At 36.0% G+C, this 72089-nt stretch overlaps 1 pseudogene; it reads left to right on the top strand.

Moving 5' to 3' along the window:
• The first annotated feature begins 14385 nt into the window (after window positions 1-14385).
• LOC139870704 (probable lactoylglutathione lyase, chloroplastic) lies at window positions 14386-38414 on the top strand (annotated as a pseudogene).
• The last annotated feature ends 33675 nt before the right edge of the window (window positions 38415-72089 follow it).

A 72089-nucleotide genomic window follows, 5' to 3' on the forward strand; every position in this document is an offset into this window, starting at 1 on the left:
ATATCTTAAGAGATTCTATTCCAGTACGGTGTATCTTCGTCATTTATCCTGTATCGAAATACTCATTTCACTTCTAGTGTTACAAGAAACCTTGGGAACTCGCTTAGACACATGTACCGCGTATCTCCCACAACCGACGAACCGAGCAAACGTACGATTCAATCTTGGAAAGACATGTTACAGACTGGTATTGTCACCTTTAGTAGTTCCTCTTACAACGACAGCTATCACTCGTATATTAACGCCGCACCTCCGAAACCCTATATGACCGCAAATGTCATACCCCTGTTCATTTAACCAAAGCATGTGGCAAGCAAATCATCGAATCCGAACCCCATCAAGAAACAACAATTGAGATCGTTCAAGTCCGAGAAGGGCTCGAGATGACCCGTAGTCGCCAGAAGAGTTATACCAAACTTAGATGAAAACCTCACAAATCCCAGTGTGTAACCACGTAATATTGAGAACCTGCACCTTGGAAGGGTGTAATCCGTTTCGGGAATCAGGGAAAGTTAAACCCGCGACATGTTAACCCTTTTGAAACCTTGGGGCGTATTGGAACCGCTTCCTATCGTTTAGAACTTCCGACTCAATTAAGTTTCCGTTTACCCTACATTTCGTGTAACAAACTTAGAAACGTGTCCTGCGGAACAGGAACGTGCAATCCTGCTATATACACCAACTACCGATGACAAACTTCTCTTCATAGGAAAACCAGTTGAAACCGGGGATCGTAAAACCAAACCTTAATACAACGTAAAACCCTGACTATCCAAATTCATGAGAACACTCAAGGACGTACCTACACTTATTCATATCATGAACAACGTAAAGTCTCGAGTAAGAGATATCGACTACTACTTCCAACTAAATTTCGGGACGAAATTTCTTTTGAGGTGTGGATAATGTAACATCCCGCGTTTTTCCGTTAAATTTATTTTAACACCGTCTTTTTTTTTATAATAATATCTTTCGTATTTAAATTCGTCGACTCCGTTGACGAACGTTCATGATATTCTCGTTATTTAATTATAACATCACTCGTTTACTCTAACGTTTTAAAATATTTCGTTTGGTTAATTCCCGCACCCGACAACAAACTTGAGGGACTAGTTTCGCCAAGGTGCCAAACATTTGACTAGGTCAAATGGTCAACACCTCCTCTTATCCACTCATTTCACCTCCCACTTTCTTCTTTCTTTTCTCTCCACCATTTTTGAACTCAAAACACCCATTCACTAAATTCATCATCTATTGCCATTCAAGCAATCAAACATCAAAACAAATTATATATTTGGAATCCTCTCTTCATCCTCTTCAATTTGATACCAACTTCATCTCATTTGGGTAACTTTCTAAAATCACTAATTTTATGTGTTCTTGAGATTTTTGAGTTATAAAGTTGTTAATTAGTGTCTATGGCTCAAGTCTAGTTTGATTATGTGCTTTGTATGCTTGTTCTTGCTATTTTGGTGTAACTAGTTCATATTGAAAGAATGCTTGCTTAATCTTGAGTTTTAGGTGTTCATATGTTGTTGAATGATGAAAGTTCACGTTTTAATTGTGTTCCTAACATCACTAGCTTCAAATTGGTATGTAGGTTGACATGGATTAGTTTCATATGCAAGATTGTTGAATTTGTGATTTTGGGTTAGGGTTTGATAGAAGTAAATTGAATTTTTGATGCATTAAATGCTTGTTAATGTTACTTGTAAGTGTTAGGTTGTGTTGTATGCTTAATTACCTTCGAAACGGCATATCGTTCATGTAATTTGGTTGCCAAATCATTAAATTGCAATTTTGACTTGTATGCATTGATTATGGAACATTAATTGCGGTTTTTGGTTGTTTTAAGTGCAAGTTTGATTGATGATATGTGTTTAGTTGCATTCCTCGTCAAAATACCTTTCCAATGATGTATGATAGGCGTTATAAGTGTTTGCGGGTCAAGTTTTGTGTTAAAATTGATTTTGGCTCGTGCATAGTTTTGCAAAACAGAAACAGACCTGCACAGATGGTGGCGCGGCGCGCCCCATCCCCGCGCGGCGCGCAGATGTACCTGGTCAGATTCTGACCTCCTCGTCCCATTTCACGTGAAATGTTTGATGACCTACGGACCTCCGATTCACATGAAACTTGTTCTAATATACTTGTATATGAATAATTAGCATAGAAAAATAGTCCGGGACCCGACCCGAACATGTTGACTTTTTCGTTGACTTTGACCCGACCAAGTTTGACTTTTTGTCAAACTTAACCAATTAATTATGCAATCTTCCTAACATGCTTTTATACTTGTATCTTGCATGAAACTTGACAATTTGCTTCACATGCTATATTAATCGAGTCGTATTGAGCCATAGGACTAATTGAACATCCTTGACCCTTCGTGACTATCGTTATTGATACAACCTAATTGTTTAGGTCGAGACTAGCATTGTTCCTTGCACGTTTACTTGTTGAAGTACTATTTCACTCTTGCAATCAAAGGTGAGATCATAGTCCCACTTTTACTCTTTTTGAACTTATATTTGGGATGAGAAAACATAAACGATTCTTTTGAACTAAGTGAACACAAGAACGGGAAAACAAACATTCTACATACGAGTTTAGAACAAAAATCCTCAATTCGATTATCATTAGTTACACTTGCCGGGTGTAAGCGAGAACTTATGTTATATGGCCATATGGGTTGACAACCCTCATCTTTGACGGTTCGCTACCGTCTACGGATGAAATATATTTTCGAGAATCAGTGTTTGTTCTAGCACTATGGATGGGGTATACAATGGATGGAATGTTAAGCTTTGATAATTGGGTGCTCGTGAAACAAACTTTTGGAATGTATTACTATTATTTCATTGATGCAAATCTTGTGGTTCACTTGTACTCACTTACTTAAACCTATGATTTCACCAACGTTTTCGTTGACAGATTTCTATGTTTTTCTCAGGTCTTGCACGATATGTGAAACATGCTTCCGCTTACTATTTGATACTTGCATCCGATGTCAAGTATACATGCATTTCATGGAGCGTCTTTTGACTTTACTTTAAACCGTGTCGCCTAGATTTCAATCGTACTTATAACGTTGTAACTTAACTTTTGGTTGAACAATTCTTGTAAACTTTGAAACAATCTTTATTTTGAAATGAAGGCGACATATTTTGGTCAAACGTTATCTTAAAGACTTATAATCAGGTAATGGGACCCACGTAGCCGACGCCGTCACTTGACGATTTGTCGGGGTCGCTACAAGATAACGAGTCTTCTTTTTGAAGGTTAATTAAATCCTTCCAAATAAGAGAAAGTTGAGATGTTTCTAAAGAAGAGACATTATTCGTGAGATTCCCATTGAAAGATCACCCGAAAGCGGTGGAAACAATAGACTTCCAAAGGCAAGGTTTATTGAAATTCATTCTATCCCACCATTTGACAAGCATTACTAAGTTCTTTATACGTAGAGGAGTAATACCCAAACCTCCCATATCTTTGGGGAGACAAACCGATTCCCACTTAACGAGACAAGATTTCTTTTTGAGACAATCTCCACTCCAAAGAAAATTCCTCCGGTACTTCTCAAGTTGCTTAATGATGGAGATTGGAGCCTTGTACATGGACATATAATGAAGAGGGAGATTTGAAATTACCGCGTTAACCATAACAAGGCGGCCTCCGAAGGATAAACATCTTCCTTTCCAACCCGCTAATTTCTTTTTGAATTTTTTGATCACGGGATCCCACATAGACTTTTTGTTAGAAGATAAGGCTATCGGAATGCCTAAATATTCTAAAGGAAAAAACGCCCACTTTGCACTCAAAAATAGCCGAGAAAGATGTCATATCAACTCTTGACACATGAATGCCATATAAAGTTGTTTTGATAGCGTTCATTTGCAGCCCGGATTGAAGATAAAATAAGTGCAATAAATATTTGATTCGATTTAATTCTTGAACGGAAGGATGAGCAAAAATAATAGTGTCATCCGCGAATTAGGAGTGGTTGATTTTTAACTCATTTCCGAAAGAGCACCCTTTCAACAAGCCATTATCAAGATCATTAGAGAGAAGCTTGCTTAAAATCTCGGCTACAGTAATGAACAAAAAAGAAGAAAGCGGGTCACCTTGCCTTAAACCTCGATGAATAATTCCTTCGCGAGAAGGAGATCCGTTCAAAAGGACCAAAAATTGAATGTTGGAAATACACGCCTTGACCCATGAAATAAACTTTAAGCCAAACCCCATTTTGGACAGAACTTCTAGAAGAAACTCGTGAGAAACACAATCATAAGCTTTCGAAAAATCTATTTTTAGAATAAGAGTAGGTTTCGTCTTCTCTTTGGCCATTTGAACCACTTCGTTAACAATCATTACCCCGTCCATTAACAATCTAGCTGGAACGAAGCCGTTTTGATTTTCACTAATGATATAAGGAATAACTGTCTTCAACCTATTAGGGAGTGTTTTTGCAAGAATTTTGTAAGGAGCATTGATTAGGCTAATAGGCCTAAGTTGATCAATACTTTTGGCCGAATTTGATTTCGGGATTAAAACAATAAAAGATGAGTTGAAACCTTTCGGAAAAGAAGGATGATTATGAAATTATTCGAACATACTCATTATATCATCTTCTAGAAACTCCCATGTTTTTTTGAAAAATTGTAATGATGACGTCAAGGACCTCATTAACAGAGAATACTTCTTCCAAAGCAATTCTATTCTGGACCGAGATTGAATTCAACTTCAGAGATTCCCAATCCAAAGTCGATGAACCAGAGGAGTTGATTTGTTTCGAGAATAACGATTCAAAATAAGATATTGCATAATCTTTAACAACTTGGGGGTCTTCTTGCCATATATTGTTGATTTGCATACCCGATATGTGAGAAGATTGTTGTTTAGTACGAGAGACGATGTGAAAAAATTTTGAATTTTTGTCACCCAATCTTAACTATAAAAAACTGTAACAACCCAACCCGTTAACCAACCAATAACGCGGAATAAAAAAAAATTTCTTTGTGCAGCAAATGGCACGGCGCGCCATGACCCCGCGCGGCGCGCAAAAGGGCCTGGACAGGCTGCTGTCCCAAAAAGTCCCAAATGCGAAAATGTTTGACCACTTCCCGACACATTTAGACTAAACGGTTTTCACAACATATTATAATAGTTAAAACTAACACGTTCCATCAATAAAAAGGGTTTTACGACACCGGGCCCACATATGCCCAAATTACCCTTTAAGTACCAATTTCAAGTTTTCGACCACACGACTTTTAACACAAAATAAAGCCGAGCATGACGATTGGGGATACGCTACCCAATCCTAATCAATCCAAAAGCAAGCTTTCTAAAGCAACTACGCGAGTCCACTAGTCCCACGCTTACCCGAGCCACCGCATCCATGCAAATCTATAAAAAGGTAAACAACGAGAGGGTAAGCTAACGCTTAGTGAGTGAGAATATACTACATACATATATATGCATAAAATGGACACACCACACAAAACCAAATACCGCATACCGGAGCATCCAAGCATAAAGGCAAGCTAGTCTAAGCATACCGTAAGATCACTAAGCAACGAGCTAAAGATACATCAACAAAATATAAGTTCACCAATAACGATGTGAACAATGCCAATAAGCTACACCCGGAGGGTTAGCTACATCACAACAATACAACATTATATGTATACAATATATATATATATATATATATATATATATATATATATATATATATCTCGAATAACATAAATTGCTTACGCTTACAACACAATAACCATGGTTAACCAAATCTTCGCAAGGGAATGACTTCGCGAAACAAGTCATCGATGTTCATAACAACCATTAGTGCACTTAACATTTCGTACACTAACCCCACGGGTGGCATCTTAACACTTCGATAATTCACCCCGGGTGGCGTCTTAACACGTCGACAGTTCACCCCGAGTGGTGTCTTAACACTTCGACACTTCACTCTTCATTTTACTTGAGGTGGCATCTTAACACGTCGATACTTCACCTCGAGTGGCGCCTTAACACATCGGCACTTCACCCGTTATTCTCTTGGAGTGGCATCTTAGCACATCGATACTTCACTCCGGGTGGTGTCTTAACACATCGACACTTCACCCCGAGTGGCGTCTTAACACATCGACACTTCACCCGTCATATTACTTTGAGTGGTGTCTTAGCACATCGACACTTCACTCGTCACGTGAAATGTGGTGTCTTAGCACATCGACCCTTCACATCTCACGCTACAACAAATAAATACATTATATATCTACGCATATAATTATTCCACTCACTATATTAACCCTTCGTCATTGGGGTTATATAAGTCCACATCACACGCCCATGTGATAACGTACACACAAAGTGTGCACCTCGCCAAAGTGGTCAACCAAAACGCACAACCGTGCCAATTGGACCTATACACAAGTCCAACAATTCCACCTATACGAGAAGCGAGCTCTATAAGCGAGAACCCCTTCACCCGACCAGCACCCATCCTGCACATACATATGCATATAGGATATTAACACTCACCTTGTCGCCTTGAAGAATGCTACCGAATAATCCGCAATCGCCGATGGAATGTACCTAATCCATTTATCACATAACAAGTAACACAATTAGGGTGGATATACAAATCAACCCAAATTGACAACTAGTGCAATTTCGACCCAAATGCACTTTCAAACACAAACCGCGCTCAAACTAACCAATAATCACTAACACAAGTGAGAATGGTCCTAATATGCCAATCAAACTCAATCATAGGTGTTAAACACCTATCTTGCCCAAAATGACACTTAAACCCTAATTTGACCCATAAGAAGTCAATATCACGCCATTAGCAAGTTTTGACACCAAAACATATTTAACTCGGTTCTATACTTCAACTTAATCCATTTTAAGTTTATAAACCTTATTAAATCGGCAATTGAGTCATAATCATCAACAAACCCTAATTTTGCCTTTAGTCAAAATTAGTCAACCATAAGAACCCTAATGGTTTCCAAAACACCAATAATCACTAACACTAGTGATTATACACCATTTACAAGTCTTAAACATGGTTAAATCATTAACCAACCCAAAACCCGCCAAATATCAAAATAGCAAGTTTCCATAAACCCTCTTCATCAACCAAATGGGTTTTACAACTAACAATCTCAAACCCTAACTTGAATATCAAATCTAACAAATGAAATTCGGAGTTGGAACTTACCAATACTACCAAAACATAGCTAGGAGCGAGATGAACAACTTTAAAACCCGAGCTTTGGCGAGAATTTGACTCCTTCTTCTCCAAATCAAGCTCTCTCACTCTAGAACTCTTCCTCTCTCTCTCTCTCTCTAGATGTGGATGAGAGTGTTTGTGTGGGTGAGAAATGAGCTCCAATGGAGTTCTAGATCAGTTTTGGTGACCCTAAACTGACCCCAATTGAAAAGACCAAAGTACCCCTCATTTAAACCTTTTAAAAAAGCTGAAAATTGCTTCTGACGCGATCGGAGCGCCGCTCCATAAGGTGGAGCGCCACTCCAACCTTCAGGTCACTTTTCAGAAACTTGTTTTGGCCATAACTTTTTGACCGTAGCTCCGTTTTCGATGAATCAAATATCGTTGGAAACGTAATAAGGTTTTCTTTCCAATGGTAAGGCTTTGAACCACCAACACAAACTTTATTTGGGGTTGAAAAGATACGTACACACTTTATCACTTCAGACAACGTCCAGTTTCCTTCAATGTTCGAGCAAGCAACACGTACGTGCTTCGTACACTTCATACACGCATCGTACACCATAAATACATTATGTACAATAAATATTTGGGTCTTACAACTCTCCCCCACTTAAACTCGATCACGTCCTCGTGATCTTCTCCACTTAACCAATCCGGACCTACTCAACGGTCCTCAATTATAAGTCCCAATCCGAACTTTCCTGGACAATTCTTCCCAATGAATCACCTTTAACATCTAAAATTGTCACCCGCGATTTATCAAAACCACAAACCGAGCACTAAAACCTGCTCAATTCCCATATCGGAAAAAACTCAACCAATCTCGTACCGAGATATCAATTCCTTAGCGTACCTTTACCAAGGACAACGCTAAAAGCGACCAAGTCTCAACCTAAAGTCAACAATCTGAACGTTGAAGATCGAACCACATGAATCCTTACGGATTACACTTACCTCTAAACATCCTTTGTAGTGCGAAATATAACCAATACGCCACTATCCTAACATCATAAGCAACGGCTAAAACCAAAAGCGCCCAAAACGACTATGGCAACGCTAATCCTAAGGTGTACAAAATCGACTATTGTCACACCCGTAACAACATGTGAGCGAAACACGGCTATCACATCACTAATCACACAACATGGTCCTCACGACCCCACCATCGGTGTATAAAGCAACCGATAGATCACTCAACACCGGATGAAGTCAGCGGACCCCGTCAACGGTCATGCTTCACCGATATATCACTACTCCCATGATGAAGTCAGCTGACCCCGAAGGTCATGCTTCACCAATCAACAATACCATGATGAAGTCAGCGGACCCCGAAGGTCATGCTTCACCAATCAACAATACCATGATGAAGTCAGCGGACCCCGAAGCTCCAATCAACGCCCTTTTTGACCTCAAACAACGAGTAGCGTAACATCGCGCTCTGCTACGCCATAGTGAATCCTAACGGATACCACTAACCATTCACACAATCGAGTAAGAACCACCTATATCGAACATAGGCACAAAACAAAAATTCTCTAAAAGAGAATCCGACACACACATCCCTTAACCGAGGGATTTCACCTTGCTCGCCAAACACGTCCATTATCTCTCAACGAGATTTACCACATTACCACCTCGGTGATAATTTCCAAATCCAAAATCATAAGTACAATTTAACCAAAATTGTACTCTACCACAAATCGACCAAAACTAGGTCCCAACACAAGTTTCGGATCTACCATAAGCATTATCCGAATTCTCACCCTAAGGATCTCCTCGTGCGGGAGTGTAACTCCCCCACTTGGAACTACGTTCCATATCCACCACTCGTACAATGCTACCAAAGGTAGACTTTACCAACAATTAGGTTCACACGACCCATCACCATATCTTGCTCTAATCTTGAGCACCCGAAGGATTTCAATCAATCCTTAAACACTTCGAACGAAAAGTGTAACACAATTACACAAACCATACCCCCGCAATCATCCAATTGCTTTAATTTGTCAAATTCCACCTAGTCACTCATGTACCTAAGAGTTTCTCCTAGGTACCCTAAGTACAATGTAACCGCAACACAATCGGAGTCGAACACCACGCTAGTAGGTATAAAAGAGGCACCTAATGTCGCGTCATGTAGACTCCTTTACCAACATACATCGAGATCAACACTCGATTTCTCGGGTTTCATCCCACCCGTCGAACCTCATGATTCATCAACTTCAACACAAAAGCGAACACGCTCTAACATCCGAACACCAAAACTCATTTCCATGGCTTGGTAGAAACATTTCCCAAATACTAAGGAATGCTTGGTTACGCCAAGTCTTACGCCCTTCGCCCAACAATCAAAACGTCACCATAGGGTACTTCTATTAGGAACGTCACCCATGACGATAACATGCATAACACGATGCATTTAACATACTCCAATTCAAACGGCACATAATAAACAATCAAAGGACATATTTATTAAAATGAAACGTACCTTAACGTCTCCTTGCCGCCCCTGTCCCCGCTAACTCGGGACATTCGGACTTACGATGTCCTTCTTCTTGGCAATTGAAACATACTGTGCCATCACCCTTTGGCACCGGACATTCCCAAGACTTGTGACCCCTCACGCCACAATTGTAACACCTAGACGCATTAGAATCTGATATACCCGTCCGTGTACCACCCGTGCTCACACTCGGACCCTTAGTCCTCTTACTTGGAGCACCAAAAGAAACAACCCTTCTCTCACTTGAAGGTTCACCAACCTTCGATCGCGAATACGACTCGAAACCTCTAGCCGCGGCGAATAACTCCGCAAACGATTTCGCCTGAACTCTGCTAATCTTACTCTTCAAGTCATCATTCAAGGTTCGATAGAAATCTTGCATCAACAAATGAGCATTCCCCAAATACTCCGGGCAAAAACGAGCCTTCGTCAAAAAGGTCGTCTTGAGAGTATTCAAGTCCATAGAACCTTGTTGCAAATTTCGCAACTCATTACGCATTTCCGACAAATCGGCTGAAATTCGGAACTCCTCGAAGAATTCCTTCTTAAATTCGTCCCACGACAAAGTCATAAACATTTCGCCACTGACAAGATCAATCTTACCATCCAACCAATCCTTCGCCCTACCTCGCAACAAACTAGTAGCGAGTCTTGTCCTCTTCTCGGGAGGGCATTCAATAGTACGAAAACACCCTTTGACATCCGAGATCCAAGTTGTGCTTACCAAAGGATCCGGTTTCCCGTCATACATTGGGGGTTTAGTCCTTATGAAGCTCTTAAGACAACGCTCCATTTCACCACTACTTTGAAGTTCGGAATACTTCCTATCCATTTCTTCTCGAAACGCACTCATTTGCTCCGCAACGGTGGCCGCAACTCTAGTGTTAAACTCCGCGTCATTCGTCTCGATCCCATTTCCCGTCGCTATTCTAGGGAATGCAAAGCGATTAGATCACGAACGTATAAAACCACACACACAACACCACCCCATCTTGCTAAACACTCGTCGTACATCACTTGTTAGACACGATTTGCACCCGTAATAAGGTTTGCAAGTCCTTATTACGCACACACACCGTATCAACTCGTTAGTACAACGACCGCTTGGCTCGATGATATAAACAAACACAAACAAAATTCTACGAGATATAAACACACGCGAGAATTATTATCACATCACAATAGCATATTAATAATATCCGCATTACTAATATAAACATTAGTCAACCTATAAACAAGGCACTAGCTAAACCCATTCCGACCCATAATCCTACAAGTCCCGCAACAAATTTAGCACACACAAAAGTCTAAGTCTAGGCACCTATCTCAAGTCACCTAAATCCCTTAGACCATGCTCTGATACCACTTGTAACAAGCCAACCCGTTAACCAACCAATAACGCAGAATAAAAAAAATTTCTTTGTGCAGCAAATGGCGCGACGCGCCATGACCCCGCGCGGCGTGCAAAAGGGCCTGGACAGGCTGCTGTCCCAAAAAGTCCCAAATGCGAAAATGTTTGACCACTTCCCGACACATTTAGACTAAACGGTTTTCACAACATATTATAATAGTTAAAACTAACACGTTCCATCAATAAAAAGGGTTTTACGACACCGGGCCCACATATGCCCAAATTACCCTTTAAGTACCAATTTCAAGTTTTCGACCACACGACTTTTAACACAAAATAAAGCCGAGCATGGAAATTGGGGATACGCTACCCAATCCTAATCAATCCAAATGCAAGCCTTCTAAAGCAACTACGCGAGTCCACTAGTCCCAGGCTTACCCGAGCCACCGCATCCATGCAAATCTATAAAAAGGTAAACAACGAGAGGGTAAGCTAACGCTTAGTGAGTGAGAATATACTACATACATATATATGCATAAAATGGACACGCCACACAAAACCAAATACCGCATACCGGAGCATCCAAGCATAAAGGCAAGCTAGTCTAAGCATACCGTAAGATCACTAAGCAACGAGCTAAAGATACATCAACAAAATATAAGTTCACCAACAACGATATGAACAATGCCAATAAGCTACACCCGGAGGGTTAGCTACATCACGACAATACAACATTATATGTATACAATATATATATATATATATATATATATATATATATATATATATATATATATATATATATATATATATATATATATATATATATATATATATATCGAATAACATAAATTGCTTACGCTTACAACACAATAACCATGGTTAACCAAATCTTAGCAAGGGAATGACTTCGCGAAACAAGTCATCGATGTTCATAACAACCATTAGTGCACTTAACACTTCGTACACTAACCCCACGGGTGGCATCTTAACACTTCGATACTTCACCCCGGGTGGCGTCTTAACACGTCGACAGTTCACCCCGAGTGGTGTCTTAACACTTCGACACTTCACTCTTCATTTTACTTGAGGTGGCACCTTAACACGTCGATACTTCACCTCGAGTGGCGCCTTAACACATCGGCACTTCACCCGTTATTCTCTTGGAGTGGCATCTTAGCACATCGATACTTCACTCCGGGTGGTGTCTTAACACATCGACACTTCACCCCGGGTGGCGTCTTAACACTTCGAAACTTCACCCGTCATATTACTTTGAGTGGTGTCTTAGCACATCGACACTTCACTCGTCACGTGAAATGTGGTGTCTTAGCACATCGACCCTTCACATCTCACGCTACAACAAATAAATACATTATATATCTACGCATATAATTATTCCACTCACTATATTAACCCTTCGTCATTGGGGTTATATAAGTCCACATCACACGCCCATGTGATAACGTACACACAAAGTGTGCACCTCGCCAAAGTGGTCAACCAAAACGCACAACCGTGTCAATTGGACCTATACACAAGTCCAACAATTCCACCTATACGAGAAGAGAGCTCCTATAAGCGAGAACCCCTTCACCCGACCCGCACCCATCTTGCACATACATATGCATATAGGATATTAACACTCACCTTGTCGCCTTGAAGAATGCTACCGAATAATCCGCAATCGTCGATGGAATGTACCTAATCCATTTATCACATAACAAGTAACACAATTAGGGTGGATATACAAATCAACCCAAATTGACAACTAGTGCAATTTCGACCCAAATGCACTTCCAAGCACAAACCGCGCCCAAACTAACCAATAATCACTCACACAAGTGAGAATGGTCCTAATATGCCAATCAAACCCAATCATAGGTGTTAAACACCTATCTTGCCCAAAATGACACTTAAACCCTAATTTGACCCATAAGAAGTCAATATCACGCCATTAGCAAGTTTTGACACCAAAACATATTTAACTCGGTTCTATGCTTTAACTTAATCCATTTTAAGTTTATAAACCTTATTAAATCGGCAATTGAGTCATAATCATCAACAAACCCTAATTTTGACTTTAGTCAAAATTAGTCAACCATAAGAACCCTAATGGTTTCCAAAGCACCAATAATCACTAACACTAGTGATTATACACCATTTACAAGTCTTAAACATGGTTAAATCATTAACCAACCCAAAACCCGCCAAATATCAAAATAGCAAGTTTCCATAAACCCTCTTCATCAACCAAATGGGTTTTACAACTAACAATCTCAAACCCTAACTTGAATATCAAATCTAACAAATGAAATTCGGAGTTAGAACTTACCAATACTACCAAAACATAGCTAGGAGCGAGATGAACAACTTTAAAACCCGAGCTTTGGCGAGAATTTGACTCCTTCTTCAAATCAAGCTCTCTCACTCTAGAACTCTTCCTCTCTCTCTAGATGTGGATGAGAGTGTTTGTGTGGGTGAGAAATGAGCTCCAATGGAGTTCTAGATCAGTTTTGGTGACCCTAAACCGACCCCAATTGAAAAGACCAAAGTACCCCTCATTTAAACCTTTTAAAAAAGCTGAAAATTGCTTATGACGCGATCGGAGCGCCGCTCCATAAGGTGGAGCGCCGCTCCAGCCTTCAGGTCAGTTTTCGAAAACTTGTTTTGGCCATAACTTTTTGACCGTAGCTCCGTTTTCGATGAATCAAATATCGTTGGAAACGTAATAAGATTTTCTTTCCAATGGTAAGGCTTTGAAACACCAACACAAACTTTATTTGGGGTTGAAAAGATACGTACACACTTTGTCACTTCAGACAACGTCCAGTTTCCTTCGATGTTCGAGCAAGCAACACGTACGTGCTTCGTACTCTTCATACACGCATCGTACACCATAAATACATTATGTACAATAAATATTTGGGTCTCACAAAAACGAGATTGCATTCTTCTTTTTGAATCAATGCGAGTCGTCAATTGTTTCTTTTTCTTTTTGAGAGTTGCCAATGCACATAACTCGTGATCAGTGAGATTTCTTAGCCTAAAAAAAGCCTTTTAGACACTTAATATCAGAAACACATGTTTTCAAGGCAACAACATCCTGATCCAAATTAGATAAAGCCCATGACTTTAGATCAGCTTTAAGTAAACGGAGCTTCTTGCCTATAACAAAGGCTGCCCATCCTTTAACCGGATAACTGCTCCAACATGTTTCACACAACCCTAACATGAGATCAAGGCGTCCTTGTTTTCTTCAAAACAGTTTTCACGTTAATGACAACAGTTTTCACGATTGCTAATTAATTGATGTATTAGATTTGTTTTCCTCGTTAAATCCAGGTGGGCGGATACCCCTTTGACGTACACTATAATCCGCCACTGTCTGCAACTATAATAATATGAACCATGACATTTAGTCTCTACATAGATTTATATACATGTCTCTATAGGTTGGTAAAGCGGCGGATCTTATAAATTCCAAGGGAGGAAAAGTTACGAGAGAACCTGGTCCGGTCAAAGGTGGTAGTCCAGCAATCGCGTTAGTTGAAGATCCAGATGGCTACACATTTAAGTTCTTTGAAAAAAGGGACGTATACGTGAACCACTATATCAATTGATGTTAAGAGTAGGAGATGTCGATCGCAGTGGCGGAACAAAGATTTTTTTCACCGGGGACAAAAAAAAATTAAAACCGTAGCAATTTTTTTGGACAAAATATGGAGGTTTTGGGGAAAAAATTGAGGTTTTTGGACAAATTATGAAGGTGTTTGGACAAAAGTTAAAAGTTTTTGGGCAAAATTTGAGGGTTTTGGGGCAAAAATTGGAGAATTTTTGGCAAAATTCAAAGGTTTTGGGGCAAAAAAAAAAAAATCCACCGACGGCAAAGTCGAAAAACCCAAAATTTTAACACTGAAAAAAAATCCACTTGGAGCGGGCGCCCCTGTACCCATGTATTTTCACCACTGGTCGATCGGTCCATCAAATTCTATAAGCAGGTGAACGCTCAAACATATACTTTTTGAACTAATTAAACAGAACAAAAGCATCGGTTAACACGTCTTATATGTGAAGGTATATGGCATGAAACTCCTCCAAAAAACGGACGACCCCGAGAATAAGGTGATTTAGTTTATTAGAGTATGAGAATCACACTTTCTTTTTAAATATACATATCATACAATTTTGTCTGAATTCATGTATTTGGCGAAATACGATTTAGTGTACGGTAGCCGTGATGGGTTATGGCTCTGAAGATGAATCTGCAGTTTTGGAGTTGACATACAACTACGGCATCGCAGAATATGACAAAGGAAACGGTTACGGACAGGCAATGGCGAATCTAGGATCGTAAATCAATGGGGTGCTAAATTTTTTTTTCGATAACTTACTCAAACGAAAAAGTGAATGTGTCAGTTCGGGTAGAGTCGGGTCGGATTTGATCGAGTCATTACAAACATCATTAAACAAAAGCATATCATTAATACAAAATATCGTATATTTAATCTACAAAATACTAAATGCGACTTTTTATTTTGTCTATGCGATTTCGTACGATAAAATTCATCAACAATTACATCATTGCTAATACAATATAACACATATTTCTCAATATATGAAATTAGACAATCATTTATAAATGAATCTCTACCCAAAATTTATGATCAACAAAGCATAATGGAATAAACTTATGAGTTTTACTTCCGATCTCTCATTGCTGAAATAAGTGATTTCGTGATTGACATGGACCTTTAACAAAACATAATAATTATCCACACTCCACTGTCTAAAAGAATAAGTTACATTTTTTTCAGCGAAAAAACTAAAACTTAGATAAATCAATCGAGAACTTCAACAAAAGTTGAATTCTCAAAGAACATACAACCAAATAAACCGAGCTCAAACTAAAACTAAAACTAAAACTAAAACTAACTAAACTTGCATCGAAGAACAAAGATTATAGGAATACAAAACAAGGAAAATAAACAAATAACAAAAAAAGAGGGTAACCTACATGTTAGAATTGAGAGTTGCAAAACTAAAACAAAATATAGGAGAATAAATCGTACCATATATATGAATATATATGAATGACGGATTAAAATTGTAGTTTCAGTTTTGCCAAAAATTGAAGAACAAAATCGTAATTAGGTCTTGACGTGTTGAGCAAAAGCGTAAAAGGTGTGTTTGTGTTACCGTGTATGAGAAAACAAAAACAAAAACAAAAAGAGTTCATTTTTTCTTTATATATTTATATACTCCCTATTTATTAGTGGTTTATATTATAAAATCATAAGTGAGTTACTTTTTAAGTAAATCCCAAAGTAATAGTCTTGTTTCGATTTTTCAAAGTCTTTATTTCTCAGGTTTGACTTTAAATAACTTCCTTTTTATTATATAATATTTGATGAAAGTTATATCAAATGAAAGCACATATGAAACTTAATATATACATATAAATTTCATTAAATATTATATAACACAAAAAAAGTTATTAAAAGTCAAAGTTAAGAATTAAAGACTTTGAAAAGTGAAAACATGACTATTAATTTGGGACGGAGTGAATATCTTTCAGTGGCTCATACAATAAAATTTTAAACTTAAAAATTGGGGTCTTACAATTATATTAAGTGATGTCCTATAAAATTTTTAATGATCGTTTGTAAAAAAAATTTCGTAACTAGCGGGGTCACGGGACCCCACTGGTGTGATGCCCCGTACAAAACCATCGTATACGAATCATCAACAACAGGATCATTACAAGGTTAAGTACTATATGCTGTAATTTAAGAAGTTGCATTCACGATAAAAAGGTGATGTCATAACCGACATCAAATGTTTTACATTTCAAAAGCATGCTTCACTAAGTAGAAGCAAATAATAAGTGTACGTGACCCCAAATAGTCGTTACAAGTCATAATTCAAAAGTACTAATGTTCGAATGCAAAGTAAAGTAGTTTCATGCGTGGACAACTCTACGCAGCGGGTGTCTACAGCACAACAAGTAAGACAGCGGAAGCAACCTCAAGCACCTGAGAAATACATGCTTAAAAACGTCAACACAAAGGTTGGTGAGCTATAGTTTAAGTATAATAGTATGTAAGGTAGGTCACGAGATTTCAGTGCTACAAAGAGCGTTTCAAAACAGTATGATAAAGTATATGTTAACCGTGGGCACTTGGTAACTAACTTAACGTTTATACCCCCTGAAAGTACACTTGGCAAGTGCGTATGTCTACGAAGTATTAAACACTCGTTAAATGCTAGCGCTACTAGCCCGAGTGGGGATGTCAAACCCTATGGATCCATATCTAAGATTCGCGTTCACGGTTCAAAAACCAATGATTAAACGTTACCGAGCTAAAGGGAATGTTTATGCCGTTGTATAACCCACACATATATAAGTTTAAGTACTCGTGCCTAGTATGTAAAACATAAAATCCGCATGTATTCTCAGTTCCCAAAATAAGTTAAAGTAAAAAGGGAAATGCTATAACTCACAATGATATGTAGCGGTAAAGTAGTAGTCGGAAAAGGTGTGCAAGTAAACGGTCCGAAGTCCTCAATCTAAGTCAAATAGTACTAAGTCAGTAAATTGTCTTAATAGGTTTAAAAGTATGTAATTAAGGTCTTAAGGGTCATCATCAATCATCATTAAACAAAAGGCGTAAAGTAGGTTTCGTTTATGAAAGTAGTTTAAAACAAAGTCTGACTTCAGTCAGTCACCACGGCCTCTACCCATACTGAATTAAGGTGAGACCAGTGGCCATGCCTCCGTCTATGAGTCCCTTAAGTGTGGTAAAATTTACAGAAGCAAACTCGTCTTGGTTTGACCGTGACGACGGTCTAAGTGCGAGTAGGTCAGAAATTTCTGCACAACGTTAAAGGACATAGTAACGATCGGAGGGCCATAAATCCTAAACCGTAACTCGGATTAAGACGAGTCCTATATGAAAAGTTATCTACTCAAAAAGTTCTATCTAAAAATCAAGGTTAGAATAGCCCAGGTCTACTGGTATGTTCCAGAAGCATCAGGTCAGTAGGTTTTGGACAGAAGCAGTGAGTTTAAAAGGGTTCCGGTGGTCTTGGTGCTTGATGTTCATCATGGTTCTCATCCTTGATGCATATAGCTTCAAGTGTACAACTCATTGATGTATCTACATCATCTTAGCCAAGTCTTGACCATCATAACCCTAGTGCAAGTCTAAGACATGAAGCACAACTCACTTAAGAGTTGCATGTAGTTTGATGAACCAAAGTTACATCAAAGTCTTAGATCTAACACATACATGAACTTTAAAAGAAATATTGAACTATAAACTTGAAAGTTAACTAACTAATCAAGATCATAAGTAGTAGAACATAGTTCTTAGTTTTATCTTGAAGATCCAAGACTCAAAAGTCTAGATCCAAAGTTATATTTAAAGAAAACTTATTTGTGTGTTCTTGAACTTCCAAGGTTAACTTAATTTGTTCAAGAGATATGAGATCAAGACTAACTTGTAGTACTTGACCATATAAACTAACTACATGAAATTAAAGTGCATAAATTGAAGAAGTAAACTTAAATAAACAAGAAAAGGTTCATGGTTGTTCATACTTTAAAGATTCAAACCAAAGTTTGATCTTTAGAAAGTAAACTTTAAAGTTTACTTCATGAGCTTCAAGTATGTCTTTAATCAACACATGGAACTTGTAACTTTTGAAACAATTGAAGTAGAATCATAAACTAGTGAGTTTATGTTCTTGTGTTCTTGAACCTACAAGATAATAGAAGAACCAAAACTAGAAAGTTAGGTTCTTGAAAGCTAGTAAGTAACTACAACAACAAGATGAAACAAGTAACAACAACAAACAAGAAATCAAACAAGCAAGTAACAAAAGATGATGATGATGATTAAGTGTGTATAAATTCAGTTTTGGTTAAAGAAAAAGAAGAGAAATTAAAGCTTGTTACTTACTACAACTAGAGAGAAAAGAGAGAAAACTTGGAAGTATTTTTGTGTGTGTGTTTGAGAGAGTAACAAATGATGAAGTAGTAATGAAAGAAAAGGATTTTGAACCCTCTTGGCACCCTAAAGATCACGACTGCAGCTGAATAAGAGGATGGAGGGAGAAGTTCAATGGTTACTTGGTTGAAAAGCTTACAAAAGATGGATAAAGAATGGTTGTTTATGGGAAAGAACAAGCAACTAGATTCTTAATGAAATAACTAACTAGTTAATCCTCAAAGTGATACTTACATGTGTAACATGGGCTAGTTAGGTCCATTAATAATGTAGGGTGGGCTTCTAAAGTCCAAAGTCATAAGTCCAATACACTAACAAAGCCCAAGTTCAAGTAATTCACAAGTTAATCCAATTAAAGCCCAAGTAACTAACTAATTGTCTTAGTTAATTAAAATGATTAATAAACTAATCATGAATGTAAATAATATCTAAAAATATTATTCGTGAAAGTTCCGGGTGTCACAAAGACGTTTCGGGCACTTAAAAGTCAAGTACGGGCAATCATAGCAACATGTAAATGTAATAACATACATTCGTTTAATCACACGTATTAATAATAATAATTATTAATAAATAAACGTTGGAAATTCCAGGGTCGTTACATTACCCACCTGTTAAAGAAAATTTTGTCTCAAAATTTAAGCTGAGGTAGATGGAGGAGTCAGGAAAAGGTGAGGATACTTCCGCATCATTTGATCCTCTCGTTCCCAAGTAAACTCAGGTCCTCGTTTGGAATTCCATCGTACTCGGACGATCGGAATCTTATTGCGTTTCAAAGTTTTGATCTCACGATCCATAATTTCAACAGGTTCTTCCACAAAGTGAAGTTTGTCGTCAATCGTAAGTTCCTCAAGTGGTATGATAAGTTCTGGTGCAGCAAGACACTTCTTCAAGTTTGACACGTGGAAGGTAGGATGAACTGAGCTCAATTGTGCTGGTAGATCCAAACGGTATGCAACGGGTCCAACATGTTCCAAGATTTCAAAAGGACCAATGTATCGTGGGTTTAACTTCCCACGTTTTCCAAAACGGATCACACCTTTCCAAGGTGCAACCTTTAACATTACACGGTCGCCGACGTTGAATTCAAAGTCTTTACATTTAAGATCAGCAAAACTCTTTTGGCGATCACGGGCAGTCTTAAGTCTAGCTTGAATCTGAGCAATCTTCTCCGTCGTTTCATGGACTACCTCGGGTCCGGTGATTTGCTTTTCGCCTACTTCGGCCCAACAAATAGGAGATCGGCACTTACGGCCATACAATGCTTCAAAAGGTGCGGCATTAATGCTCGAGTGATAACTGTTGTTGTACAAGAATTCGGCGAGTGGCAAATGCCTTTCCCAGGCCTTTCCGAAATCAATGACACATGCACGCAGCATGTCTTCCAAGGTCTGAATCGTTCGCTCACTTTGCCCATCAGTCTGAGGATGATAAGCAGTACTCATGTCGAGACAAGTTCCCATGGCTTCTTGCAAAGAACGCCAAAATCTAGAAGCAAAACGGGGATCGCGATCTGAGATGATCGATAAAGGTACACCATGACGAGATACAACATCTTTTGATGTATAATTGAGCAAGTCTCTCCATTGTATCAGTTTCCTTCATCGCTAGAAAGTGTGCAGATTTGGTGAGGCGGTCAACAATAACCCAAATGGTATCGTATCCGCCCACCGTCTTTGGCAGCTTGGTGATAAAATCCATTGTGATCCTTTCCCACTTCCATTGTGGGATCTCCGATTGCTGAAGTAATCCAGAAGGTCTCTGATGCTCGGCTTTAACCTTCGAGCAAGTCAAACACTTACCAACATAATTCGCAACGTCCATCTTAAGATTCGGCCACCAATACTGTTCTTTAAGGTCGTGGTACATTTTGCCCGCTCCAGGATGAATCGAATATCTCGATTTGTGTGCTTCATCAAGTATAAGGTTCCGTAGATCTCCATAAAGAGGTACCCAAATTCTTCCTGCATAACATCGGAGTCCAGACTCCCTAACCTCGAATCGAGAGACAAGTACGTTCAAATGTTCGTGAGATATGTTCTCCTCCTTGAGAGCCTCAATTTGGGCTACTCTGATCTGGCTGTTGAGATTCGAATGAATGGTGATGTTCAGAGCCCTAACACGAAGAGGTGCCGTCCTCTCCTTTCGGCTTAAAGCGTCAGCTACAACATTGGCCTTGCCAGGGTGATAACGGAGTTCACAATCGTAGTCGTTGAGCATCTCGATCCATCGACGCTGTCTCATATTCAGTTGCTTCTGATCAAAGATGTGCTGGAGACTCTTGTGATCGGTGAAAATAGTGCTCTTAGTTCCATACAAATAATGTCTCCACAATTTGAGCGCAAAGACAACGGCTCCAAGTTCAAGATCATGTGTAGTGTAGTTCCGCTCGTGAATCTTCAATTGGCGGGAGGCATAGGCAATAACCTTTGATCGTTGCATCAGTACACAACCAAAACCACTCTTCGAAGCATCGCAATAAACAACAAAGTCGTCACTGCCTTCAGGAAGTGATAGGATAGGTGCGGTGGTTAACTTCTTCTTCAAAGTTTGAAATGCCGATTCGTGTGCGGGTTCCCAAATGAACTTCTTGCCCTTGTGAGTCAGTGCGGTCAAAGGACGCGCAATCAGAGAAAATCCTTCGATGAATCTTCGGTAATAACCGGCGAGACCTAGGAATTGGCGAATATGCGTCGGAGTAGTGGGGGTCTCCCACTTGCTGATGGCTTCAATCTTGGCGGGATCAACTTTGATACCCTGGTCGCTTACAACATGACCCAAAAATTGTACTTCCTTCAACCAAAATTCACACTTGGAGAATTTGGCGTAAAGTTGCTCTTGTCTTAAGAGTTCAAGCACTAATCGGAGGTGTTGCTCATGCTCTTCTTCGCTTTTAGAGTAGATGAGGATATCATCTATGAAGACGATAACAAACTTGTCCAAGTAAGGCTTGCAGACACGATTCATGAGATCCATGAACACGGCAGGTGCATTTGTCAAACCGAATGGCATCACGAGGAACTCATAATGACCATAACGGGTTCTGAATGCAGTCTTCATCACGTCACTTTCCTTCACCCTCAACTGGTGATAGCAGGATCGCAAATCGATCTTTGAATAAACGCTCGATCCTTGTAGTTGATCAAAAAGATCGTCAATTCGTGGAAGAGGATACCGATTCTTGATAGTCAGTTTGTTGAGTTCACGGTAGTCGATACACATACGAAAAGATCCGTCCTTCTTCTTCACAAACAGAACAGGTGCGCCCCAAGGCGAGAAACTTGGTTGGATAAATCCACGGTCTAACAGCTCTTGTAGTTGACTCTGTAATTCTTGCATCTCGGAAGGTGCGAGTCTATAAGGTGCGCGAGCTACAGGTGCAGCTCCTGGCACTAAATCAATCTGAAACTCTACTGCTCTCTGCGGCAGTAATCCAGGTAATTCCTCTGGGAAGACATCGGAAAATTCGTTCACAATTCGAACGTCGTTCACGCTCTTCACCTCAGTTTCTACCGCTTTCACATGTGCTAGGACAGCAAAACGTCCCTTCTTCATAATCTTTTGCGCTTTCACGCAACTAATGAGGTTCAACTTCGAGGTACATCTCTCTATAGATAACCAGTGGTTCGCCATCTCCTTGTGGTATGCGAAGTGCTTTATCTCCACAGATAATATCGGCCTTTATCTTGCTCAACCAATCCATACCGACGATCACGTCAAAACTTCCCAGTTTGATAGGTATCAAATCAATTTCGAAATCTGCACCAGCTATGTTGATAACAGCTCCTCGACTAATATGGTCAACCTTTTCAAGTTTTCCATTGGCGACCTCGACAAGCATACTTTCTTTTAACGGGACTAATGACCAATTAATCTTATCGCAAAAATGTCTACATACATAACTTCTATCCGCACCAGTATCAAACAAGACAGAAGCTAAAAGATTGTTGATTTTGAATATACCTCTCACCAAGTCGGGGTTATCGTGTGCATCCCTTGAATTAACATTGAAGGCTCTACCTTGGGGTGGTCCTCCGTCTTTTCTCTTGTTTGGGCATGCATTTCTAAAATGGCCCGTCTGCCCGCATTCGTAGCACTTCTTCGGTCCATTGGTGTTTGGCTTCCCATTCAAAGTAGTGACCTTGCAGTCCTTCCCGATGTGCCCAGCCCGTTGGCACTTCTCACAGACAACATTTCAATACCCAGTGTGGTGCTTGTAACACCTCTTGCATTGTGGTAAGGTTCCTTTGTAGTTCGGGTTGGTGTTGGTGTTGTTGTTAGGATTAGGATTTCCACCGTTGTTGTGCCTCTTGGCGGGGGTTTGATCGTAGTTTCTCCCCCTATTGTTGTTGTTGTTGTTGTTGTTGTTGTTGTTGTTGTTGTTGTTGTTGTTGTTGTTGTGGTTGTTGTGGTTGTTATGGTTGTTGTCCCATTTCCTCTTTTCACTACTACCGGCTTCAAACTTAGCCTTCTCTGGCTCGTCAAGGATGATTTGATTCAAGAGAGTATGCGCCATGCGCATTGCTTCGGGGACATTCGGTGGCTTGGATGAGGTGACATTACCCTTGATGGACTTAGGAAGTCCCGAGAAGTATTTCTCCATGCGCTTGAATTCGGGGGTGACCATGGTCGGACACATCAGTGCTAACTCCAAAAACCTACGATTGTAACTCTTAAGGTCGTTCCCTACGGCTTTCAACTGCATAAATTCGATCTCCATCTTTTGTATTTCGGTCCTTGGACAGTATTCCTCAATCATAGCACACTTAAACTCTTCCCAAGGCGTAGCATACGCCTCATCAATCCCTTTTACTTGAGCTAACGTGTTCCACCACGTTAGCGCGCCGTCAGATAGCGTGCAAGATGCAAACTTGGTCTTATTGTCCTCCGAATAGTTGCTAACTCGGAATACTGATTCAAGTTTCTCGAACCATCTGGTGAGACCAACTGGTCCCTCGGTGCCGCTGAAGTTATGCGGTTTGCAGCTCTGGAATTCCTTATATGTACACCCATTTTGAACGGGTGGAATAACCGGTGGTGGTGGCGGTGGAGCTTCGAGATTTCTTTCTGCTTGGGCTGCAGCGACCCGTTCGTTGATCATGTCCTCAATCTGGGCGGCGGTAGGTGTGGATCTTCCGTTGGCCATGGTATTCTAAACAAAAATTTTGACTCAAGTCAAAATCCAGTATGCAAGTAGTAATAATACAGTATATAGTGACCAACATGGAATCAAACATCACATGTTATTAAATAATGCATCTAGGTACAAATACCACAGAATCATCGTACAACAATGTAAATAGAACATCGTGCAAGAATTAAATAACGCAAAGTTCCATTCATTAATAATAATAAGTTTCATACATCTAAATAAGTTGGTACAATACATATGAAATACATGAAACTATATCTAGATTACATCGTGAAATCTAAATACAAGGTCCTACGGTGAAGGCGGGTGAACTGCTCCTCGAGCCAACTGCTCCTCGAGCTCAATGACTTAAGCTCAGAGAGTCTCAATCTCCCTCATCAGTTCCTCGTTAGAGGGAGCTGGTGGGGCAGGCGGTGCAGGTGGGGCGGGTGGTGCGGGTGGTGCTGAGGTAGATGGTTCGGCTCCGGATGTAGACGGTACGTCCGTAGATGTAAGTGGTCCGTATCTAAATCTAGGTGGTATGGTTCCATGAATAGTCAATACGTAACGGGGAACCTTACGTATCTGTGGGTCGGCAGGGTATGGCACAACTCGTTTACGAGTGGTAACCCTACGACGATGGCCAAATGCGTCAGTAAAAGCACGACCTCCATTCACCCCTGGAATGACGGTGCCGTCGAAATGGTACCGCTTCTTCGGCAGGGTGGAGGGTGCCTGAATAGGTCTATCAGCAGGATACTCATCATCGCTGGAGTCGTCTGATGATGAAGAATCGGCGGATGATGAGTCATCCGAATCGTGTGGTGGTGACACTGGTGGCTGAGCTGGTAATCCGAAGCGTCCGAAGGCGGCCAACATCTGTCTGTGTCTGCCTGGCGGAATCACGACTAAACGTCCGTCGGGAGTGCGTCGGCAAGGCGTGCGCATGTGGTTACGAAACGGCCCTTCCCCGAACTCCGCGGAGATCTCAATACCACCAATGCGGGGCTGTGACCTCGAGGGTCCGGGAGCAGACACTGGGCAGGTGCACTAGTACCGGCTCTGGAAGTAGAAGCGCCGGGATCACTAGTGGGTGTCGGGGCCGGTGTATCGGCAGTAGCAGCAGCAGGTGTAGCAGTAGGTAGGGCGACGGGGTCTGAGTCTGTACTGCCCAAAATGCCAGCAGGTGGAACATCCGACATCTGAACAAGGAAAAATAAATTTTCCATGTTAGTATGTCATAAAGCAAGCAAATAATAGGCCAACAGTTTAAATCATGTATAACGGTAACTAGCATGGCAATAACAGTAATTCGTATGAAAGTAGCATGCTATCGAAAGCAAGTAGCATCATGCAGTAGTGAAATCATGTAGTAGTATACGGCATATAGCAGAAAAAGTAAGCAGTAGCATGCAGTAAATTCAGCGGAAACAAGTAAAGTAGCAAGTTGTAGATTAGTCCTATTAGTGAATCCTACTCGGGTCGGTCTTAGACTCACTAATGCAACCTAATTCCCTACAACCAATGCTCTGATACCAAATGTGATGCCCCATACAAAACCATCGTGTACAAATCATCAACAACAGGATCATTACAAGGTTAAGTACTATATGCTGTAATTAAAGAAGTTGCATTCACGATAAAAAGGTGATGTCTTAACCGACATCAAATGTTTTACATTTCAAAAGCATGCTTCACTAAGTAGAAGCAAATAATAAGTGTACGTGACCCCAAATGGTCGTTACAAGTCATAATTCAAAAGTACTAATGTTTGAATGCAAAGTAAAGTAGTTTCATGCGTGGACAACTCTACGCAGCGGGTGCCTACAGCACAACAAGTAAGACAGCGGAAGCAACCTCAAGCACCTGAGAAATACATGCTTAAAAACGTCAACACAAAGGTTGGTGAGCTATAGTTTAAGTATAACAGTATGTAAGGTAGGCCACGAGATTTCAGTGCTACAAAGAGCGTTTCAAAACAGTATGATAAAGTATATGTTAACCGTGGGCACTTGGTAACTAACTTAACGTTTATACCCCCTGAAAGTACACTTGGCAAGTGCGTATGTCTACGAAGTATTAAACGCTCGTTAAATGATAGCGGTACTAGCCCGAGTGGGGATGTCAAACCCTATGGATCCATATCTAAGATTAGCGTTCACGGTTCAAAAACCAATGATTAAACGTTACCGAGCTAAAGGGAATGTTTATGCCGTTGTATAACCCACACATATATAAGTTTAAGTACTCGTGCCTAGTATGTAAAACATAAAATCCGCATGTATTCTCAGTTCCCAAAATATGTTAAAGTAAAAAGGGAATGCTATAACTCATAATGATATGTAGCGGTAAAGTAGTAGTCGGGAAAGGTGTGCAAGTAAACGGTCCGAAGTCCTCAACCTAAGTCAAATAGTACTAAGTCAGTAAATCATCTTAATAGGTTTAAAAGTATGTAATTAAGGTCTTAAGGGTCATCATCAATCATCATTAAACAAAAGGCGTAAAGTAGATTTCGTTTATGAAAGTAGTTTAAAACAAAGTCTGACTTCAGTCAGTCACCAAGGCCTCTACCCTTACTGAATTAAGGTGAGACCAGTGGCCATGGCTCCGTCTATGAGTCCCTTAAGTGTGGTAAAATTTACAGAATCAAAATCGTCTTGGTTTGACCGTGGCGACGGTCTAAGTGCGAGTAGGTCAGAAAATTTCTGCACAACGTTAAAGGACATAGTAACGATCGGAGGGCCATAAATCCTAAACCGTAACTCGGATTAAGACGAGTCCTATATGAAAAGTTATGTACTCTAAAAGTTCTATCTAAAATTCAAGGTTAGAACAGCCCAGGTCTACTGGTCTGTTCCATAAGCATCAGGTCAGTAGGTTTTGGACAGAAGCAGTGAGTTTAAAAGGGTTCCGGTGGTCTTGGTGCTTGATGTTCATCATGGTTCTCATCCTTGATGCATATAGCTTCAAGTGTACAACTCATTGATGTATCTACATCATCTTAGCCAAGTATTGACCATCATAACCCTAGTGCAAGTCTAAGACATGAAGCACAACTCACTTAAGAGTTGCATGTAGTTTGATGAACCAAAGTTACATCAAAGTCTTAGATCTAACACATACATGAACTTTAAAAGAAATATTGAACTATAAACTTGATAGTTAACTAACTAATCAAGATCATAAGTAGTAGAACATAGTTCTTAGTTTGATCTTGAAGATCCAAGACTCAAAAGTCTAGATCCAAAGTTATATTTAAAGAAAACTTATTTGTGTGTTCTTGAACTTCCAAGGTTAACTTAATTTGTTCAAGAGATATGAGATCAAGACTAACTTGTAGTACTTGACCATATAAACTAACTACATGAAATTAAAGTGCATAAATTGAAGAAGTAAACTTAAATAAACAAGAAAAGGTTCATGGTTGTTCATACTTTAAAGATTCAAACCAAAGTTTGATCTTTAGAATGTAAACTTTAAAGTTTACTTCATGAGCTTCAAGTATGTCTTTAATCAACACATGGAACTTGTAACTTTTGAAACAATTGAAGTAGAATCATAAACTAGTGAGTTTATGTTCTTCTGTTCTTGAACTTACAAGATAATAGAAGAACCAAAACTAGAAAGTTAGGTTCTTGAAAGCTAGTAAGTAACTACAACAACAAGATGAAACAAGTAACAACAACAAACAAGAAATCAAACAAGCAAGTAACAAAAGATGATGATGATGATTAAGTGTGTATAAATTCAGTTTTGGTAAAAGAAAAAGAAGAGAAATTAAAGCTTGTTATTTACTACAACTAGAGAGAAAAGAGAGAAAACTTGGAAGTATTTTTGTGTGTGTGTTTGAGAGAGTAACAAGTGATGAAGTAGTAATGAAAGAAAAAGATTTTAAACCCTCTTGGCACCCTAAAGATCATGACTGCAGCTGAATAAGAGGATGGAGGGAGAAGTTCAATGGTTACTTGGTTGAAAAGCTTACAAAAGATGGATAAAGAATGGTTGTTTATGGGAAAGAACAAGCAACTAGATTCTTAATGAAATAACTAACTAGTTAATCCTCAAAGTGATACTTACATGTGTAACATGGACTAGTTAGGTCCATTAATAATGTAGGGTGGGCTTCTAAAGTCCAAAGTCATAAGTCCAATACACTAACAAAGCCCAAGTTCAAGTAATTCACAAGTTAATTCAATTAAAGCCCAAGTAACTAACTAATAGTCTTAGTTAATTAAAATGATTAATAAACTAATCATGAATGTAAATAATATCTAAAAATATTATTCGTGAAAGTTCCGGGTGTCACAAAGACGTTTCGGGCACTTAAAAGTCAAGTACGGGCAATCATAGCAACATGTAAATGTAATAACATACATTCGTTTAATCACACGTATTAATAATAATAATTATTAATAAATAAACGTTGGAAATTCCAGGGTCGTTACATTACCCACCTGTTAAAGAAAATTTTGTCCCGAAATTTAAGCTGAGGTAGATGGAGGAGTCGGGAAAAGGTGAGGATACTTCCGCATCATTTGATCCTCTCGTTCCCAAGTAAACTCAGGTCCTCGTTTGGCATTCCATCGTACTCGGACGATCGGAATCTTATTGCGTTTCAAAGTTTTGATCTCACGATCCATAATTTCAACAGGTTCTTCCACAAAGTGAAGTTTGTCGTCAATCGTAAGTTCCTCAATTGGTATGATAAGTTCTGGTGCAGCAAGACACTTCTTCAAGTTTGACACGTGGAAGGTAGGATGAACTGAGCTCAATTATGCTGGTAGATCCAAACGGTATGCAACGGGTCCAACACGTTCCAAGATTTCAAAAGGACCAATGTATCGTGGGTTTAACTTCCCACGTTTTCCAAAACGGATCACACCTTTCCAAGGTGCAACCTTTAACATTACACGGTCTCCGACGTTGAATTCAAAGTCTTTACGTTTAAGATCAGCATAACTCTTTTGGCGATCACGGGCAGTCTTAAGTCTAGCTTGAATCTGAGCAATCTTCTCCGTCGTTTCATGGACTACCTCGGGTCCGGTGATTTGCTTTTCGCCTACTTCGGCCCAACAAATAGGAGATCGGCACTTACGGCCATACAATGCTTCAAAAGGTACGGCATTAATGCTCGAGTGATAACTGTTGTTGTACGAGAATTCGGCGAGTGGCAAATGCCTTTTCCAGGCCTTTCCGAAATCAATGACACATGCACGCAGCATGTCTTCCTAGGTCTGAATCGTTCGCTCACTTTGCCCATCAGTCTAAGGATGATAAGCAGTACTCATGTCGAGACGAGTTCCCATGGCTTCTTGCAAAGAACGCCAAAATCTAGAAGCAAAACGGGGATCGCGATCTGAGATGATCGATAAAGGTACACCATGACGAGATACAACCTCTTTAATGTATAATTGAGCAAGTCTCTCCATTGTATCAGTTTCCTTCATCGCTAGAAAGTGTGCAGATTTGGTGAGGCGGTCAACAATAACCCAAATGGTATCGTATCCGCCCACCGTCTTTGGCAGCTTGGTGATAAAATCCATTGTGATCCTTTCCCACTTCCATTGTGGGATCTCCGGTTGCTGAAGTACTCCAGAAGGTCTCTGATGCTCGGCTTTAACCTTCGAGCAAGTCAAACACTTACCAACACAATTCGCAACGTCCTTCTTAAGATTCGGCCACCAATACTGTTCTTTAAGGTCGTGGTACATTTTTCCCGCTTCAGGATGAATCGAATATCTCGATTTGTGTGCTTCATCAAGTATAAGGTTCCGTAGATCTCCATAAAGAGGTACCCAAATTCTTCCGGCATAACATCGGAGTCCAGACTCCCTAACCTCGAATCGAGAGACAAGTATGTTCAAATGTTCGTGAGATATGTTCTCCTCCTTGAGAGCCTCAACTTGGGCTACTCTGATCTGGCTATTGAGGTTCGAATGAATAGTGATGTTCAGAGCCCTAACACGAAGAGGTGCCGTCCTCTCCTTTCGGCTTAAAGCGTCAGCTACAACATTGGCCTTGCCAGGGTGATAACGGAGTTCACAATCGTAGTCGTTGAGCGTCTCGATCCATCGACGCTGTCTCATATTCAGTTGCTTCTGATCAAAGATGTGCTAGAGACTCTTGTGATCGGTGAAAATAGTGCTCTTAGTTCCATACAAATAATGTCTCCACAATTTGAGCGCAAAGACAACGGCTCCAAGTTCAAGATCATGTGTAGTGTAGTTCCGCTAGTGAATCTTCAATTGGCTAGAGGCATAGGCAATAACCTTTGATCGTTGCATCAATACACAACCAAAACCACTCTTCGAAGCATCGCAATAAACAACAAAGTCGTCACTGCCTTCAGGAAGTGATAGGATAGGTGCGGTGGTTAACTTCTTCTTCAAAGTTTGAAATGCCGATTCGTGTGCGGGTTTCCAAATGAACTTCTTGCCCTTGTGAGTCAGTACGGTCAAAGGACGCGCAATCAGAGAAAATCCTTCGATGAATCTTCGGTAATAACCAGCGAGACCTAGGAATTTGCGAATATGCGTCGGAGTAGTGGGGGTTTCCCACTTGCTGATGGCTTCAATCTTGGCGGGATCAACTTTGATACCCTGGTCGCTTACAACATGACCCAAAAATTGTACTTCCTTCAATCAAAATTCACACTTGGAGAATTTGGCGTAAAGTTGCTCTTGTCTTAAGAGTTCAAGCACTAATCGGAGGTGTTGCTCATGCTCTTCTTCGCTCTTAGAGTAGATGAGGATATCATCTATGAAGACGATAACAAACTTGTCCAAGTAAGGCTTACAGACACGATTCATGAGATCCATGAACACGACAGGTGCATTTGTCAAACCGAATGGCATCACGAGGAACTCATAATGACCATAACAGGTTCTGAATGCAGTCTTCATCACGTCACTTTCCTTCACCCTCAACTGGTGATAGCCGGATCGCAAATTGATCTTTGAATAAACGCTCGATCCTTGTAGTTGATCAAAAAGATCGTCAATTCGTGGAAGAGGATACCGATTCTTGATAGTCAGTTTGTTGAGTTCACGGTAGTCGATACACATACGGAAAGATCCATCCTTCTTCTTCACAAACAAAACAGGTGCGCCCCAAGGCGAGAAACTTGGTTGGATAAATCCACGGTCTAACAGCTCTTGTAGTTGACTCTGTAATTCTTGCATCTCGGAAGGTGCGAGTCTATAAGGTGCGCGAGCTACAGGTGCAGCTCCTGGAACTAAATCAATCTGAAACTCTACTGCTCTCTGCGGCGGTAATCCAGGTAATTCCTCTGGGAAGACATCGGAAAATTCGTTCACAATTCGAACGTCGTTCACGCTCTTCACCTCAGTTTCTACCGCTTTCACATGTGCTAGGACAGCAAAACGTCCCTTCTTCATAATCTTTTGCGCTTTCACGCAACTAATGAGGTTCAACTTCGAGGTACATCTCTCTCCATAGATAACCAGTGGTTCACCATCTCCTTGTGGTATGCGAAGTGCTTTATCTCCACAGATAATATCGGCCTTTATCTTGCTTAACCAATCCATATCGACGATCACGTCAAAACTTCCCAGTTTGATAGGTATCAAATCAATTTCGAAATCTGCACCAGCTATGTTGATAACAGCTCCTCGACTAATATGGTCAACCTTTTCAAGTTTTCCATTGGCGACCTCGACAAGCATACTTTCTTTTAACGGGACTAATGACCAATTAATCTTATCGTAAAAATGTCTACATACATAACTTCTATCCGCACCAGTATCAAACAAGACAGAAGCTAAAAGATTGTTGATTTTGAATATATACCTGTCACCAAGTCAGGGCAATTGCGTGCATCCCTTGCATTAACATTGAAGGCTCTACCTCGGGGTGGTCCTCCGTCTTTTCTCTTGTTTGGGCATGCATTTCTAAAATGGCCCGTCTGCCCGCATTCGTAGCACTTCTTCGGTCCATTGGTGTTTGGCTTCCCATTCAAAGTAGTGACCTTGTAGTCCTTCCCGATGTGCCCAGCTCGTTGGCACTTCTCACAGACAACATTGAAATACCCAGTGTGGTGCTTGTAACACCTCTTGCATTGTGGTAAGGTTCCTTTGTAGTTCGGGTTGGTGTTGGTGTTGTTGTTGGGATTAGGATTTCCACCGTTGTTGTGCCTCTTGGCGGGGGTTTGATCGTAGTTTCTCCCCCTGTTGTTGTTGTTGTTGTTGTGGTTGTTGTGGTTGTTATGGTTGTTGTCCCATTTCCTCTTTTCACTACTACCGGCTTCAAACTTAGCCTTCTCCGGCTCGTCAAGGATGTTTTGATTCAGGAGAGTATGCACCATGCACATTGCTTCGGGGACATTCGGTGGCTTGGATGAGGTGACATTACCCTTGATGGACTTAGGAAGTCCCGAGAAGTATTTCTCCATGCGCTTGAATTCGGGGGTGACCATGGTCGGACACATCAGTGCTAACTCCAAAAACCTACGATTGTAACTGTTAAGGTCGTTCCCTACGGCTTTCAACTGCATAAATTCGATCTCCATCTTTTGTATTTCGGTCCTTGGACAGTATTCCTCAATCATAGCACACTTAAACTCTTCCCAAGGCGTAGCATACGCCTCATCAATCCCTTTTGCTTGAGCTAACGTGTTCCACCACGTTAGCGTGCCGTCAGATAGCGTGCAAGATGCAAACTTGGTCTTATTGTCCTCCGAACAGTTGCTAACTCGGAATACTGATTCAAGTTTCTCGAACCATCTGGTGAGACCAACTGGTCCCTCGGTGCCGCTGAAGTTATGCGGTTTGCAGCTCTGGAATTCCTTGTATGTACACCCATTTCGAACGGGTGGAATAACCGGTGGTGGTGGCGGTGGAGCTTCGAGATTTCTTTCTGCTAGGGCTGCAGCGACCCGTTCGTTGATCATGTCCTCAATCTGGGAGGCGGTAGGTGTGGATCTTCCGTTGGCCATGGTATTCTAAACAAAAATTTTGACTCAAGTCAAAATCCAGTATGCAAGTAGTAATAATACAGTATATAGTGACCAACATGGAATCAAACATCACATGTTATTAAATAATGCATCTAGGTACAAATACCACAGAATCATCGTACAACAATGTAAATAGAACATCGCGCAAGAATTAAATAACGCCAAGTTCGATTCATTAATAATAATAAGTTTCATACATCTGAATAAGTTCGTACAATACATATGAAATACATGAAACTATATCTAGATTACATCGTGAAATCTAAATACAAGGTCCTACGGTGAAGGCGGGTGAACTGCTCCTCGAGCCAACTGCTCCTCGAGCTCAGTGACTTGAGCTCGGAGAGTCTCAATCTCCCTCATTAGTTCCTCGTTAGAGGGAGCTGGTGGGGCAGGCGGTGCAGGTGGGGCGGGTGGTGCGGGTGGTGCTGAGGTAGATGGTCTGGCTCCGAATGTAGACGGTACGTCCGTAGATGTAAGTGGTCCGTATCTAAATCTAGGTGGTATGGTTCCAGGAATAGTCAATACGTAACGGGGAACCTTACGTATATGTGGGTCGGCAGGGTATGGCACAACTCGTTTACGAGCAGTAACCCTACGACGATGGACAAATGCATCAGTAAAAGCACGACCTTCATTCACCCCTGGAATGACGGTGCCGTCGAAACGGTACCGCTTCTTCGGCGGGGTGGAGGGTGCCTGAATAGGTCTATCAGCAGGATCCTCATCATCGCTGGAGTCGTCTGATGATGAAGAATCGGCGGATGATGAGTCATCCGAATCGTGTGGTGGTGACACTGGTGGCTGAGCTGGTAATCCGAAGCGTCCGAAGGCGGCCAACATCTGTCTGTGTCTGCCTGGCGGAATCACGACTAAACGTCCGTCGGGAGTGCGTCGGCAAGGCGTGCGCATGTGGTTACGAAACGGCCCTTCCCCGAACTCCGCGGGGATCTCAATACCACCAATGCGGGGCTGTGACCTCGAGGGTCCGGGAGCAGACACTGGGGCAGGTGCACTAGTACCGGCTCTAGAAGTAGAAGCGCCGGGATCACTAGTGGGTGTCGGGGCCGGTGTATCGGCAGTAGCAGTAGCAGGTGTGGCAGTAGGTAGGGCGACGGGGTATGAGTCTGTACTGCCCGAAATGCCAGCAGGTGGAACATCCGACATCTGAACAAGGAAAAATAAATTTTCCAAGTCACTATGTCATAAAGCAAGCAAATAATAGGCCAAGAGTTTAAATCATGTATAACGGTAACTAGCATGGCAATAACAGTAATTCGTATGAAAGTAGCATGCAATCGAAAGCAAGTAGCATCATGCAGTAGTGAAATCATGTAGTAGCATACGGCATATAGCGAAAAAAGTAAGCAGTAGCATGCAGAAAATTCAGCGGAAATAAGTAAACTAGCAAGTTGTAGATTAGTCCTATTAGTGAATCCTACTCGGGTCGGTCTTAGACTCACTAATGCAACCTAATTCCCTAAAACCAATGCTCTGATACCAAATGTGATGCCCCGTACAAAACTATCGTGTACGAATCATCAACAACAGGATCATTACAAGGTTAAGTACTATATGCTGTAATTAAAGAAGTTGCATTCACAATAAAAAGGTGATGTCATAACCGACATCAAATGTTTTACATTTCAAAAGCATGCTTCACTAAGTAGAAGCAAATAATAAGTGTACGTGACCCCAAATGGTCGTTACAAGTCATAATTCAAAAGTACTAATGTTTGAATGCAAAGTAAAGTAGTTTCATGCGTGGACAACTCTACGCAGCGGGTGCCTACAGCACAACAAGTAAGACAGCGGAAGCAACCTCAAGCACCTGAGAAATACATGCTTAAAAATGTCAACACAAAGGTTGGTGAGCTATAGTTTAAGTATAACAGTATGTAAGGTAGGCCACGAGATTTCAGTGCTACAAAGAGCGTCTCAAAACAGTATGATAAAGTATATGTTAACCGTGGGCACTTGGTAACTAACTTAACGTTTATACCCCCTGAAAGTACACTTGGCAAGTGCGTATGTCTACGAAGTATTAAACACTCGTTAAATGATAGCGCTACTAGCCCGAGTGGGGATGTCAAACCCTATGGATCCATATCTAAGATTCGCGTTCACGGTTCAAAAACCAATGATTAAACGTTACCGAGCTAAAGGGAATGTTTATGCCGTTGTATAACCCACACATATATAAGTTTAAGTACTCGTACCTAGTATGTAAAACATAAAATCCGCATGTATTCTCAGTTCCCAAAATAAGTTAAAGTAAAAAGGGAATGCTATAACTCACAATGATATGTAGCGGTAAAGTAGTAGTCGGGAAAGGTGTGCAAGTAAACGGTCCAAAGTCCTCAACCTAAGTCAAATAGTACTAAGTCAGTAAATCGTCTTAATAGGTTTAAAAGTATGTAATTAAGGTCTTAAGGGTCATCATCAATCATCATTAAATAAAAGGCGTAAAGTAGGTTTCGTTTATGAAAGTAGTTTAAAACAAAGTCTGACTTCAGTCAGTCACCACGGCTTCTACCCTTACTGAATTAAGGTGAGACCAGTGGCCATGGCTCCGTATATGAGTCCCTTAAGTGTGGTAAAATTTACAGAAGCAAACTCGTCTTGGTTTGACCGTGGCGACGGTCTAAGTGCGAGTAGGTCAGAAATTTCTGCACAACGTTAAAGGACATAGTAACGATCGGAGGGCCATAAATCCTAAACCGTAACTCGGATTAAGACGAGTCCTATATGAAAAGTTATCTACTCGAAAAGTTCTATCTAAAAATCAAGGTTAGAACAGCCCAGATCTACTGGTCTGTTCCATAAGCATCAGGTCAGTAGGTTTTGGACAGAAGCAGTGAGTTTAAAAGGGTTCCGGTGGTCTTGGTGCTTGATGTTCATCATGGTTCTCATCCTTGATGCATATAGCTTCAAGTGTACAACTCATTGATGTATCTACATCATCTTAGCCAAGTCTTGACCATCATAACCCTAGTGCAAGTCTAAGACATGAAGCACAACTCACTTAAGAGTTGCATGTAGTTTGATGAACCAAAGTTACATCAAAGTCTTAGATCTAACACATACATGAACTTTAAAAGAAATATTGAACTATAAACTTGAAAGTTAACTAACTAATCAAGATCATAAGTAGTAGAACATAGTTCTTAGTTTGATCTTGAAGATCCAAGACTCAAAAGTCTAGATCCAAAGTTATATTTAAAGAAAACTTATTTGTGTGTTCTTGAACTTCCAAGGTTAACTTAATTTGTTCAAGAGATATGAGATCAAGACTAACTTGTAGTACTTGACCATATAAACTAACTACATGAAATTAAAGTGCATAAATTGAAGAAGTAAACTTAAATAAACAAGAAAAGGTTCATGGTTGTTCATACTTTAAAGATTCAAACCAAAGTTTGATCTTTAGAATGTAAACTTTAAAGTTTACTTCATGAGCTTCAAGTATGTCTTTAATCAACACATGGAACTTGTAACTTTTGAAACAATTGAAGTAGAATCATAAACTAGTGAGTTTATGTTCTTGTGTTCTTGAACTTACAAGATAATAGAAGAACCAAAACTAGAAAGTTAGGTTCTTGAAAGCTAGTAAGTAACTACAACAACAAGATGAAACAAGTAACAACAACAAACAAGAAATCAAACAAGCAAGTAACAAAAGATGATGATGATGATTAAGTGTGTATAAATTCAGTTTTGGTTAAAGAAAAAGAAGAGAAATTAAAGCTTGTTACTTACTACAACTAGAGAGAAAAGAGAGAAAACTTGGAAGTATTTTTGTGTGTGTGTTTGAGAGAGTAACACGTGATGAAGTAGTAATGAAAGAAAAAGATTTTGAACCCTCTTGGCACCCTAAAGATCACGACTGCAGCTGAATAAGAGGATGGAGGGAGAAGTTCAATGGTTACTTGGTTGAAAAGCTTACAAAAGATGGATAAAGAATGGTTGTTTATGGGAAAGAACAAGCAACTAGATTCTTAATGAAATAACTAACTAGTTAATCCTCAAACTAATTAATAATGTAGGGTGGGCTTCTAAAGTCCAAAGTCATAAGTCCAATACACTAACAAAGCCCAAGTTCAAGTAATTCACAAGTTAATCCAATTAAAGACCAAGTAACTAACTAATAGTCTTAGTTAATTAAAATGATTAATAAACTAATCATGAATGTAAATAATATCTAAAAATATTATTCGTGAAAGTTCCGGGTGTCACAAAGACGTTTCGGGCACTTAAAAGTCAAGTACGGGCAATCATAGCAACATGTAAATGTAATAACATACATTCGTTTAATCACACGTATTAATAATAATAATTATTAATAAATAAACGTTGGAAATTACAGGGTCGTTACAACTGGGGTATACATAGACTCGCGTCTGCGGACAGGTGAATTATTAGAAAATTATGAACAATGTTAAGTCTGTTTTTGTAACAATTGAAAGTAGTGATTTATTTCTATTTTAGAAACTTATATATATAATTTATATGAAGCAGATTGCAGTAGGGACAGATGATGTATATAAGACTGCAGAAGTTGTTAAACAATTTGGTGGCGAGATGGTACTTGAACCAGGGCCGTTGCCGGTTATAAATACCAAGATAACTGCCTGTTTGGATCCAGATGGTTGGAAATTGGCAAGTTTTCTTTTTTCACTGATCAAACATAAAGATTTAGGAGATGTTTTACATAGGAACAATCAAGACAACAGTCTGTTTGTTGTTTTCTTAAAAGTCTTTGAGTTAAATAGCAAAACTCTTTTTTTCAATTTTTCATTTAGATATCGAACAACTTTACCAGTTTTGGTACTTTTAACCATGTCTTTCTTCTTACTTTATATTTCACATTGTGCAGGTGTTTGTTGATAACATTGATTTCATGAAGGAACTCTCATTGATATAGAAACTGACAGCTGTCAATCAAGTATTGAACAAATCCAACTATAGAGTTTGTAACGAACGTTGTGTAACGAACAATGCAATTATGTAAACCTTGCCATATTGGCTTGGCAATTCAACAAATGTTGCAGGCCTTCTATCCACTTTTGTTTTTCTTCTTTAGTTGTGCATTCAAACTGTTATATTGTTTCGAAGGTTTCTATCCCGTAATAATGCCTCGGTTCATCGCTGTCATCATCCTATCTGTCTTTCAGGCGATGCCGGAACCTCAAGATACACTCTAGAGACTACATCTAACATCTGCATTTCAGTTTAACACAAGGTACTTATTAATTCTTTGGCTATAATTACTGATTAATGGGCCAACCCAACCCGAAACGCCAGCCCGCCTAAAACAAACTCTTGTAATCTTGTGAGATTATTCTTACATTTCTTCTTTTTTGTGAAAGTTCCTGCTATGTGCTTGCGTTTCAATTTTGCTACCACTTGTTACCCATCCATAAATATGAGGTGAAATATACATTATAACAAACATGAAACTTGTAAAACTGGAACCTTCTATAATATGGCAGTTGAATTGCCTATGTGGTTGAACTACCTGATGACTATTATAGTATTTAAATACAGTAATTTATCAGAACGATTACGCACAACTGCTAATTTTAAGTACTTATTCTCCCCCTACCATATGTACTCATTACATTACTGTCTCATCCCCACTTGGGGATGTCATCGGGCCGGATTTAGGTAATTCCACACCCGAATCCAATTAAAAAAACCCGTCCCAAACCCGGACCCGAACCTGTCACGTCCTATTTAGTTTATAACTAGCGGGTAAATGGGGTTTCCCCATGGGTATTCGGGTCCCCATTTACTTACGAACTATCGGGTAAACGGGTTTTTCTACGGGTATTCGAGTCTTTTTAGGTATACGGACGTGGTAATCAGGTATACGGGCCGAGTAATCAGGTTGACGGGCTGGGTATATGGACTCGGGTCTTTTTTCAGGTATACGAGCCGAGTAATCGAGTTTGTGTCTAAAACCATCCCCGAACCCGGACCCGCGAAAAAATTAAAAACCATCCCATACCCAGCCCTAGACCCATTTACCCGGCCCGAACCCAACCCTAATTTATCGGGTTTCTGGTTTCCCCATCGGGTACGGGTTTTTTTTACCATCCCCATCCCCACTGTTGTAATAAACCTCGATTACCGATCCGATTTTAGAAAATATGTTTAATAATTGGTTAACGTTGGTTAATGAGTCGACATCCGATTTGTCAGTCATAGTCAAGATTGGTTACTCTTTTAATATGAATTTCAACTTAAAAGTAGAATCATATTAAACTAGAATTTTAGGGCCCGTATGGTTGAACGAATATTTTTGAATGGAATTGGAATCTATCAAAGGAATGGAATTTGGAGGAATTAAAATCCAAAGGAATTGAAATGTATGATACATTTTGGGTTGGTAAATATTCCAGGAAAAGGAATCTTTAAATACAATGTAATTACTATTTTACCCTTACTAACATTAAATCAAGCATCATCACTACCACGCTGTAGTGACCCGAACTTTTCCATGTTTATATATATTAATTGAGATTGATATTTACATGATTAAATGTTTCCAACATGTTAAGCAATCAAACTTGTTAAGACTTGATTAATAGAAATATGTTTCATATAGACAATTGACCACCCAAGTTGACCGGTGATTCACGAACGTTAAAACTTGTAAAAACTATATGATGACATATATATGGATATATATATAGTTAACATGATACTATGATAAGTAAACATATCATTAAGTATATTAACAATGAACTACATATGTAAAAACAAGACTACTAACTTAATGATTTTTAAACGAGACATATATGTAACGATTATCGTTGTAAAGACATTTAATGTATATATATCATATTAAGAGATATTCATACATGATAATATCATGATAATATAATAATTTAAAATCTCATTTGATATTATAAACATTGGGTTAACAACATTTAACAAGATCGTTAACCTAAAGGTTTCAAAACAACACTTACATGTAACGACTAACGATGACTTAACGACTCAGTTAAAATGTATATACATGTAGTATTTTAATACGTATTTATACACTTTTGAAAGACTTCAATACACTTATCAAAATACTTCTACTTAACAAAAATGCTTACAATTACATCCTCGTTCAGTTTCATCAACAATTCTACTCGTATACACCCGTATTCGTACTCGTACAATACACAGCTTTTAGATGTATGTACTATTGGTATATACACTCCAATGATCAGCTCTTAGCAGCCCATGTGAGTCACCTAACACATGTGGGAACCATCATTTGGCAACTAGCATGAAATATCTCATAAAATTACAAAAATATGAGTAATCATTCATGACTTATTTACATGAAAACAAAATTACATATCCTTTATATCTAATCCATACACCAACGACCAAAAACACCTACAAACACTTTCATTCTTCAATTTTCTTCATCTAATTGATCTCTCTCAAGTTCTATCTTCAAGTTCTAAGTGTTCTTCATAAATTCTACAAGTTCTAGTTACATAAAATCAAGAATACTTTCAAGTTTGCTAGCTCACTTCCAATCTTGTAAGGTGATCATCCAACCTCAAGAAATCTTTGTTTCTTACAGTAGGTTATCATTCTAATACAAGGTAATAATCATATTCAAACTTTGGTTCAATTTCTATAACTATAACAATCTTATTTCAAGTGATGATCTTACTTGAACTTGTTTTCGTGTCATGATTCTGCTTCAAGAACTTCGAGCCATCCAAGGATCCGTTGAAGCTAGATCCATTTTTCTCTTTTCCAGTAGGTTTATCCAAGGAACTTAAGGTAGTAATGATGTTCATAACATCATTCGATTCATACATATAAAGCTATCTTATTCGAAGGTTTAAACTTGTAATCACTAGAACATAGTTTAGTTAATTCTAAACTTATTCGCAAAAAAAAGTTAATCCTTCTAACTTGACTTTTAAAATCAACTAAACACATGTTCTATATCTATATGATATGCTAACTTAATGATTTAAAACCTGGAAACACGAAAAACACCGTAAAACCGGATTTACGTCGTCGTAGTAACACCGCGGGCTGTTTTGGGTTAGTTAATTAAAAACTATGATAAACTTTGATTTAAAAGTTGTTATTCTGAGAAAATGATTTTTATTATGAACATGAAACTATATCCAAAAATTATGGTTAAACTCAAAGTGGAAGTATGTTTTCTAAAATGGCCATCTAGACGTCGTTCTTTCGACTGAAATGACTACCTTTACAAAAACGACTTGTAACTTATTTTTCTGACTATAAACCTATACTTTTTCTATTTAGATTCATAAAATAGAGTTCAATATGAAACCATAGCAATTTGATTCACTCAAAACGGATTTAAAATGAAGAAGTTATGGGTAAAACAAGATTGGATAATTTTTCTCATTTTAGCTACGTGAAAATTGGTAACAAATCTATTCCAACCATAACTTAATCAACTTGTATTGTATATTATGTAATCTTGAGATACCATAGACACGTATACAATGTTTCGACCTATCATGTCGACACATCTATATATATTTCGGAACAACCATAGACACTCTATATGTGAATGTTGGAGTTAGCTATACAGGGTTGAGGTTGATTCCAAAATATATATAGTTTGAGTTGTGATCAATACTGAGATACGTATACACTGGGTCGTGGATTGATTCAAGATAATATTTATCGATTTATTTCTGTACATCTAACTGTGGACAACTAGTTGTAGGTTACTAACGAGGACAGCTGACTTAATAAACTTAAAACATCAAAATATATTAAAAGTGTTGTAAATATATTTTGAACATACTTTGATATATATGTATATATTGTTATAGGTTCGTGAATCAACCAGTGGCCAAGTATTACTTCCCGACGAAGTAAAAATCTGTGAAACTGAGTTATAGTCCCACTTTTAAAATCTAATATTTTTGGGATGAGAATACATGCAGGTTTTATAAATGATTTACAAAATAGACACAAGTACGTGAAACTACATTCTACGGTTGAATTATCGAAATCGAATATGCCCCTTTTTATTAAGTCTGGTAATCTAAGAATTAGGGAATAGACACCCTAATTGACGCGAATCCTAAAGATAGATCTATTGGGCCTAACAAACCCCATCCAAAGTACCGGATGCTTTAGTACTTCGAAATTTATATCATATCCGAAGGGTGTCCAGGAATGATGGGGATATTCTTATATATGCATCTTGTTAATGTCGGTTACCAGGTGTTCACCATATGAATGATTTTTATCTCTATGTATGGGATGTGTATTGAAATATGAAATCTTGTGGTCTATTATTATGATTTGATATATATAGGTTAAACCTATAACTCACCAACATTTTTGTTGACGTTTTAAGCATGTTTATTCTCAGGTGATTATTAAGAGCTTCCGCTGTTGCATACTTAAATAAGGACGAGATTTGGAGTCCATGCTTGTATGATATTGTGTAAAAACTGCATTCAAGAAACTTATTTTGTTGTAACATATTTGTATTGTAAACCATTATGTAATGGTCATGTGTAAACAGGATATTTTAGATTATCATTATTTGATAATCTACTTAAAGCTTTTTAAACCTTTATTGATGAAATAAAGGTTATGGTTTGTTTTAAAATGAATGCAGTCTTTGAAAAACGTCTCATATAGAGGTCAAAACCTCGCAACGAAATCAATTAATATGGAACGTTTTTAATCAATAAGAACGGGACATTTCAGTTGGTATCCGAGCGTTGGTCTTAGAGAACCAGAATTTTGCATTAGTGTGTCTTATCGAGTTTGTTAGGATGCATTAGTGAGTCTGGACTTCGACCGTGTTTACTTGAAAAATGATTGCTTAACAAATTTTGTTGGAAACTATATATTTTTAACATGTGAATATTATGTGATATATTAATCGTTTGATATTATGTGATAGATGTCTACCTCTAGAACAAGTTCCATTGACTCACCTAATAATAATGAAGAGTCAAATGTAAATTGGAATGATTCATGGACTGATTCACAAGTTCCCGAAGAGGAACCGGAAGAAGAGTCGGAACCGGAAGAAGAATCGGAACCGGAAGAAGAATCGGAACCGGAAGAAGAATCGGAACAGGATGAAGAAATAGAACCGGTGGGGGAAATAATAAAACGGTTAAGTAAAAGAAAATCCTCAACCAACCGACCAAGGTTAATTATGGTCAATGGTGTTTCCGCCAAGGAAGTAAAATATTGGGAGGATTACCAATTCTCCGATGAATCGGATTCCGACGAGAATTCCGATGATGTTATAGAAATTACCCCAACTGAATTTAAAAAAGCAAAAGAAAATAATAAGGGAAAGGGCATAAAAATAGAGAAATCTAATTCCAACCCCGATGAACTTTATATGTATCGTCAACCCCCGAAGTCCTTAAGTTGTAACAATGACCCGGGAACCTCTAAACCACCAGGTTTTTCTAAACCAATGTGGAAAACGACGGCTCGTATTAGGGGAACATCATATATCCCTAGAAACTTGGCAAAACGAACCAAAACCGAAGAAGAAGAAACAAGCGAGTCGGAATAAGATAGTTGTATTCGTGGGTTGTAATATATGTAATATAGTGTGCTTATGCTTTATGATATATGTAAAAATTGCTTGTATTAATAAGTATTTTTTTTTATGAATCTAACTCTTGTCTATTTTACAGTATAAAAACACAAAATGGATAGACAACCCAATATTTTAAGAGACCTACCTGGAGACATGATTGATGAAATCTTGTCTAGAGTCGGTCAGAATTCTTCGGCACAACTATTTAAGGCGAGATCAGTTTGCAAGACATTCGAAGAACGTTCCAAGAATGCCTTGGTTTATAAAAGGCTTTCGTTCGAAAGATGGGGGATATCACATTGGAAAATCCATAAGTTACGATGTGTTTACTTTGACGCATATATTGCGGGGAACCCAAATGCTATTTTACGCAATGGGTTAAGAAATTATTTTGACTCAATATATTCGAATATTGGACTTCGTGATTTAGAAAAAGCGGCTAATATGCAACATAAAGAAGCATGTTATGCTTACGGATTAGTAAGGTTCGCTTCTCACCAAAGTGAGAACAAGAACATCGGGCTACAACTATTAAACAAAACGTTCCCACAAGTGACGGAGTCGGTAATTGGGGTAAGAAATGAGGTTTTTAGATTGTTACAGGACTGTTGGACATTACGTAACCCTCGTCCCTTTGACGACGTTACAACACGCTGTCTTATCAACGGCCATAACGGTTATGTTCCACAAGACCAAGGATGGGAAGTAATCCTAGTAAAACCAGAATGCATGACTTGTTTCTGGACGTATGAATTACGTGTCTTTATTGCCTTTGCTGAACGACTTGTGTACTAGCTAGAATTATCTTCACAACCATCTTGTATCAAATTTATTGTGTGCTATATTTCATGCTATATATAAAATAAGCGGTATTGTAAGTTTGTAAAATATTGTGTAAAAGTTTGAACGCGAAATATTATTATAATCAGTTTTTCATATAGAATTGTAGTAGTTGAATTGTATATTAGCTACTAAGTATGAACTTAACGGGTAGGTACTACCCGAATTTAAACTTATAAAACGCTAATATGAAGAAAAAGCTTTTATAAATGAGTTCATATTATGCTACGAAATACTATTAACTACTCTTAATATTATTTTGAAGGAAATGGCACCGACTACTCGACACACCGTGAATATAAATGAAGAGGAATTCCGTACTTTTCTAGCTTCAAACATAGCCGCAGTACAGGCTGCGCTACATACCAACAATAACCTTGGATCTAGCAGTACAGGAAATCGTGTTGAATGCACCTACAAAGAATTCACTGCCTGCAAACCTTTGGAATTTGATGGAACCGAAGGACCGATCGGATTGAAACGGTGGACCGAGAAGGTCGAATCGGTGTTTGCCATAAGTAAGTGTACTGAAGAGGACAAAGTGAAGTACGCTACGCATACCTTCACAGGTTCTGCGTTAACATGGTGGAATACCTATCTAGAGCAAGTGGGACAAGACGATGCGTACGCACTACCGTGGTCAGCATTCAAGCACTTGATGAACGAGAAGTACCGTCCCAGAACCGAGGTCAATAAGCTCAAGACAGAACTTAGAGGGTTACGAACCCAAGGATTTGATATTACCACGTACGAAAGACGATTCACAGAATTGTGCCTATTGTGTCCGGGAGCATTCGAAGATGAGGAAGAGAAGATCGACGCGTTTGTGAAAGGATTACCGGAAAGAATCCAAGAAGATATAAGTTCACACGAGCCCGCCTCCATACAACAGGCATGTAGAATGGCTCACAAACTAGTGAACTAGATTGAAGAAAGAATTAAAGAACAGACTGGTGAAGAGGCCAATGTGAAGCAAGTCAAAAGAAAGTGGGAGGAAAACGGTGATAAGAATCACCAATACAACAACAACAACAATTACAACAATAATCGCAACAATTATCCCAACAATCGCAACATCAATCGCAACTACAACAAACGGCCCAACAACAACAACAACAACAACAACAGCAGTAACTACAACAATCATCCCAACAACAATAATAACCGCAACAACAACAACAACAATCAGAAGCAGCTATGCCAAAGGTGTGAAAAGTATCACTCGGGGTTCTGCACCAAATTTTGCAACAAGTGTAAAAGAAATGGTCATAGCGCGGTGAAGTGTGAGGTCTACGGACCAGGGGTTAATAGAACGAAAGGAACAAATGGTGTCGGAACGAGTAATGGCGGAGCAAGTAGTGTCGGAGCAAGTTATGCCAATGTAGTTTGTTATAAATGTGGAAAACCGGGCCACATTATTAGAAATTGCCTGAACCAGGAGAACACGAATGGACAAGGCCGCGGAAGAGTTTTCAATATTAATGCGGCAGAGGCACAGGAAGACCCGGAGCTTGTTACGGGTACGTTTCTTATTGATAATAAATCTGCTTACGTTTTATTTGATTCGGGTGCGGATAGAAGCTATATGAGTAGAGATTTTTGTGCTAAATTAAGTTGTCCATTGACGCCTTTGGATAGGAAATTGTTACTCGAATTAGCAAATGGTAAATTAATTTCAGCAGATAAAATATGTCGGAATCGAGAAATTAAACTGGTTAGCGAAACATTTAAGATTGATTTGATACCAGTAGAGTTAGGGATTTTGATGTGATAATCGGTATGGACTGGTTGAAAGAAGTGAAAGCAGAGATCGTTTGTTACAAAAATGCAATTCGCATTATACGAGAAAAAGGAAAACCCTTAATGGTGTACGGAGAAAAGGGCAACACGAAGCTACATCTTATTAGTAATTTGAAGGCACAAAAACTAATAAGAAAAGGTTGCTATGCTGTTCTAGCACACGTCGAGAAAGTACAAACTGAAGAAAAGAGCATCAATGATGTTCCCGTCGCAAAAGAATTTCCCGATGTATTTCCGAAAGAATTACCGGGATTACCCCCACATCGATCCGTTGAATTTCAAATAGATCTTGTACCAGGAGCTGCACCAATAGCTCGTGCTCCTTACAGACTCGCACCCAGCGAGATGAAAGAACTGCAAAGCCAATTACAAGAACTTTTAGAGCGTGGTTTCATTCGACCAAGCACATCACTGTGGGGAGCTCCTGTTTTGTTTGTCAAGAAGAAAGATGGTACATTCAGGTTGTTTATCGACTACCGAGAGTTGAACAAACTTACCATCAAGAACCGCTACCCACTACCGAGAATCGACGACTTATTTGATCAACTACAAGGCTCTTCTGTTTATTCAAAGATTGACTTACGTTCCGGGTATCATCAAATGCGGGTGAAAGAAGATGAAATTCCAAAGACTGCTTTCAGAACACGTTACGGTCATTACGAGTTTATGGTCATGCCGTTTGGTTTAACTAATGCACCAGCTGTGTTCATGGACCTTATGAACCGAGTGTGTGGACCATACCTTGACAAGTTTGTCATTGTTTTCATTGATGACATACTTATTTACTCAAAGAATGACCAAGAACACGGTGAACATTTGAGAAAGGTGTTAGAAGTATTGAGGAAGGAAGAATTGTACGCTAAATTTTCAAAGTGTGCATTTTGTTTGGAAGAAGTTCAATTCCTCGGTCACATAGTGAACAAAAAAGGTATTAAGGTGGATCCGGCAAAGATAGAAACTGTTGAAAAGTGGGAAACCCCAAAAACTCTGAAACACATACGCCAGTTTTTAGGACTAGCTGGTTACTACAGTAGGTTCATCCAAGACTTTTCCAGAATAGCAAAACCCTTGACTACATTAACGCATAAAGGGAAGAAATTTGAATGGAATGATGAACAAGAGAAAGCGTTTCAGTTATTGAAGAAAAAGCTAACTACGGCTCCTATATTGTCATTGCCTGAAGGGAATGATGATTTTGTGATTTATTGTGACGCATCAAAGCAAGGTATCGGTTGTGTATTAATGCAACGAACGAAGGTGATTGCTTATGCGTCTAGACAATTGAAGATTCAAGAACAAAATTATACGACGCGTGATTTGGAATTAGGCGCGGTTGTTTTTGCATTAAAGACTTGGAGGCACTACTTATATGGGGTCAAAAGTATTATATATACCGACCACAAAAGTCTTCAACACATATTTAATCAGAAACAACTGAATATGAGGCAGCGTAGGTGGATTGAATTGTTGAATGATTACGACTTTGAGATTCGTTTCCACCCGGGGAAGGCAAATGTGGTAGCCGATGTCTTGAGCAGGAAGGACAGAGAACCCATTCGAGTAAAATCTATGAATATAATGATTCACAATAACCTTACTACTCAAATAAAGGAGGCACAACAAGGAGTTTTAAAAGAGGGAAATTTAAAGGATGAAATACCCAAAGGATCGGAGAAGCATCTTAATATTCGGGAAGACGGAACCCGGTATAGGGCTAAAAGAATTTGGGTACCAAAATTTGGAGATATGAGAGAAATGGTACTTAGAGAAGCTCATAAAACCAGATACTCAATACATCCTGGAACGGGGAAGATGTACAAGGATCTTAAGAAACATTTTTGGTGGCCGGGTATGAAAGCCGATGTTGCTAAATACGTAGGAGAATGTTTGACGTGTTCTAAGGTCAAAGCTGAGCATCAGAAACCATCAGGTCTACTTCAACAACCCGAAATCCCGAAATGGAAATGGGAAAACATTACCATAGATTTCATCACTAAATTGCCAAGGACTGCAAGTGGTTTTGATACTATTTGGGTAATAGTTGATCGTCTCACCAAATCAGCACACTTCCTGCCAATAAGAGAAGATGACAAGATGGAGAAGTTAGCACGACTGTATTTGAAGGAAGTCGTCTCCAGACATGGAATACCAATCTCTATTATCTCTGATAGGGATGGCAGATTTATTTCAAGATTCTGGCAGACATTACAGCAAGTATTAGGAACTCGTCTAGACATGAGTACTGCCTATCATCCACAAACTGATGGGCAGAGCGAAAGGACGATACAAACGCTTGAAGACATGCTACGAGCATGTGTTATTGATTTCGGAAATAGTTGGGATCGACATCTACCGTTAGCAGAATTTTCCTACAACAACAGCTACCATTCAAGCATTGAGATGGCGCCGTTTGAAGCACTTTATGGTAGAAAGTGCAGGTCTCCGATTTATTGGAGTGAAGTGGGGGATAGATAGATTATGGGTCCGGAGATAATACAAGAAACTACCGAGAAGATCATCCAAATTCAACAACGGTTGAAAACCGCCCAAAGTCGACAAAAGAGCTACGCTGACATTAAAAGAAAAGATATAGAATTTGAAATTGGAGAGATGGTCATGCTTAATGTTGCACCTTGGAAAGGCGTTGTTCGATTTGGTAAACGAGGGAAATTAAATCCAAGGTATATTGGACCATTCAAGATTATTGATCGTGTCGGACCAGTAGCTTACCGACTTGAGTTACCTCAACAACTCGCGGCTGTACATAACACTTTCCACGTCTCGAATTTGAAGAAATGTTTTGCTAAAGAAGATCTCACTATTCCGTTAGATGAAATCCAAATCAACGAAAAACTCCAATTCATCGAAGAACCCATCGAAATAATGGATCGTGAGGTTAAAAGACTTAAGCAAAACTAGATACCAATTGTTAAGGTTTGATGGAATGCTCGTAGAGGACCCGAGTTCACCTGGGAGCGTGAAGATCAGATGAAGAAGAAATACCCGCATCTATTTCCAGAAGATTCGTCAACACCTTCAACAGCTTAAAATTTCGGGACGAAATTTATTTAACGGGTAGGTACTGTAGTGACCCGAACTTTTCCATGTTTATATATATTAATTGAGATTGATATTTACATGATTAAATGTTTCCAACATGTTAATCAATCAAACTTGTTAAGACTTGATTAATTGAAATATGTTTCATATAGACAATTGACCACCCAAGTTTACCGGTGATTCACGAACGTTAAAACTTGTAAAAACTATATGATGACATATATATGGATATATATATAGTTAACATGATACTATGATAAGTAAACATATCATTAAGTATATTAACAATGAACTACATATGTAAAAACAAGACTACTAACTTAATGATTTTTAAACGAGACATATATGTAACGATTATCGTTGTAAAGACATTTAATGTATATATATCATATTAAGAGATATTCATACATGATAATATCATGATAATATAATAATTTAAAATCTCATTTGATATTATAAATATTGGTTTAACAACATTTAACAAGATCGTTAACCTAAAGGTTTCAAAACAACACTTACATGTAACGACTAACGATGACTTAACGACTCAGTTAAAATGTATATACATGTAGTGTTTTAATATGTATTTATACACTTTTGAAAGACTTCAATACACTTATCAAAATACTTCTACTTAACAAAAATGCTTACAATTACATCCTCATTCAGTTTCATCAACAATTTTACTCGTATGCACCCGTATTCGTACTCGTAAAATACACAGCTTTTAGATGTATGTACTATTGGTATATACAATCCAATGATCAGCTCTTAGCAGCCCATGTGAGTCACCTAACACATGTGGTAACCATCATTTGGCAACTAGCATGAAATATCTCATAAAATTACAAAAATATGAGTAATCATTCATGACTTATTTACATGAAAACAAAATTACATATCCTTTATATCTAATCCATACACCAACGACCAAAAACACCTACAAACACTTTCATTCTTCAATTTTCTTCATCTAATTGATCTCTCTCAAGTTCTATCTTCAAGTTCTAAGTGTTCTTCATAAATTCTACAAGTTCTAGTTACATAAAATCAAGAATACTTTCAAGTTTGCTAGCTCACTTCCAATCTTGTAAGGTGATCATCCAACCTCAAGAAATCTTTGTTTCTTATAGTAGGTTATCATTCTAATACAAGGTAATAATCATATTCAAACTTTGGTTCAATTTCTACAACTATAACAATCTTATTTCAAATGATGATCTTACTTGAACTTGTTTTCGTGTCATGATTCTGCTTCAAGAACTTCGAGCCATCCAAGGATCCGTTGAAGCTAGATCCATTTTTCACTTTTTCAGTAGGTTTATCCAAGGAACTTAAGGTAGTAATGATGTTCATAACATCATTCGATTCATACATATAAAGCTATCTTATTCGAAAGTTTAAACTTGTAATCACTAGAACATAGTTTAGTTAATTCTAAACTTATTCGCAAACAAAAGTTAATCCTTCTAACTTGACTTTTAAAATCAACTAAACACATGTTCTATATCTATATGATATGCTAACTTAATGATTTAAAACCTGGAAACACGAAAAACACCGTAAAACTGGATTTACGCCGTCGTAGTAACACCGCGGGCTGTTTTGGGTTAGTAAATTAAAAACTATGATAAACTTTGATTTAAAAGTTGTTATTCTGAGAAAATTATTTTTATTATGAACATGAAACTATATCCAAAAATTATGGTTAAACTCAAAGTGGAAGTCTGTTTTCTAAAATGGTCATGTAGACGTCGTTCTTTCGACTGAAATGACTACCTTTACAAAAACGACTTGTAACTTATTTTTCCGACTACAAACCTATACTTTTTCTGTTTAGATTTATAAAATAGAGTTCAATATGAAACCATAGCAATTTGATTCACTCAAAACGGATTTAAAATGAAGAAGTTATGGGTAAAACAAGATTGGATAATTTTTCTCATTTTAGCTACGTGAAAATTGGTAACAAATCTATTCCAACCATAACTTAATCAACTTGTATTGTATATTATGTAATCTTGAGATACCATAGACACGTATACAATGTTTCGACCTATCATGTCGACACATCTATATATATTTCGGAACAACCATAGACACTCTATATGTGAATGTTGGAGTTAGCTATACAGGGTTGAGGTTGATTCCAAAATATATATAGTTTGAGTTGTGATCAATACTGAGATACGTATACACTGGGTCGTGGATTGATTCAAGATAATATTTATCGATTTATTTCTGTACATCTAACTGTGGACAACTAGTTGTAGGTTACTAACGAGGACAGCTGACTTAATAAACTTAAAACATCAAAATATATTAAAAGTGTTGTAAATATATTTTGAACATACTTTGATATATATGTATATATTGTTATAGGTTCGTGAATCAACCAGTGGCCAAGTCTTACTTCCCGGCGAAGTAAAAATCTGTGAAACTGAGTTATAGTCCCACTTTTAAAATCTAATATTTTTGGGATGAGAATACATGCAGGTTTTATAAATGATTTACAAAATAGACACAAGTACGTGAAACTAAATTCTATGGTTGAATTATCGAAATCGAATATGCCCCTTTTTATTAAGTCTGGTAATCTAAGAATTAGGGAACAGACACCCTAATTGACGCGAATCCTAAAGATAGATCTATTGGGCCTAACAAACCCCATCCAAAGTACCGGATGCTTTAGTACTTCGAAATTTATATCATATCCGAAGGGTGTCCCGGAATGATGGGGATATTCTTATATATGCATCTTGTTAATGTCGATTACCAGGTGTTCACCATATGAATGATTTTTATATCTATGTATGGGATGTGTATTGAAATATGAAATCTTGTGGTCTATTATTATGATTTGATATATATAGGTTAAACCTATAACTCACCAACATTTTTGTTGACGTTTTAAGCATGTTTATTCTCAGGTGATTATTAAGAGCTTCCGCTATCGCATACTTAAATAAGGACGAGATTTGGAGTCCATGCTTGTATGATATTGTGTAAAAACTGCATTCAAGAAACTTATTTTGTTGTAACATATTTGTATTGTAAATCATTATGTAATGGTCATGTGTAAACAGGATATTTTAGATTATCATTATTTGATAATCTACGTAAAGCTTTTTAAACCTTTATTAATGAAATAAAGGTTATGGTTTGTTTTAAAATGAATGCAGTCTTTGAAAAACGTCTCATATAGAGGTCAAAACCTCGCAACGAAATCAATTAATATGGAACGTTTTTAATCAATAAGAACGGGACATTTCACACGCTACCAGATCTAGCCATTAAAGTTAATATCCTAAACATTACATTCATAAAGTAAGGTGATCTAAATGAAGAGGATAATCAACGAAAAATCCTAAACATTACATTCACCATAAACACTACAAACCCTAGAAATTTCAAATAGAGGGAGAATATTTAGAACAATTACAAAGAAGCAAAGCTTGCGTGTGATACTGATGATGGTGGTGACCGGAGATTGGTCGACGGATCGATTGTTGAGGTTGCTTACCGCTTACGACAGTAACTAATTTGACAACCGGTGGCGGTGACTGGATCGACGGAAACGGTGGTGTTGACAGGTAACTATTTTGACGGTGGTGGTGGCGGCGGCGGCAGGTGACCGAAGAAAACGGTGGTGTCGATCGGTAAATAGTTTTGACGGTGGTGGCGACCGTTTATATGATGGTGATCGATGGGGTGACAGATATAATAGAGAAGAGAGAAATTTGTACTACGTAATTGTTAATTGAAATGAGCGATATGAAAGTGGTGATGTTTTATGTGAGGATATTTTGATCTTTGGTGTAAAGACCCATCCTAATCCATCCAGACGAAGTCCATATCGATTATAAACGATTCACAACAGTTGATTACATCGAGAGGTACTTGACCTCTATATGATACATTTTACAAACATTGCATTCGTTTTTGAAAAGAAAATCTTTCATTACATCGAAAGTTGACAACATGTATACCATTTCGTAATATATCTTACGATAATTGACTTAATAATAATCTTGATGAACTCAACGACTCGAATGCAACGTCTTTTGAAATATGTCATGAATGACTCCAAGTAATATCTCTAAGATGAGCAAATGCACATCGGAAGATTTCTTTCGTACCTGAGAATAAACATGCTTTCAAGTGTCAACCAAAAGGTTGTGAGTTCATTAGTTTAACAAAAAATAATCATTTCATAATTTTAATAGACCACAAGATTTCATATTTCCATTTCTCATAAACATACATTCCATGCATAGAGACAAAAATATCATTCATATGGATTGAACACCTGGTAACCGACATTCACAATATGCATATAAGAATATCCCCATCATTCCGGGATCCTCCTTCGGACATGATATAAATTTCGAAGTACTAAAACATCCGGTACTTTGGATGGGGCTTGTTGGGCCCGATAGATCTATCTTTAGAGTTCGCGTCAATTAGGGTGTATGTTCCATAATTCTTAGATTACCAGACTTAATAAAAAGGGGCATATTCGATTTCGATAATTCAACCATATAATGAAGTTTCGATTACTTGTGTCTATTTCGTAAAACATTTATAAAAATTGCGCATGTATTCTCAGCCCAAAAATATAAAGGGTAAAAAAAAGTAAATGAAACTCACCTAATGTATTTTGTAGTAAAAATACATATGACTATATTGAACAATGCAGGGTTGGCCTCAGATTCACGAACCTATATCATTTGTATCTTTATTAATATACATAATTGTAACCGAACACATATATGTATAAATTCATTAGTTATATCCTTTTTATATTAATAGTATATATATATATATATATATATATATATATATATATATATATATATATATATATATATATATATATATATATATATATATATATATATATATAGTGGACCAATCCATGGATAAGCACTAAATGGGGCACAAACTGGATAAGTAAAATTTCAAAATTTTTTTAATAAAAAAAACGATCCTTTAATAAGCAAATAGAAGAAAACGAAAAAATTTTAAAAAGTTTTTGAACAAAATCATTCAAAAATCGATGATGAATGGTAAACATCGATGATGAATGGTAAAAATTGATGATGAATGGTAAAATTAACCATTCATCTGGTTAATTTATCATTCATTTTTGTTCGCAATGAATGATAAAATTAATCAATGCTAAAAAAAAGCAGATGAATGGTTAATTTAACCATTCATCTGTTTATGATGAATGATAAAAAAACAGATGAATGGTTAATTTAACCATTCATCTGGTTTTTTTAGCATTGATTAATTTTATCATTAATCGTAAACAAGATGAATGATAAATTAACCCGATGAATGGTTAATTTTACCATTCATCATCGATTTTTGAAAGATTTTGAACTTTTTTTTATGAAAAAAATTGATTAGAGGTGCATTTTAATGCAGATTTATGAATGTAAAAAAAAATTCAAAAAAAAATAAATTTTATTTTGCTTATCCGGTTTGTACTCCTTTTAAGCTTATCCATGAATCGTGCCCCTATATATATATATATATATATATATATATATATATATATATATATATATATATATATATATATATATATATATATATATATATATATATATATATATATTCATTTTGTATATAAAAATATTAATTTTTGTTAAGTTATATGTATTAAATATATCATTTGTATATTAATAATAATAGTTATAATAATACTAAAATAATATTAATAGTGGTAAAAATGATTATAATATTTAATTTTATTAATAAGATAATAATGTTATTAATTCTATTAATAATGATAATAATGATATTAATGTCAATAAATGTAAAGATATTAATTTTATTGTTAATGATAATTATGATAATGATTTTTAGTAACTACATAATAATACTGATAACAATAATAATGATAGTTTTAGTGATGTCAAAATATTAATCTTAATAGAAATGATAATAATAATAGTAATAGTAATTTTTAATAATAACGATACTAATAATTGTAATTGTAATCATATTAATAATAATGATAATATTTATAAGGATACATATGTTAATAATAATAATAATATTAGTAATAACTCTAATATTTATCTAGTGATACTAATATTAATGTTTATGAACATAATAATAATGATAATAATAATCATAATCATAATCGTAGTAGTGATGATAATACTAAAATGATAAATTAATGATATTAACATTAATAATACTTATAGTAATAATAATATTTGTCATAATACTTATAACTATAATAATAACAATAATTATTATCATTCTTATAGTGACTATAATAATAACAACAATGATATTAATAATCATGATAATAACAATAACAATAATAATCATAATAGTAATGATAATAATAATAATAATAATAATAATAATAATAATAATAATAATAATAATAATAATAATAATAATAATAATAATAATAATAATAATAATAATAATAAAAATAAAAGTGGAAGAAAAAAAAATGTATACCCTTAAAGAAAGTTTCCTAAAAAGAATTGCTCGATACCGGGCTCGAACCCATGACCTCTCGAAACCCAACCCAGTACTCAGCCACTCCTCCGCTTTAACTTTTCTGTATTAAATTCCCTTATGACTCTATTAAACCCTGATTATCCTGTTCTTATACCTTCTTCTTCCTCACATCAATTGATCGATCAGAGAACTAGACTTATAAACATTTAACTAATACAGGCTTGTATCAAACTTGAGATTTAATCATAAATAACTTGTAGTGAATTCTTTGATCGATTAATTACAGTTTTTTTTAAAATAAAAAGATACAGACTTGCTGTATATCGACGGTACAGCAAAAAAAAAATATATTGATTTTGGTTTCAAGGAAATTTTAGACTAAACTTATAACATGAAAACAGTTTCAAATCACCTCTATAAACTATACAAAATATCAATTTAACTCAATTTGAAACAGAACGTGCGAATTTGACTGAAGAACAATTGTTGACTTTTTGATTTCAAAACTTTGACTCAAAAATTCGTCTTCGTTTTGAAGAATTGGAAAGTGGGATTTTGAAGAAAGATTAACCAGCTAATTCCTAACCTAACTGCATTTATCAATTTTAAAATTTATTTAAAAACCGAACCTGTTGAAATTTGAACCACGAACAGGGGTACAAACTGTTTTTCTTGAATTTGCAGAGTGTATAGATTATAACTTGATAGATATTATATAAACGAAACTTAATAAGGATAATAGAATCGATTTTTGCTGCACTGTAATGTGATTTGGACAGGTAACGAATTTTGGACAGAATTCTCCATCAGAATAGTTAAAGTTAACAATCAGATATATAATTCCACAATTCATACTATTAATACAGTGAAGTAATACTTTTGAGGATATAAACAAAATTATATAAAGTGTGTTTGTTACTTGAAACAACTCTTCGATTTCCAAATCTGTACGTGCGATTATTATATAAATGATTTTAATAAATTAATAATTAATAATTAATAATTATAATGATATCCATAACAATCTCAAATACTATCTATAATAGTAATATTAATAATTATTTATAATAATAATAGGATTATTAATAATAATAAGTCATGATGATAATAATTTTAGCGAAGTTTATAATAATTATACTAGTAATATTAATTATATTGATATTAATAATAATATTAGTAATAATAATATATAACAAAATTTCTTAACTATATACATATATATATATATATATATATATATATATATATATATATATATATATATATATATATATATATATATATATATATATATATACATATATATTGTAAAAAAAATTAATAATGTAACAAACTAAATGTATTAATTTTTACGTCTATATGTTATATGATAATATTAATAATACTGATTTTGATATTAGTGATAATAGTATTAATTGTCAAAATACTAATATTATTAATGATTATAAGTATATTAGTAATAATAATATAATAACAATTTATAATTATATATATATATATATATATATATATATATATATATATATATATATTGAAAATTAATAACCCTGATTTTAATATTAAAATGTTGGAAGTAACTATAACAATTATATCTATTCATATTTTTAACCCGTAACAAAACTTATTATTACATATTATTAATTATGTCATATATATATATAATAACATAAATATAACATTTAATATTTATATATTACAATATACATATAACATTAACTATGTATAGAATCTTATATATTTACATGTAGATTTATTTTAATCACAACTTTATTATTTTATATATTATTTTACATTTTTCGTTTAAATGATTAAATTGTTTTCTATTATTTCAAATTATTATATATACTTATATTTATATTTATTTCCACACAATTGTTCGTGAATCGTCGAAAATAGTCAAGGTCAAATGTATACATGAACACAGTTCAAAGTTTTTGAGACTTCAATGTTACAGACTTTGCTTATCGTGTAGGAAACATATAAAGATTAAGTTTAAATTTGGTCGGAAATTTCCGGGTCACTACAGTACCTACCCGTTAAAGAAATTTCGTCCCGAAATTTGAGTGAGGTGGTCATGGCTAACAATAAAAATGTTTTCATGACCAATATGAGTTGATAATTAAAAGTTTATCATCATTGAATAATAATGATAAAATAATTCGATTATTCTAAGAATACGAATGAAGCTATCGCAAAAGAGTGAATTGAAGAAAAATAAGATTTTTCTTAGCTTTTGACGTAAACAGGGTTGAATTTAGAAAATAAGGTGCGTCTTAACTTTTGACAGAGTCAGGGTTGAATTCCGAAATTCAAGGGATTAAAGAAAATCTTCGAAATCTAAAAGATTTGATTCTTCGGTGAATAAGGAAATTAAGATCTCTATAATTAAATACGGTGATCTGCCTTGATTACTCTGTCTAATATTTCCATTATAAATTAAACTCTTCCGTTCCTTTATTCTCACCATTCCTATATTTTCTTCCTTAGTTCATACATCCAAAAGATTGTGAAAATGCTTAATCCAGTTCTAATCCTTGATATTTTCCTAATTATCATTTCTGTCCTCCTTCTTTTCAATCTTCCACCAGAAGAATCTTTTTACTTCTACTATGCTCTAGGGATTATTGTATTTATAATCCTCCCGTGTCTTTATATTGTTATACGCACTGATATCCACAGTTTGTAATTTCGGTGTTGTTGTTGGGCTTTATATTTTCCCTTATATATCGGAGCTTCATGCTCTTGTTTTCTATTCCCGACTTTAAATCAAGCGAATAATGGTCCAGAATTCGTAGGTATAAGTTTCAGAATGAAAATTGTTAATGTCCTAAGAAAGAAACGGTAATAGCACAATTTGACTTGTCAAATTACCAGAATTCAAGGAAAGATAGGACTATCAAGAAAAATATGTTCTTGATATGTTTATAGATTAGACAGAACGTAAGAGTCGTGTAACATGGCACATGATGACGTTATGATCTGTGAATCATCACATTCCATTTAGAAACTCAGCATGACTTACTGTAATATAATCACGTTGATCAAGTGTCATTATATTATACTAACTCATGCTTCAGTTCCCAACATTACTTCAATAACCTTCATATTTTAAGCTCAAAAGTTTATAGAATATAGAAACTAATAGTTTCTATATGATGTAACACTAATAGCACGAAGAGATTAATGATTTCAGATAAGAATAGTTATAAAAATATCTTCAGAAATATGGAGGATATTTATAATGAAAGATACGATGATATCTTAGAATTTCAAATATCGATGGATGGTGAAGAAAATTTGTCCGCAAGAGTTTGGAGTCAGAAGCAAGGTATTCGTTAATGACTTCAGCAGGTACTTAATCATTTAGATTCTTTGAAGTCAAACGTATTCTTTGTAATTTGTCCACGGCTTCCTTCATAGTTTGCTCAATCAGTTTTTCAGTTTCAAACTTTTTCTGAGCTTTGCCAACCTACAATACTTTATCATCAACTTCCGACGATTAAGGTCGTTTACGGTTGTCTACGGTTTCTGCTGCTTCATTCAGTTTTTTTTTTTTTACATTCAGAGTATTTGATTTGTAGTCTGAGTGCTTTTTCAGGATTTCAGATGAAAGATCATAATTCTAAGAGATAAATGTTATATGTTTACATATAACTGTTGATGTGAAAATGTTGCGAGCCTTACAATACAGATTTGCTGATTTCCGGTAATTAGTATGACAATTCTTGTTACAAGATGCGGATGAGTACATGATGAGACTTCAATAGATAAATTTAGTGATTTGTCGGAGAGATTTAACCCAAGGAGCGACGAGGTTGCTGGTACATCTGCTGGTAATATGGTGGAATATAATAAAAGGTTCCCCGGTAACAATAAAAGAGCACACATATAAATCAAGGTTATAATAAGGTTGTTTCAAACGAAAAGTCAAAGTTGACTTGCTGGAGCTGTGACAAAATTTGCTAATTTGGAAAGGGATTGCAAAGTTATTTTTGCTAATAAATGCCAACGGATCTGACGCGGCTACGTGTTAAACTTTTACTCAGTTGTCGAGAGTTTCTCAGGTGCATAACTATATGCATAAATCTTTCCTTCCGTAGATGAAGTGCGGTTGATTCATCCTATCGATTGAGGTGTTTTTCAAGAATCATGAAAGGTTTGAATGCAGATTGTAATTGTCAAGATACAATGAGGTTTAAGATGAAATCAAGTGGCAAACTTGAAGAATTGTTTAGTTTCATATGTTATATTCAATATTTTAATTCATTTTTATTGTCCAATGTTATTAGTCCATAGTCGATAGTCCACAGTTGACAGTCCAATAATTCATATATAGTTTAATATATAATATTTGAATTAATTAATACGTGTCGTGACCTGTATACGTCTCAGACTCGATCACAAATCAAAGTATATATATTATTATAGAATCAACCTCAACCCTGTATAGATAACTCGATCATTACTGCATATAGAGTGTCTACAGTTATTCCAAATAATATATATATATATGCGTCGATATGATATGTCAATACCTTGTATACATGTCCCGATATTTAAAGTGCGTAAAATAAATACAGAAATTAAATGACAATAAATAAAATTGCGAGAATGTAAATTGCGATAAATAAAATATAATCAGTTAGCTAGGAACAATTAGCTAGGAACAGCTAGCGTGGATTCTTAACACAATTTCTCATAGTTAATTAGTCTGTTTCTAACAAATTTTATTTTGTCATATGTTTTCTTCATCATGCCACTTGTTGGATTCTGATAGGTCAAAATCCGAATATGAAATTGAATAAAAATGGTTATTCTGCGGTGAACGGATACGTATATCGGTGGTTGTAAGTAAGATAGTAAATGACTGTTGAATCAGATTCGAAGAATGTACAGTATAATCTTATTAATGTGAAATCTAAATATTCCTCGGGTATTACCTACCCGTTAAAATATTTTCACCATTAACAGTTTGTACGAAAGAATTTTAATTACGATCTTTATGAAAATATATATACATATATATTTTCTTCAGATGTAATTATGGATTTAATGAGTCAATGTGATATTAAACTCATTAGATTTACGGCTAGAACTAGAGTACATAATCTCTAAAACATTAGAGATTACATAATCGCCATGAAGGACGAAGATAGTTTATGTAGAACGATTCGTAGAACGATGATTATGTTTGAGGTATAGATTGCGATGTTGAGACGTGTGATGATGTTATTGTGGTTGGTACTGGTTATGCTGCTGGTACAGCTGAAGGTGGTACTGTTGCTGTCAGTGCTACAAGTGTTGTTGGTGCTGAGGTTGGTGATGATGTTGGTGTAGTAAGTATAGCTTGTAGATCACGCACCATTCTTGTCAGGTTTTCTATCCTACCCTCTATCATTTCTATCCATCCACTCATCTGATTCAATAGATCTTGGTTATCAATTCGAAGTTCTCTAACTTCTTCTAATATTCCTCTTCGATTGGTATTCGGAAGTAGAGGTTGAATATTTTCTGAGATTGCAGTAATGCGACCTTCGAGGTAGAAGACTTTAGCAAGAAGGGTGAATACAGTGTTGCACATAGGTTCACCGGTGAGTACATCGTTTTCTCCGATGTTAGGAGGTAAGTTTGGTTCGCGGTAGGGCTCGCCTTCTTCATTTCTCCATCGAGTGAGTAAGTCTCGGACCCACCCCCATCTCCTCCAGAAAGAAAAATAACTAAATGGTTGAGGCACTTCTGATTCATTGACTTCGAAGTCTGCTTCAATATACATCTCGAAATCACTTCCGGAACTAATGGAATCCAAGCTAGGTGTAGGATCCATCTCTCACGGTCAGTTAAAGGGTTTTGATATGAAATGATTTTTGAATATTCTAATTATATGTAGAATATCTATACATACTTCCAAAGATCCCGTGAATTACGGAGAAAATTAAGGAAACGTGTCAGATAAAGTCTACAGTGATAGATACGTTAAGATATGGATTAATAGATATGCTAAGATATGAATTTTATCTATACACTATTCATGCAATCATTGCAGTAGGATGTGTCTAGACTAAGAATGATAAACAGGTAATTTCTTATGGATGATAAGCAGGTAATTTTCGACACGAATTGATAAGCAAAACTTTTGACATGCAGACACGATCGAAGTCCAAACTTACTAACGCATCTAAATAACTATCAGTTAAACACACTAATGCAAGACCTGGTTCGATAAGACCACCGCTCTGATACCAACTGTAAAGACCCGTCCTAATCCATCCGGATGAAGTCCATATCGATTATAAACGATTCACAACAGTTGATTACATCGCAAGGTACTTGACCTCTATATGATACATTTTACAAACATTGCATTTGTTTTTGAAAAGACAATCTTTCATTACATCGAAAGTTGACAACATGTATACCATTTCGTAATATATCTTATTATAATTGACTTAATAATAATCTTGATGAACTCAACGACTCGAATGCAACGTCTTTTGAAATATGTCATGAATGACTCCAAGTAATATCTCTAAGATGAGCAAATGCACATCGGATGATTTCTTTCGTACCTGAGAATAAACATGCTTTCAAGTGTCAACCAAAAGGTTGGTGAGTTCATTAGTTTAACAAAAATAATCATTTCATAATTTTAATAGACCACAAGATTTCATATTTCCATTTCTCATAAACATACGTCCCATGCATAGAGATAAAAATATCATTCATATGGATTGAACACCTGGTAACCGACATTCACAATATGCATATAAGAATATCCCCATCATTCTGGGATCCTCCTTCAGACATGATATAAATTTCGAAGTACTAAAGCATCTGGTACTTTGGATGGGGCTTGTTGGGTCCGATAGATCTATCTTTAGAGTTCGCGTCAATTAGGGTGTCTGTTCCCTAATTCTTAGATTACCAGACTTAATAAAAAGTGGCATATTCGATTTCAATAATTCAACCATATAATGTAGTTTCGATTACTTGTGTCTATTTCGTAAAACATTTATAAAAATTGCGCATGTATTCTCAGCCCAAAAATATAAAGGGTAAAAAAAAGTAAATGAAACTCACCTAATATATTTTGTAGTAAAAATACATATGACTATATTGAACAATGCAGGGTTGGCCTCGGATTCACGAACCTATATCATTTGTATCTTTATTAATATACATAATTGTAACCGAACACATATATGTATAAATTCATTAGTTATATCCTTTTTATATTAATAGTATATATATATATATATATATATATATATATATATATATATATATATATATATATATATATATTCATTTTGTATATAAAAATATTAATTTTTGTTAAGTTATATGTATTAAATATATCATTTGTATATTAATAATAATAGTTATAATAATACTAAAATAATATTAATAGTGGTAAAAATGATTATAATATTTAATTTTATTAATAAGATAATAATGTTATTAATTCTATTAATAATGATAATAATGATATTAATGTCAATAAATGTAAAGATATTAATTTTATTGTAAATGATAATTATGATAATGATTTTTAGTAACTACATAATAATACTGATAACAATAATAATGATAGTTTTAGTGATGTCAAAATATTAATCTTAATAGAAATGATAATAATAATAGTAATAGTAATTTTTAATAATAATGATACTAATAATTGTAATTGTAATCATATTAATAATAATGATAATATTTATAAGGATACATATGTTAATAATAATAATAATATTAGTAATAACTCTAATATTTATCTAGTGATACTAATATTAATGTTTATGAACATAATAATAATAATAATGATAATAATAATCATAATCATAATCGTAGTAGTGATAATAATACTAAAATGATAAATTAATGATATTAACATTAATAATACTTATAGTAATAATAATATTTGTCATAATACTTATAACTATAATAATAACAATAATTATTATCATTCTTATAGTGACAATAATAATAACAACAATGATATTAATAATCATGATAATAACAATAACAATAATAATCATAATAGTAATGATAATAATAATAATAATATAATAATAATAATAATAATAATAATAATAATAATAATAATAATAATAATAATAATAATAATAATAATAATAATAATAATAATAATAATAATAAAAATAAAAGTGAAAGAAAAAAAATGTATACCCTGAAAGAAAGTTTCCTAAAAAGAATTGCCCGATACCGGGCTCGAACCCGTGACCTCTCGAAACCCGACCCAGTACTCAGCCACTCCTCCGCTTTAACTTTTCTGTATTAAATTCCCTTATGACTCTATTAAAACCTGATTATCCTGTTCTTATACCTTCTTCTTCCTCACATCAATTGATCGATCAGAGAACTCGACTTATAAACATTTAACTAATACAGGCTTGTATCAAACTTGAGATTTAATCATAAATAACCTGTAGTGAATTCTTTGATCGATTAATTACAATTTTTTTAAAAAATAAAAAGATACAGACCAGCTGTATATCGACGGTACAGCAAAAAAAAAAAATATTGATTTTGGTTTCAAGGAAATTTTAGACTAAACTTATAACATGAAAACAGTTTCAAATCACCTCTATAAACTATACAAAATATCAATTTAACTCAATTTGAAACAGAACGTGCGAATTTGACTGAAGAACAATTGTTGACTTTTTGATTTCAAAACTTTGACTCAAAAATTCGTCTTTGTTTTGAAGAATTGGAAAGTGGGATTTTGAAGAAAGATTAACCAGCTAATTCCTAACCTAACTGCATTTATCAATTTTGAAATTTATTTAAAAACCGAACCTGTTGAAATTTGAACCACGAACAGGGGTACAAACTGTTTTTCTTGAATTTGCAGAGTGTATAGATTATAACTTGATAGATATTATGTAAACGAAACTTAATAAGGATAATAGAATCGATTTTTGCTGCACTGTAATGTGATTTGGATAGGTAACGAATTTTGGACAGAATTCTCCATCAGAATAGTTAAAGTTAACAATCAGATATATAATTCCACAATTTGTACTATTAATACAGTGAAGTAATACTTTTGAGGATATAAACAAAATTATATAAAGTGTGTTTGTTACTTGAAACAACTCTTTGATTTCCAAATCTGTACGTGCGATTATTATATAAATGATTTTAATAAATTAATAATTAATAATTAATAATTAATAATTATAATGATATCCATAATAATCTCAAATACTATCTATAATAATAATATTAATAATTATTTATAATAATAATAGGATTAATAATAGTAATAAGTCATGATGATAATAATTTTAGCGAAGTTTATAATAATTATACTAGTAATATTAATTATATTAATTATATTAATTATATTGATATTAATAATAATATTAGTAATAATAATATATAACAAAATTTCTTAACTATATACATATATATATATATATATATATATATATATATATATATATATATATATATATATATATATATATATATATATATATATATATATATATATGTATATAGTTAAGAAATTTTGTTATATATTATTATTACTAATATTATTATTAATATCAATATAATTAATATAATTAATATAATTAATATTACTAGTATAATTAATAATGTAACAAACTAAATGTATTAATTTTTACGCCTATATGTTATATGATAATATTAATAATACTGATTTTGATATTAGTGATAATAGTATTAATTGTCAAAAAACTAATATTATTAATGATTATAAGTATATTAGTAATAATAATATAATAACAATTTATAATTCAAACTTTATATCTATTATATATATATATATATATATATATATATATATATATATATATATATATATATATATATATATATATATATATATATATATATATATATATATATATATATATATATTGAAAATTAATAACACTGATTTTAATATTAAAATGTTGGAAGTAACTATAACAATTATATCTATTCATATTTTTAACCCGTAACAAAACTTATTATTACATATTATTAATTATGTGATATATATATATATAATAACATAAATATAACATTTAATATTTATATATTACAATATACATATAACATTAACTATGTATAGAATCTTATATATTTACATGTAGATTTATTTTAATCACAACTTTATTATTTTATATATTATTTTACATTTTCCATTTAAATGATTAAATTGTTTTCTATTATTTCAAATTATTATATATACTTATATTTATATTTATTTCCACACAATTGTTCGTGAATCGTCGGAAATAGTCAAGGTCAAATGTATACATGAACACAGTTCAAAGTTTTTGAGACTTCAATGTTACAGACTTTGCTTATCGTGTCGGAAACATATAAAGATTAAGTATAATTTTGGTCAAAAATTTCCGGGTCACTACATTTGGGACATTCTGAAGGACGTGGAATTGAAATCCATCGGAGTTTTGATGGAATGAACATTCTGTGTGTAAAGGAAAATTTACATTCATGGGGAATTTAATTCCTTCAAAAAGAACATACAAAACACGATCTCAAATGGAATGTAATTCCAATTCCGGGCTGATTCCGTTACAATCCTTCAACCAAACACGGCCTAAACAAATGAATAATTATATGATTTTAGACAATTATGTTAAAGTTTATGTTTATTTTATAATTTTCTTCTATATTACATGCATAATTTTGAAATTTAAATTTATAAACCGTATAATACGAATAATCCCTGAGTTGACGATTACTCTCTCTAAAAGTCCCAAGCGAGTATTTTTTGAATAGCGAGTTTTGCAACCTTGGTCATCCCAAATTTATACTTTAAAATTATAGATTGTAATATTTCTTACCATTTCCCAAAGCCAACAAAATTTAAGCTTTATTTCGATTTTGGTCGACTGATAGATGGATTTCGTGATTTTTTTTAAAATGGTAGATTTTGGAAATCCACTTACAAAAATAGAAATTTAGTAAGATTTGTTACAAAAATAGTAAAACCGAAGTTTGAAACTTCGGTTTTGGTGAATCCGAAGTTTCAAACTTCGGTTTGTACAAGTTTGAAACTTCGGTTTTGCCACGTGACAAATTCTGATGGTCAGTTAGTGATATATATATATATATATATATATATATATATATATATATATATATATATATATATATATATATATATATATATATATATATATATATATATATATATATATAAATCATTTTTTTCTAATAAAGAAACAAATCATGTACGTTAAATAGTACGTTAATCAATTGAGTTGTATGTTTGATAAGCCCGGTTTCTAAATTCCAATTCAATATCCACCGCCTTCAAGAACATTGTTGTAGATATTATTTTGTGGGTTCTTTTTATAAAAAGGATGGGGTGAACCTTTAGTAATCCAAGAGATACATCGTAGAAAATTTTAAAACTGCAGCTAACAAATCCGCCACTGTCATTATGGTTATAAGTTATTGGTATTAGACACATTATATTTTTATTTTTGAAACCATCAAAACTTCCTTTACAACCTTTACACATGACTATTTTTTCTTGAAACTACAAAACTTACTTTGTACTCTTTAATTTTATTGCTTCTTTATTCTTAGTTTTATATTATCTCTATCTATATCTATATATGTTAGTTCCAAAGCAGGTTTCTGACATGGTGGCTTCCCGAGTTCATGCGCAATAGGAGTAATATGTGTTCAGAAAAGCGACACCGAATTATAGCAAACCGCTAGTAATAATTGAAATAACAACAATAATAGGACACCGAGATTTAACGTGGAAAACCCCAATAGGGTAAAAACCACGGGCAAGCACTACTACAAAAAATAAGCAAAGGAACCTCTTTTTTGGCCTTTGGAAACCGGTTTTACAAGAGGTTCTTTTAGGTGGGGGTTCTAAAAGTATAGAACCGGTTCAACAACCGGTTCCTTTGCTGGAGCAAAGAGACCTCTTTTTAGTTAAGAACCGGTTTCTTTTCTGGACGTTAGAAACGTCTTTTTAAATAAAAACCGGTTTCTTTGTAATTTAAATAAAATTTAATTTGTTTTTTTCAGCTGGTTCGTAATAAAATTTATTCACTTTATATATATTTGTATCTTAATTATTTGGCATCTGTAACTTATAAATCACAATATATATAAACAAAACAACCAATACACTGTAAACAATACTCCATATACATTTATACATATCCTCAATACAGTAAATGATAAACCATTTTGTACAATACTCTGTATACATGTATAACATCATACATATCTTTAAATCAAAACATATAACTTATACATCAAAATTGTAGCTCATTTTCTAAGATAAAAATATAAAAATTCTACAAGTAGAAACTATTTGCTGAAACATCAAACCTTTTGTGTACTAGAACATCATCATCATCTTTAAATCATAACTTATTTGTTCACCATCATCATAAATCTTGTTTGTTCAGATCTGGGTCGAAATCTCTCTTACAGGCAGTGTTGAAAAAGTCGGCCGACTTGGTCGACGCGTCGGCCGATGCGTCGTTTTTTGGGTTCTCCGTCCCGTTTTTTCTGAAAACGACTCAAAAGACAGTCAAAGTTAAAAGTTCGGTCAAAGTCTTTTAAAGAAGGTCAAAGTTGGTCAAAAACGGTCAAAATCAGTCAAATTTTCTTCAAGATGTGATATGTTTCTAAAATTAGGGTTTGTTTTCATTTTTTGGGCCGCCCTTTTCTCTGTGTTCTTACTGATTATGTACTCGGTAACATTAATTGAGTTTGAAGTTTGATTGTATTTAAATTCAAGTTCTTACTTAAGAAATTTATGGTACAGAATCAACTATTTTATACATATATAAATATATATTCAAGAAATTATTAATAAAGTCAACGTTGGTCAATGACTGATGCGTCACCGATGCGTCCCCGACTCGGCCGATGCGTCCTTTTTATGTCTCGAACGATGCGTCCCCGACTCGCGACTTTTACAACCTTAGTTACAGGTCATCTTCGAATCTTGTTCAGATCTTGTTCATTCAAAGCTGGATGTAACCTATGTTGTGGGTTTCAGATCTAGAAAAAATAGTCACGATTTGACATCTGAAAATGAAGGAAGTTTGTAGTATTTTAAAAAATGAGTAAGTGGTGGAAGAATGGTGGAAGTGAGGGTGATGGTGAATTAGAAAGGAAATATGAAAGTAGATGGTGAAGGTAAAGTGAATTTTGGTCTTTGGGTGATATATAAAATAAAATGACTCAGTTTTTTTTTTTTTTTACTTTAAATTTTGGCCATCTAATCTTGCTTAAAAAGTAGAAATGTGGAACCGGTTTAGAATTAAAAAGAGGTGCTAAAAGTTTAAAACCGGTTTTAATGAAAAAGAGGTTCTTAAAGTTGAAGTAAAGGAACCTGTTTTTTTAAGATAAAGAGGTTTCAAAGGATGGGAGCGGTTTTTAAAAAAAAAAAAAGGTTTCTAAAGTGGCCTAAAGGAACCGGTTTTAAGTAAACCTCAAAAAACCGGTTTCTTATGATTTTTGAAACCGGTTTTTTTAGACTTTTTTAAAAAGAGGTTCCTAATAGGGGTTTCTTTGCTCATTTTTGTAGTAGTGAAGGAAAGAAATGCTTCACTAATAAGAATAATAGGAATTACATTTCTCTCTAATTACAAGGATAAACATAGGAGATTAAACTCACAAACTCGCTATTATTTTCTTTAGTATATAAGAAAGAAAGAAATGATTTGGTACATCTTAAAGAGCTTGCAAAGCTCTGTATTTATACTACTCAGAATTGTAGTTGTTGAGAGTTAGACATGAGGAAACTGACCACACCTACCATCTTTTACCAACCATTCACCAACTCCCGTTTAATTATTCAACAATCTCCCACTTGAAGATTTGATTTAAGCTCAATCAATCTGCACATGATAGTCCTTCCTTGCCAATGATGTTGCTTACGTCTCTGCTAGGCCGCATGAGGAACAACACCAAATAAACTTGTCACTGTTGATTGACTTTGTTAGAAAATCAGCCACATTGTTGTCAGTATGAATTTTCTGCACACCCACGGTTCCTTCTTCCACTTTCTCACGAACGAAGTGATATTGAACTCGTATATGCTTTATCTTTGAATGAAATGCCGGATTCCTTGCAAGATGCAAGGCACTCTGGTTGTCACAAAATAAAGTGATATTCTTCTGTTTGTGCCCGAGTTTCTCCAATAACATCTTCAACCATACTGCCTCTTTAGTAGCTTGAGTAGCTGCTACATATTCTGCTTCTGTTGTTGACGTTGCCACAACTGACTGCAGTTTTGAAACCCAGCTTACTGTTCCACCACAAAGTGTAAAAACATACGCAGTGGTGGATTTACTTTTATCCATATCACCTGCATAATCTGAATCAACATACCCTTTGACAATAAATTTCGGTTCCCCATAACATAATGCAACATCTAAGGTTCCCTTGATGTATTTAAGGATCCTCTTTACCGCATTCCAATGCTCTTTACCAGGATTTGCCATGTACTGACTAACTACTCCCACTGCATGTGCAATGTCTGGTCTTGTACATATCATTGCGAACATTAAACTTCCCACTGCTAATGCATACGATACGCGAGACATCTCCTTCCTCTCATTTTCACTGCTAGGACACATAACGGAGGATAACTTGAGATTAGTAGCAAGTGGGGTTGAGATTGGCTTACTATCTTGCATATTGAAACGCTCCAAGATTTTTCTCAAACAATTCTTTTGAGAAAGCCAAATCTTCCTATTATCTCTGTCTCGGTGAATTTGCATCCCTAGAATCTTGTTTGTGGCACCCAAGTTTTTCATTTCAAACTCCCTAGCCAATTAATCCTTCAGCTTATTAATACGATCTTTGTTGGGGCCTGCAACCAATATGTCGTCTACATATAACAGCAAAATGACAAAATCATTGTCCCCAAACTTCTTGAAATATGCACAAGGGTCTGCATAAAGTCTGTTATATTCAAGGCTTATTATCAAAGAATCAAATCTCTTGTACCAACATCTCGGCGCCTGTTTGAGACCATACAGAGATTTCTTTAACCTGCAAACCAAGTTCTTTTTTCCTTGTAGTTCAAAACCTTCTGGTTGAAGCATATAAATTTCTTCTTCAAGATTTCCATGAAGAAATGCAGTTTTCACATCTAGCTGCTCTTGATGCAAATCAAATGTAGCACACATCGCTAGAACTACTCGAATTGTTGTAAGTTGAACCACAGGAGAAAATATTTCATTAAAGTCCGTACCTTCTTTCTGAGCATATCCTTTAACCACCAGTCTTGAATGATACCGCTCCACTTGATCATCACCATTTCGCTTGATCTTATACACCCATTTATTTTCAATTGGTTTTCTACCTTTCGGTAATGGCACAAGTTCCCATGTTTTATTTTTATGAAGAGCTTCAATTTCTTCCTGCATAGCTGTCATCCACTGAGATGCATCTGAATGATTTAGTGCCTCGCGAAGAGTTGTTGGCTCTCCTTCCTCTGTTAGAAGACAATATGCAACATTGCTTTCCATAATATAATCTGAGTGCCACCCTGGTCGTTTCCTTTCCCGATTAGAAATACGAGTCGCTGGAGCTTCATCAACGACTACTTGATTTTCATCGTGCTCTGGTACTGCTTCAGAAGAATCTTTATGAAATTCATTACCCACCTGTATCAGTATAGTTTCTTTTGAAGTGCTAACATCTTCAAGATCTTTGTCTTTCGTAAAGACAACATCTCTGCTGATGACTACTTTGTGGGCAGTAGGGTCCCACAAGCGATACCCCTTAACTCCATCAGCATAACCCAAGAACAAACACTTTCTGGACTTCAGATCCAACTTTGTCGTTTCTTGAGAATTGTACATTGCGTACACAGGACTTCCAAATACATGAAGGTCAGAATAATCAACTGGTTTCCCAGTCCACATTTCCATCGGCGATTTCAACTCAACTGCAGTTGATGGTGACCGATTTATCACGTAACAGGCAGTACTTACTGCTTCTATCCAGAATGATTTTCCCAAGCTTGTAGTTGCCAACATCGCCCTTGTTCTATCTAACAAGGTTCTGTTCATCCGTTCTGCCACTCCA

This window comes from Rutidosis leptorrhynchoides, chromosome 1 (genome assembly GCF_046630445.1).
Source record: "Rutidosis leptorrhynchoides isolate AG116_Rl617_1_P2 chromosome 1, CSIRO_AGI_Rlap_v1, whole genome shotgun sequence".
NCBI lineage: Eukaryota > Viridiplantae > Streptophyta > Magnoliopsida > Asterales > Asteraceae > Rutidosis > Rutidosis leptorrhynchoides.